Raw genomic sequence first — 67,828 nt, forward strand, 5'->3', positions numbered from 1 at the left:
GCGCACCTCACACAGCTACTTTTGTCCCGGATCAATGAAAAATTGTTGATTTTAAAAGATTGTTAGCCACTCGGAGCTGCTTAATATTTGAATAAGTAAATGGGTGCTTCCGTGTAGCAGCTGATCTGCTGGCTCTACTTTTGTCTTTCAGCTACTCGTGTTTTGCATCCATGTCAGTGGTTGCAGGGTTGCTAACCTTTGCTTTGAATTTTCCCCTTTTGTAAAGGAAAAAAAAACAAAAAAACACACATTGGCCAAAGTCTAGGACCTGTTAATAATATACGTACATTTAATAGTTTTATTTAGGCTCTCCTGCATAGCTTTGACCAGCGCCGTTTCAAGCTACCTTATATTCGATCCCTCCTAGCTGGCATTAACTTCCATGCAAACCTCTATCATCTGGGCCGATGCCCGAGTCTGTTCTCTAACCATGCCATTCTAAGGGCAAAGGCCCTGCCATCGTCTCCATAGCCCGTCTTGGCGGCCCGTTTTGTCCCTTCCTAGCCATGATTAAATTCGCTTACAAACGCCATAAGCTACGCCCCTCCATCGGCCCCTTGTTTCTCACTCCTGACGGCTCCCCCATGACTGCAGCGTGGTTCGTCAGATTACCTAGGAAATCCTTGGGTTTAGCCGGCCTTCCCCCTCTCCAATACTCCGGGCATTCGTTTCGGATTGGGGCAGCTACCTCCGCAGCCGTTCAGGGTGTTCCCGAGGCATCCCTCCAACAGCTTGGTCGCTGGTCTTCGGCAGCCTACTCCTCCTACATCCGTCCAGACCTTCAATCCGTGCTCGCTGCTCAGCGCTCGCTCAGTTTCTAGGTAAGCTCTCGCATCACTAACTGGTGGTGGAGTCCTTCAGCTCTAACTGTCGCTTCTCTCTCTCTCTGGCAGCACTATCTCTTTGGCAGCCCAAGCGGGCTCACTCTCCCTTTCTCTCACTTCCCCTGCAGCCCAGACAGGCTCACTTCCCCTGCAGCCCAGGCGGGCTCACTCTCCCTTTCTCTCTCTTTTTCTCTTTCTTTCTTAAAATGATATTTCAGAATGGAAGCCTGTCGTGAGGGTTTCTTTTTTTGGGGGGGCAACCTTTCTCACAGGCTCCTTCCTCACCTTCCAGCCAGTCCCTCGTCAGCTCGGCCCCGGCTCCCTTTTTGGGGGGAAGATATCCAGCATCTATCTCCCTATGCCAGACTTTCAAGCTCACAGCGGTTCAGCTTGCATGTCCTCTGCCGGGGCCCGAGCGCCAAAGAAATCTTGTCAATAAAACCTTGCAATTGTCTCCCTCTCTCTCTGTGTGAGTCTCTCCAAGTTGAAATGAAGGCTAGCCGCAAATTCAACATGGCAGACTCACCAGGTGTGGCCAATCGCTCATCTACCGTCCAGATCCAGATATAAGGCGCTCCTTCCTGGGTTCTACCTGTTCGCCAGCAGCTGCATCCCACCACCTCCCCATCTCCACCCGGTGTCTCAAGGTCCTCTGTCCCTCCTTCCTTCGTACGACTCCGCCACCAGGTTCGGGTCCCGGGGGGGAAGATATCCACTATCTATCTCCCTATGCCGGACTTTCAAGCTCAAAGCGGTTCAGCTTGCATGTCCTCTGCCGGGGCCCGAGCGCCAAAGAAATCTTGTCAATAAAACCTTGCAATTGTCTCCCTCTCTCTCCGTGAGTCTCTCCAGGTTGAAATGTATATAATAGACCTTTATTGAATATTCTTAATACAAAGTGCGGAACGCAACCATCATAAACTTTCCATTCAACAACAAATCAAACAGATTTCACAGATCTTTCTTGTGAAAAAGTGAAGCACATATAAAATGCAAAAAATGTAATGTAAATAAAAATGTAATGTAAATAAAAAATGTGCACATGAAGCTAATGAAAAAATGCAAAAATATAATCATAATAATACAATTTGGAGACCTGACCTCCCATTAGCGCTGTGAAAGGTGGACAAAGCAGACCACACCAAACGAGACCAGAACCAACTAGAACAGACCACCGCAAAGCAGAGTGTAATCACTGACCCAAGAAAATGATTGCTGTGACAATTGTCGGCACATAAAATGTAATGTAAAAAAATATTACACATGAATGTAAACAATGTATGTAAATTAAAAAAATCAAATAATGTAATGTAAATAAAAATATAATGTAAATAAATAAAAAGCTTGTTGCATATCTGCAACTGTGGGTGCTACAAGGTTAAAGAACCTGTACAAAGGTATAAAACACGTTTAACAGTTTAAAATTCAACTGAAAGTGAGTTTTTGATGTTTTTTTCTGTTTCTCGGCTGGCTGGATCAAAGCAGATAGGTGTCACCTTTGATTTACGTTGTCTCGATAATAAGGAAGCAAAAGTTGATCTGGTTGCTTTCCAATCGTCATCAGAAAGGGTTCTTTGTTCGTTCAGCTTAGTTAGCATTAAGGCGTTAATGCTTTATCCCATGAGTTAGTGGACAGGTCTGTTGGGAGAGGGTCTCCCCAAATCATCTCCAAAGGACAAAGGTTGTGATAAATAAGGTTATCTGTCTCCTTCCTGTGTGGGAATCCCCCAGCTGTGTCTTTGCCACACAGGAATGTTGCTGGGGCCTCCCAAACATTAGGTTTCATATTAAATCCACACTTGAGTTCACTGCACTTTTTTAAAATCTTTGCTTTTGCTGCTGCTCCCACTGTCTTTGTAGTGGGAAAAGGGAGCCACGTCTCAGTGAGTCTGAGTGAAACATAGCTATATGAATACATGACTTTGTTGAGATATGAGTTATGAAATGACAAAGTGTCATCTGAAAATGGTAATGATAATTAGGTGCAGAGTAGTTATACTATAGTAGTTCACTTTATACATGCTTCCATTAGGTAACATTATTAGACAGCATGGCATAAATTTCCATTGCTATGCTGATGATACTCAGCTGTACTTATCTATAAAACCAGATGAACCCAATAGGTTGGTCAGACTACAAGCATGTCTTAAAGACATAAAGACCTGGATGACTCAGAACTGTCTGCTTCTAAATTCAGACAAAACTGAAGTCGTTATCTTTGGACCTGAGCGCTTCAGGGAGAAATTGTCTAGCTATATAGTTACTCTAGATGGTATTTCCTTGGTTTCTAGTTCTACAGTGAGGAACCTTGGAGTTATTTTTGACCAGAATTTATCATTTGACTCGCATATAAAACAGGTTTCTAGGACTGCCTTCTTTCATCTTCGTAATATTGTTAAAATCAGGAACATCTTGTCTCAGAGTGATGCAGAAAAACTAATTCATGCATTTGTTACTTTAAGATTGGACTACTGTAATTCTTTATTATTGGGCTGTCCCACATATTCTCTGAAAAGCTTTCAGTTGATCCAAAATGCTGCAGCCAGAGTTTTGATGAGAACTAACAGGAGAGATCATATTTCTCCAGTTTTAGCTTCTCTTCATTGGCTCCCTGTTAAATTCAGAATAGAATTTAAGATTCTTCTCCTTACATATAAAGCTCTTAATGACCGAGCTCCATCATATCTTAAAGATCTCATTATAAGATATTTTCCTAACAGAGCACTTCGTTCCCAAACTGCAGGTTTACTTGAGGTTCCCAGAGTTTCTAAAAGTAGAATGGGAGGCAGAGCCTTCAGTTATCAGGCCCCTCTATTGTGGAATAAGCTGCCAGTAAATGTCCGGGAAGCAGACACCCTTTCCACTTTTAAGACCAGGCTTAAAACTTTCCTTTTTTATAAAGCTTATAGTTAGGTCTGTTGAATCTGATAGTGTATCTGCTAGTGTGTCTTGTCCTGCCTCCATCTCTGGCACCCTCTATACTTTCATTACCCCCTACCCGAACCAGGGTTTGAATCCCATTCCCGCTTCTCTTACCTCTTTTATTTCTCCCCCTACCCGAACCAGGGTTTGCATCCCCACCCCGCTGTGACTGGTGTGCAGTTGGTGAGAGGCTGAGGTAGCTTGTGGCTGTAAAAAGATGGTTGTTGTGGTGTGAGGAGCAGATCTATATAGGGAGTATAGGGAATTACTCACTGAGTCTGGTCCTTTATTTTATTATTTATTTTTTCGTTAGCACAAGTTTCTTGTGTTTACCTTGAATAGGGATGGCTCAGGTAATCCTGAAACATCCCATAGTTAAGCTGCTATAGGCCCAGCCTGCTGCGGGGCCTCATCTGTCACACCTTTCCTCACTTTACTCTCTTTATGTATATGTGATATTATTGTGGTCATTAACTCGTGTTTCCCTGTTCCAACAGATATCCTTTGAATGGTGTTACAGTGCAGCTGCGGCCCTCCCCCCTCCCCCCTTTCTGTCTTCTCAAACCCCAGCTGGTGGAGGCGGATGGCCACCCTTCCTGAGTCTGGTTCTGCCAGAGGTTTCTTCCTGTTAAAAGGGAGTCGTTTCTCTCCACAGTCGCCTCAGGCACGCTCAGGACGGGAGATTGGACCGAAAAAGAAAAAGTTTTCAGTGCAATCTGTTGGTTTTCTTAGCTAGGAAATTGTTTTTGAATTGGCTCTATATGAACGAATTGGATTATTTCATGAATTATGATTATTATTAATTAATTGAATTCCAATTGGCTTGAATTGGACTTACTATCTAAGTGCCTTGAGATGACATTTGTTGTATTTGGCAGTTTCACTCATTGAATCAAAGCATCACAGAGGGAAAAGCAGCTAAAAGTTAACCGTCAGCTTAAGACCCCAGAAAGCAAGCCTGAGGTAAGGTACAAACTTAACTGGCCAGCAGGCATGATTGTTGCTAACAGGAGAGCTAACACTGGCACTTTGATGAACCTGCCAGAGCCTTTGCTATCAGAGCCCACCTATATTCTACATATAGGAGTAGGTGGAGCTGATCAAATCAATTCAACTGTGCTATTTCATTTATAGTGCCAAATGTCATCTCAAGGCACTTAAACAATACAGTTCAATTCAAGCCTATTGGAATTCAATTCATTCAATTCATAATCCAATCAAATCCAATTAATTAATTTACAGAAATAATCCAATTCATTCATATAGAGCCAATTCAAAAACAGTTTCCTAGCTAAGGAAACCAACAGATTATAACAAAACTTGTCCTCAGTCCAATCTCCCGGCCTGAGCGTGCCTGAGGCAACTGTGGAGAGAAACGACTCCCTTTGAACAGGAAGAAACCTCTGGCAGAACCAGAACCAGGAAGGGTGGCCATCCGCCTCCACCAGCTGGGGTTAAAGAGGACAGAAAAGAGGGGACAACAAACACTGTAACACCATTCAAAGGATACCTGTTGGAACAGGGAAACACGAGTTAATGACCACAATAATATCACATATACATAAAGAGAGTAAAGTGAGGAAAGGTGTGTCAGATGAGGCCCCCCAGCAGTCTAGGCCTATAGCAGCTTAACTATGGGATGTTTCAGGATCACCTGAGCCATCCCTAACTAGTGCTGGGTGGTATGACCAAAAATACATATCAAGGTATTTTTTCACGTTTTTTTTCATGCATAATTAGGTGTTCACAGCATTTTCTACAGATTGAGAACAGAATAACTGTAGTAGATTAACTTAGGATGGTCTATTTTTTTTTGTCACTTAAATTTTTATTGACAAATCAACAGAGACAAATACAAACACAATCAACTTAAACAAAAAGCTGCCTTGGAATACATCAAATTATTACCATCTTGCGGATTAGTCTATTCATCAATTACTGTCCAATATCATCTTGAGCCTTGTATAGTGTCCATTTCTCCCATTTCTTGTCCAGTTGAGCTTCCTGAAGCCTCAATATGTGTGTCAGTTTTTCCATTACAAAGATTTCTTCCATAATTGATTAAAGTTTGAATCAGAATCATCAGGTTGCTCCACAGTTGCTTCACATGGAGCGATTTCACCCACAGCAGGATCATCCTCTTCACCATCTGACAAATCTTCAATCTCAGAGTCATTTGCGATTGCATTCAGCAATCGTTCAGCTCTCGAAAAGGACATTCCCCCTGTAATGATAAAAATGCACAATCTATTTCCTTGTAAAAGGAAATAAAAACTTGCTCCACTGGCAAATTATTCTACTTATTTTTAGTGAGAGTTCGCTTGAAACAAGTGGTGATTGTCTAAAAACAAGTTACTTTTTGGAGGATGAGTCTGATTTTAAATGTAATAAGACTTATTTTGACTAGAAATTAGACATTTTGACTAGAAATAAACACAAATGTTCTTGGAAAAATTTTACGTTTTTGCACTGAAGCTAGACCCGATGTCCTCAAAGAAGTATGTCAAGTTTACAGACGTTGTAGCTTGCTAATATTACTCAAATATTTCAAATAAGCATGCCATGTGAAGCTACAGACATTATTGTGCATAAATAAACTAGTTTCAATCATAAAATTCGATTAGGATTTTTACCTTGTCCATGTTTCTGTCGGGAGTTGCCGTAGAAGACTTTCGCTGTCATCCCCGCCATCCCGTGTTTTTCCAAATGAGTGTAATTTCATTATGGGACCACTAGGTGGTGCAGGCAGGGCCCCCAGATGAGGACAATTGGTCAAAATTCTTACAAATTAAGTATCATGGTGCAGAACAGCAAAAATGTAATGTCCTCATATGAGGATGCGGGGTCTCAGGATTCAACCTGATGCTGCTGACATAAGTGAAGATACTGACAGCGATGCGAGTGAGCCACAACATAAACAACAGCATCTTGAGAATGATGGTGAGACATAACCTAATTCCCATGTTTTTGCTCTGTAGCACTTTATTTCGTTCAAAATGTTGAGTATATTGCAAATAAAATGTATTGTATTTTTATTATCAGAACCTGACCAGGATGTGCAAGGACGCAGGGCAGGACCAAGAAATGGAAATAGAGAGTACTGGAAGTCTGCTCCATTCAACCCTGTCTTAGTCCCATTTCAAGGAGCTGATGAACAACAAGACGAGAGAGCAGATATGTCGCCTGTGCAGTACATGGAACAGTACGTTGACATAGAACTGATGAAAGTCCTTGCCGACTGTACAAATTCTATGTCATTAGCTAAAAGTGGGAGATCTCTCAACACATCGGTTGAAGAGATGTACCACTTTTTTGGAGCATCCATCTTGATGTCCTGCATCCCTTACCCACAAATCCGCATGTTCTGGTCCACTAACCTGAGAATCCCTGCCATTAGTGACACAATGAGACGCGACCGATTCTTCAAGCTGAGGAGCCATCTGAAGGTGGTAATTGATGACGACATTCCTGAAGACAGGAAAACAGACAAATTCTGGAAGGTGAGGCCTTTCATGAATCGCATACTCAAAGGCTGCCATGCTCAGGCCCGACCAGAATCCGTCTCAATAGATGAACAGATGATACCATTCACTGGAGCCTGTCCGTTCCGCCAGTATGTGCCGCTAAAGCCAAATCCAGTTGGCATGAAGAATTTTGTCCTGGCAACAGCAGATGGCGTCGTTCTCGACTTTGAAGTTTACCAAGGTTCAAAGGCACTGGCTGCACAGGTGCCGGACGCAGAAGGATTGGGTTTGGGAGCCCTGGTCCTCAAACGCCTGACAAAAACAGTACATCCTGGTACAAAGGTGTACTGCGATAGGTTCTTCACCACCACATCAGCTGCGGAATCCATGCTGGAGAAGCAGGTATATATTTTATATAGTTTCCCAAGTACTGCTCAGTTTGTTATTATTATTTTTTGCTTTTTCGGTTTCACAGCAGCAAATAATAACATTCATCAATCTGTGTCCATCTGTTGGTCAATTGTTGTGTCAGTCTGGCTCAGGGTGCAGGTTTACCCTGTTTTCTGTCAAGATGGCTGCCATAAAAAATTGTCCTTGCTACAACACTTTGAGATTATTTAATTGGTTTTGTTTTTAGGTGTACCTAACTGGTACAGTCATGAAGAACAGGATCTCAAAAGCAATGCAGAAGCTTCCAAGTGACAAGATCATGAAGCAGCAAGGCAGAGGTACCTCCGCATCAGTTGTCAGGGGAGATGGGAAACTGAATGTTGTGAAATGGTTTGACAACAAGCCGGTCCTGATGCTCTCTGCTGTCCACTCTAAGGAGCCAGAGGATACCTGCCAGCGGTGGTCCAAGAAGGACAAATGCTACTTAACCATCAGACGACCAAATATTGTACAGGAGTACAATGCAAAGATGGGTGGGGTAGACTTATCAGACAGAATGATGAGCTACTACAGGATGAGCGTGCGAACAAAGAAGTGGACGATTCGCATGCTTATGCACTTCATGGATCTTGCTCTGGCCAACAGCTGGCTGCTGTATCGCAGAGATCATCAAGAACATGGTACCCCAAGAAAGGCTATCATGACGTTCCTCTCGTTCCGCATGGACGTGGCTCAGGTGTTCCTCAACAAGTGTGATGTCACACATGCAGAGGAAGAGAGTGCATGCTGTCCACAACCTGGCCAAAGATCCCTGGTCACTCCAATCCCCCACATCTCAGCACGCACAACCTCTGCTGCTCATCTGCCGGAAGTTGCCGATCTCAAGAACCCGATGCGTTGCAGACAACAAGGCTGCACTGGGAAATCCCGTGTACGCTGTCTGACATGCAATGTGTTCCTTTGCCTGCAAAGTCGGCGCAACTGCTATGAAGCCTTTCACGGAGGCCAGTAGGACTACTAGAATACTTGAATGTTTGTTTGAGTTTGCTATGACACGTTCATAATGATGTTCATAAACTTTGCACTTTTCCATGCAAAGCCTTTCACAGAGGCCAGCAGGAATACTTGAATTAATGACTGAGTTCGCTATGACATGTTCATAATGACGTTCATAAACTTTGCACTTTTCCATGCAAAAGCTGCACACTTTTATCTGCACTTTTGTGTTTGTTGACAGTATAAAATAAACTTTTGTACTTTCTTAACCAATGGTGTCTTCATTGTGAAAGTCTGGACAGAAAGCAGCGTAAATGTACATACTGTGAAACACAGATGTAAATAATAACTTTGATTGAATGGTCTTATCGTCACACAGATAGACCCAATGCCCTCATATGAGGACATTGGTTTTTGAGATAACCACTTATTGTAGAAAGCTAAAATTTCATTTTTAGGCTAATTGGGTCCTTCTGATCCCAAATAGCAAGGAAAAATTGTATATGCAAAAACAGACCCATTGTCCTCATATGAGGGCATTGGTTTTGACATAGTTCAAGAGCACATAGAAAGCTAAAATTTAATTTCAACTAAAATTAGGTCCTACTAATCCCAAATAGTAAGGAGACATAAAAAATGCACATCAAACAAAAGCCCGGGTCTCAGGTGTTGGGGTCTGGGAGTGTGGTTCTTTTTTCCTTCCACCAGGTGGTAGTCAGGAGCACGGTGGCTGAGGCTGGCATCTGACAAGGCACACCTGCAGCTACTTACCATCAGCAAGGAGGAGCATTTAAGGAGATCGCTGTCAGTCCTTCGGCGCCTGATTGTTGCCATAAGTGGTACTTCAAGCTTGTGTATTATCTTTCCACGAACCTGTCGAGATTCCATGTAAAACTAACCAGTTGTGTTTTTTGGCTTCCAAGATTTTCCAGTTTTCCTGAAACCAAGCTCGGACCATTGTATCCTGTACACATACCTGAAGACTCTCCCAAGACCTGGACCTTATAACTACTGGCAGCCGTGCTCTCCTTACTGCTCCCGGTCGAACCCAGTCCGCTCTCCACCGTGCTCCGGAAACACCCACCTGGATTCAAACCCTCAACCTCCAGAAACCCCTCAGTGCTCATCTGCCCCCTCCCAGGTGGAACCGCATCTCAGAAACTGTAAGTTCCCTATCATCTGCATCCTGCTCAGAAAACCTTATCCAGACTCACCTGTCCATCTGTTTCAGTCCCAGTTATTCCTGCAACCACTGCGGGGCCCACCACTGACCGACTTCACTTTCTGGAAAGATCCACTCCATCTACGACATTCTCCTCACATTGAAAATAAAACACTTCAAACTATCTGGACTCTTGAGAGTTTTCTGCATTTGGGTCTGATAACCAGAGAAAACCATGACAGAACAATCAGGCCATTCTGACCCAGCAGAGGCTCTCAATAGAACCTTAACAGAACAGCACCGAAAGATTCAGTCACATGACAATATGCTTCATGCTCTACACGATCACTGCAGAACCGTTGATCAACGTCTGGAACGACTAACCAGTTTGATTCAAAACCTGCAGCCTAACCAGTCAACTTTACCAGCAGACGGCGCCTCTGCTCAACCAGTCATTCCACCAGCTGTTCAACAAATGGTTTCCCGTGATGTCACCTCTCCCAACCCGGAAAAGTTCTCTGGTGAGGTTAGTTGTGGTGGATTCCTTTTTCAATGCTCTCTGGTTTTTAATAGATCCCCGCAGTCATTTCCGACCGATGAGTCCAAGATCGCCCATGTTTTGGGTCTTCTTACTGGCGAAGCTTTAAAATGGGCCGAGGCTCGGTTCCAAAATCCGACCCGCTTCGGCTGCTCATTTCAAGAGTTTATAGATGAGTTTAAACTCACCTTTTCCGAGGAATCAGACGAGACCTCAGTTTCCAGAAAGTTATGGAACTTAAAACAAGGCTCCAAATCAGTGGCTGAATTCTCCGTAGCTTTTCGCACTCTCGCAGCAGCGTCCGGGTGGGACACCCGAGCCCTAAAGACAGCTTTCTTCCAGTCGCTCAACGACTCTTTGAAGGACGAATTGACTGTCCTTGAGGAACCCAAGACACTAAATGATTTGATTTCTCTAACCACAAAAATAGATAATCGCTTACGTGAACGAAGGAAGCAGAGGGGCGAGAAACAGAATCTTGGACCAGCTAAGTTATCTTCCTTCTCCAGGACCACTAGTCCATTAGTTTCATCCCTTGGATCAGAACCCATGCAATTAGGTAGAACCCAATTAACTCCAGAAGAACGACAAAGACGAAGGAACTCAAATCTGTGTCTTTACTGTGGCGAAGTTGGACATTACATTGCTTCATGCCCCATCCGCCCAAAAGAGAGGGCCCGTCAGTAGATATGGGGAACCTGACGGGCCAAAAATTCCCGACTTCATCTCCCCGCCTTACACTCCCGGCCGTCATCCAGTTAAACAAGGACTCACTACATCTCACCGCCCTGATTGACTCTGGTTGCGAGCAGAATCTCATAGACAAGACGTTGGTGGAACAAGCGAGGATAGAAACTTTCAGACTCCCTACACCACTGAAAGTCTCAGCCCTAGATGGGAAAGAGTTACCCAGAATCACTCACCAAACCAAACCAGTCCAGCTAATTATTTCAGGTAACCATCATGAAATGATCTCTTTCTTCGTCTTTCCCACTTCTGATCCCTCCATAATTCTAGGATTCAATTGGCTCCAAATGCATAATCCCCATCTTGTTTGGGCTGGGCTAAGTGTCAAATCATGGTCCACTAACTGTCTCTCTACCTGTTTGCAGTCAGCAGTTCCATCCAACCAGTCTCCGGCCGTCCAGGATGAGGTGGACCCCAGTAATCTGGCTTCCGTCCCAGGGGAATACCATGATCTAAGTCAAGTATTCAGTAAAAACAGAGCCTTATCTCTTCCACCTCACAGGCCATACGACTGTGCTGTTGATCTTCTTCCAGGAGCTCCCCTACCCTCTAGCAGACTGTATAACATCTCGCGCCCTGAACGTCAAGCTATGGAGAAATATATAAATGAATCACTAGCTGCTGGACTCATTCGACACTCATCCTCCCCATTGGGAGCTGGGTTTTTCTTTGTAAGTAAGAAAGATGGAACACTCCGACCATGCATAGACTATAGAGGACTAAATCTAATCACTGTTAAGAACAAATACCCATTACCACTGTTGTCCTCAGCTTTTGAACATGTCCAAGGCGCAACCATTTTCTCAAAACTTGACCTGCGAAATGCTTACCATCTCGTCCGTATCCGTCAAGGGGATGAATGGAAGACTGCCTTCAAGACTCCCCTTGGACACTTTGAGTACCAAGTTATGCCATTTGGCCTTTCTAATGCACCCGCCGTTTTTCAAGCCTTAGTCAATGACGTCCTCCGAGATTTCCTGAATGTTTTCGTTTTTGTATATCTAGATGATATACTTGTCTACTCGAAGACCATGTCCGAACATCGGAACCACGTTCGGCAAGTTTTACAACGCCTGCTCGAAAATCGACTATACGTCAAAGCCGAGAAGTGTGAGTTCCACAAGTCCTCCGTCTCCTTCCTGGGTTACATTCTCGAGAGCGGACAGGTTCGATCAGACCCTGAAAAGATCAGAGCAGTCGTGGATTGGCCCATCCCAGAGTCACGTAAACAATTGCAAAGGTTTCTGGGCTTTGCCAATTTCTATCGGCGATTCATCAAGAATTACAGTCAAACCGTCGCCCACCTAACAGCACTAACCTCTACCAAAATACCGTTCACTTGGACCCCAGAAGCAAACTTGGCCTTCTCCACATTAAAACAAAGATTCGCCCACGCACCCATCCTAATCCAACCCGACCCATTAAAACAGTTCGTTTTGGAGGTGGATGCTTCAGACACTGGAGTTGGGGCAGTCCTGTCCCAACGATCAGACCCTGACGGAAAATTGCACCCATGTGCTTTTTTCTCTACCAAATTGTCCTCTGCAGAGAAGAACTATGATGTGGGTGACCGCGAACTCCTAGCTATTAAATCAGCACTAGAGGAATGGCGTCATTGGCTGGAGGGTGCTGAACATCCCATTCTGGTCTGGACAGATCATAAAAACTTATCCTATCTTCAGTCAGCTAAACGTTTGAACTCACGTCAGTCCCGTTGGTCTTTGTTTTTCTCTCGTTTCAACTTTTCTATATCTTATCGCCCAGGATCAAAGAATACCAAACCCGATGCTCTGTCTCGTCAGTATTCTCCAGATGACTCCAACAAGGTTCCTGCTCCCATCCTTCCCCCTACTTGTACCATCGGTTATCTAACCTGGGAGATCGAAAACATGATACAGAAAGCACTCCAGTCTGAACCTGATCCCGGTAATGGCCCACCTAAGAGAACGTACGTACCTTCTGCTGCCCGCTCTAAATTGATACACTGGTCTCATAGTTCCAAGTTCTCAGCTCACCCAGGCTCCAGTCGAACTATAGCCCTCATCTCACGAAAATATTGGTGGCCATCTTTACACAAAGATGTCAAGGAGTACGTAGCGGCTTGCCCCGTGTGTGCTCGCAACAAGCCTTCTCACCGTCCCCCAGCAGGTTTATTACAACCACTGCCCATTCCCAAACGACCATGGTCTCACATCGCTGTCGATTTCGTCACCGGACTTCCGTTATCCCAGAACATGACCACTATTCTCACCATAATTGACCGTTTCTCTAAAGCCTGTCACCTGATCTCCCTCAGGAAACTGCCATCTGCCTTCCAGACTGCCCAGCTCCTCGTGAAACACGTATTCCGTCTTCATGGCATTCCTCAGGAAGTCCTATCTGATCGAGGCCCACAGTTCATATCCCAGGTATGGAAACAGTTTTGTTTTGCTCTTGGTGCTAAAGCTTCTCTCACTTCTGGTTACCATCCCCAGTCTAACGGACAATCCGAAAGAATGAATCAGGAGCTGGAGTCCACCCTTCGATGCCTTTCCCATAACAACCTGTCTGATTGGAACAAATACCTATCATGGGTAGAATATGCCCACAACTCGCATGTTTCCTCAGCTACCGGCCTATCACCGTTTGAAATATCTATTGGATACCAACCACCACTTTTCCCATCTGAAGAAAAGGACATTTCAGTAACCTCTGTGCATCATCACATCCGTCGCTGCAGAAATGTCTGGAGGAATACCATCACCACATTACAACGTACCACAGAACAGAATCGTCGCTTCGCTGACCGAAGACGAGTCCCAGCGCCTCACTATTCCCCGGGACAAAGGGTTTGGCTGTCCTCACGTGACATCCCTTTCAAGTCCGTTTCCAGGAAACTTGCCCCTCGCTATATTGGTCCTTATGAAATAGAATCAGTCATCAGTCCCGCTGCGGTTCGTCTCCGTTTGCCCCCTGCACTCCGTATCCATCCATCTTTTCATGTTTCCCAAATTAAACCCGTCCAGACCAGTTCCCTTTGCCCTCCAGCCGAACCCCCTCCTCCCGCCCGGGTCTTTGAGGGGCACCCAGTGTATTCGGTCCGACGGATTGTGAACTCCCGTCGGCGGGGTCGGGGCTGGCAGTACCTCGTCGATTGGGAGGGTTACGGTCCTGAGGACCGTTCCTGGGTGCCCCGTTCATTCATTTGTGATCCCTCCTTAATTACCGACTATGAGGCTTCTCTTCCATCCACTTCGTCTGGACCGCCAGGAGGCGGTCGTTGAGAGGGGGGTACTGTTGGGGTCTGGGAGTGTGGTTCTTTTTTCCTTCCACCAGGTGGTAGTCAGGAGCACGGTGGCTGAGGCTGGCATCTGACAAGGCACACCTGCAGCTACTTACCATCAGCAAGGAGGAGCATTTAAGGAGATCGCTGTCAGTCCTTCGGCGCCTGATTGTTGCCATAAGTGGTACTTCAAGCTTGTGTATTATCTTTCCACGAACCTGTCGAGATTCCATGTAAAACTAACCAGTTGTGTTTTTTGGCTTCCAAGATTTTCCAGTTTTCCTGAAACCAAGCTCGGACCATTGTATCCTGTACACATACCTGAAGACTCTCCCAAGACCTGGACCTTATAACTACTGGCAGCCGTGCTCTCCTTACTGCTCCCGGTCGAACCCAGTCCGCTCTCCACCGTGCTCCGGAAACACCCACCTGGATTCAAACCCTCAACCTCCAGAAACCCCTCAGTGCTCATCTGCCCCCTCCCAAGTGGAACCGCATCTCAGAAACTGTAAGTTCCCTATCATCTGCATCCTGCTCAGAAAACCTTATCCAGACTCACCTGTCCATCTGTTTCAGTCCCAGTTATTCCTGCAACCACTGCGGGGCCCACCACTGACCGACTTCACTTTCTGGAAAGATCCACTCCATCTACGACATTCTCCTCACATTGAAAATAAAACACTTCAAACTATCTGGACTCTTGAGAGTTTTCTGCATTTGGGTCTGATAACCAGAGAAAACCATGACATCAGGAGGTTAATATATGTAGTTGAATGCTTGTTGTTATTGTTCAATCCTTGATATAATTATGAAATTATTCTTATGTTGCTTTCCTGATATGCTTTCACTATAATTCGGATGACATCATTCACTTCCCTGGAGGAATCTGACTTGATCTCCTTCTTATAGTAGTCCCTCACTTGATAATATCTAAAGAGTTCACACGCATCCAAATTGTACCTTTCTCTGAGTCTTTCAAAACTCATCAGCTCCCCTTTGTTTTCTAACATACACCAAGCAGTTATTCCCTTTTCTGTCCATTGTGGGAATCTTGGGTCATATTTTGCTGGATTGAAATTGCTGTCATAAGCTATCCATTTTAATATTTTTGCATCATTCTGGATCTTGTACATTTTCAGTATTTTAAACCACAGATCTAATGTGTGCACTGTGATTGGATCCATATTCATTTTAAGTTCCTTATATAATTGGTTATCACCAACCATATTTTGAATTGGAGTTTGGTTTACTTCTATATCTTTCCATTTTGCTCTATATTCTGACTTACACCAGCAATAGACAGGTCTCAGTTGAGCGGCAAAGAAGTATTCCCTTAAATTCGGAAGTCCCATTCCTCCTTTCTCCTTAGGGAGCTGAAGAGTTTTGTATCTGACCCTGGGCTCCCCCCCCCCCCAGACAAATCTAGAGATCATTCTATCCCATCCTATGAATTGGCCTTGGGGGATATCTATTGGCAGGGATTGAAACGCATATAAAAATCTGGGTAATATATTTAGTTTAACTATATCAATTCTTGAATTAAAGTCCAATGGTAGGGTAGACCATCTTATTATATCTTTCTGTATTTCTTGTTTTAAAGTTGTATAATTTGCACTGTATAGCTCTGAAAGGTTTTTAATGATCATGACACCTAAATATTTAATTGCCTTTAAGTTCCAATTAAATTTGTATGTTTCCTGGATCTCTCTTAATGGGCAGTAGTTGAGCGCTAAAATCTGTGTTTTAGATACATTGATTTTATATCCTGAGAAATGCCCATATAGTGCTAGTAGCTTCATCAGATCAGGGAGTGTTGTGTTCGGTTGTTCGAGGAAAGCAATTATGTCATCAGCAAAAAGCCCGATTTTATGTTCTACATCTTTAATTATGACACCTTTAATTTCATTACTTTGTCGAACTGCTTGGGCCAGAGGTTCTATAAATATCGCAAAGAGAGTTGGTGACAGACAACATCCTTGTCTGGTTGATCTTTCTAATAGTATTTTGTCTGTCAAATTTCCGTTAATTTTTATTCTAGCCGAAGGCTGTTGGTATAGTGATTTAATCAGTTGTACAGATTTATTGTTGAAACCAAATCGTTCAAGCACTAAATAGAGAAATTTCCAATTTACACAATCGAATGCCTTTTCTGCATCGATACTAACCAGCACAGTACTTTGTTTTCTTTTTTGTGCTTGGTTTATTATTTGTAAAGTTCTTCGAATATTGTCCTGTGTTTGACGGCCTGATATAAACCCTGTCTGGTCCTCATCTATTAATTCAGCTACAAATGTATTTATTATTTTAGAGATAATGGATGTATATATTTTATAATCTATATTTAGTATTGAAATCGGTCTATAACTTTCACATCTGTCTTTATCTTTGCCTGGTTTCAAAATAACTGAAATAATTGCTTCTGTCCATGTTAAGGGTATTTTATTTTCTTTAAGAGTCCAGTTAAAGGAGGCCTTGAGTGCTGGTATCAATTCTGCTTTAAAAACCTTGTACCATTCTGCAGGATAACCGTCACTCCCTGGAGATTTGTTATTTTTCAATGAGTTTATTGCTTGAATGATCTCTTCTCTTGTAATGTCTGCTGTTAATCTTTCATTTTGTCTTGAGCCAATCGATGGTAAATCTAATTGTTCTAAAAAAGGTCTCACCTCCTCCTCATTTGCTGCAGGTGGCTGTGTATACAATTTTTTATAGAACCTCTTAAATATGTTCTCTATGCCCTCTGGTTCATGTATTAACTCATTTGTGCCAGGATCTCTGATTTTTTGTATGGTATTCAGTGCTTGTTGTTTTCTGATACGTTTGGCAAAAAGTTTGTTCGCTCTGGGGCCAATCTCATAATAGTTTTGCTTCAAATATGTGTTCTTCTTACCATATTCATCTAATAGTAATTCAGTTATCTTCATTTTGGTGTCCTTGATTTGTTTCTTTATTTTTGGGTCATTTGTCTTCTGGTATTTTTGCTCTAGTTCTCTCAGTTTTAGAGAGTGATTTGAATAAGTCTCTTTTCTTAATTTTTTAAGTAATGTGGTCCTAGATATTATCTTTCCCCGAACAACCGCTTTCAAAGCGTCCCATATGATGTGGGGGTTCATTTCTCCCGTGTTATTTTCCTCCATGTATTGGCTAATATCTTCCTTCAAATCTTTCACCTGTCCTTTATTGTTTAATGTTCCTACATTTAATCTCCAAATTGTTTGTCTTCTCCTGGCATTAAGATTTATTTTTAGAAATAGCCCATTATGATCTGATATATCTGCACCTCCAATCCTACACTCAGTCACTCTATATCTATCTTCCTTATTTATGAAATAATAGTTTATTCTTGAGTGTACATTGTGTGTTGCCGAATAATGCGTAAAATCCTTTTCAAAAGGATTGAGGTTCCTCCATATGTCTATCATTCCCATTTCCTCTAATGACACCTTAACAAATTTTGATATCTGTTTTGTATTCCCTTTTAAACTTGTTGTGTCTAAACTATGGTTCAAGATTATATTAAAATCCCCCCACAGATTAAAGTACCTTCCTTTTCCGTTGCAACAAGATTAAACAAAGATGTTTTTCTTTTTTCAGTTTAGTTATAACTATTCCTCTCTTTTTAGGTGTGTTTAGACCATTTACATTTATGGACAGTATTTTCAGATCGTTATATACCATATTGCTTCACTTTTATGCATATATGTATTTTCCCAAGCAGCTAAAAAAAATATGAACATGAACAAAATTAAGAACATTAGAACTTCCACAGGGGGGTTCTTCTTCTCCCCAAGTCCCTGTTGGAGGGTGGATGGGAAATCCTCTCCTTGAGGGCCCATCTCTAAACCTAAACAGTCTAGATAAGTCCAACATTGTCTCTTTCCAGTTGGTAGCCTAATACTGTTCATAAATCTATATTATTGAAGCCTTTTCATATTATTTAGTCTCAATCAAAGGACTATGCCTTGTTTTTACTGTGTTATTAACCCAGAACAATATCATCTGAAGCCCCGTTGCTTTTTTCCCCACAAACATGATGTTACTTATCAGGTCTCCTCTGGTATTCTTGCAACCTCTCCCTCGCTCGTTGTGCCGCCGTCTCCTGGCTTGATCTACCGGATCTCGCTCGCTGCCATCCCGGGTCACTTCGAGTCTTCCCCGCCGCTCGTCCCGCGTCCTCATCTGGCGTGTCGGCGTCCACGGTTAATCCCCTTGCTCTCATGTCCCGCGCCGCTTCCCCCGCGTTGTCATAGCTCTTCACACCGTTGCTCCAGTGAATTCTCATTTTCGTGAATGGAGTCTGGAAACGGATCCCATTTTCTTTCAATACTTTTTTGATGCTCAGGTATGTTTTGCGCTTTTTTACGATTTCCGTGGGGTAGTCGTGGTCAAATTGGATTTTCTTGTTGCCCACCTGTATCCCCTTCTTCTGCCAGACTTTCTGTAGGACCATCTCCTTCATTTCAAACTTAAGGAAATTTACTACCACTGTTCTCGGAGCGCCGCCCGCGTCAGGTTTTGGGACGAGACCTCTGTGGGCGCGTTGTATCTGCAGATTGGCTCCGTCAGGCAGCTGCAGCTCTTTTTTAAGAAGTTGGTCCAAGTAATCTGTCATGGAGCTTCCTTCAGTGTCTTCAGGCAATCCGAAAATCCGGACATTATTTCGGCGAGACCTCGCTTCAAGGTCTGTTAGTTTGTCCTGCATTTCGTCCGTCTGTTTTGTTAGCTTGAGTAACAGACTGCCTGCGTCTCTGTTGTACTCCTCCAGCTCATCGATTCGAGCCTGGCCTCGGTCAGGTCCGTCTCCTGCTCCTGTAGCTCTCTGCGACTTTCTGTAAGCTTCAGCTCAATGTCTTGTCTCAAGGAAGCGATTTCTTGTTTCATTTCACCTTTGAGCTCCTCTTTGATTGTTGTCAGCTCGTTGTGGAGTTCTTGCTTGAAGTCCCGTATATCACCGCGGATAGCAGCGAGTCCAGCTTTCAGTGTGTCGGCGTGGTCCATTTTCTCTGTCGCGCCACTTTCAGGTTCACTTTCGTCGGTGACTTCTCCTGAGATTTGTTCTGGCGTTTTCTGTGGGGTTTCGTTTTTCCTACGGCCTCGTCTGCCACTCATCTCAAAGTTTAAAGCAGTTATATGTCGAGTTTACTTGCGTTGAGTGGTTTAATTCTACCGACTTGGGCGAGCTAAAAAACTATGCTGCTAACCCGTCCGCCATCTTACCGGAAGTCAGGATGGTCTATTTTACCGTCATAGAAAAACGCCCCACAAAATGATGCTGTTTACAAAGAAGTGCTACTCATGATTCTAATGAAGTGAGGAATCGGAATGCAAACACAATTGCAGTCAAAATACAGAACTTTTACTGTGCCAATTTCAAACATCTTTTATGAAAATCAATACAAAAAAGTAGTGCAACTTGCAATGATTATATTTTTGCATCAATATGAGGTCGAAGGCAGTCCCTCTAGAAAACTCGTCTTGAAGTGACATTTGGCTCGACTTTTCTTTTGCTTTCCCCGTGTTACCTGCTGATGTGGCGGGTGCTGACCTTAACTTCATGCATTCTTGATATTCTAAGACATGCTTACGGCTAAGGTGATGGAGCAAATTGCTCGTGTTGCCACCTCCAGCGACAACTGTAGCCCGACAACACTTGCATAAAATGGTTGTTTGGTCGACGGCGGATTTTTTTAAACCAAAAAACTTCCAAACTACAGACACGGCTCCTTTTTTTGGCACAAGTTCTTCTGTGTCAGCATGTTCTACTAGTTCTGCAGCTTCGATTTCGGAACTTTCCATGTCTATCCTATCCACCTTCACCTTCGCGCAACGCAAGTGCTTATTACCACCTCGCACCCATAGACAGTAAACATGCGTGTTTAGAAGCACAACACTGAAAAGGGTCCCGTCTCAAACAATGTCGCGCAACGCAGCGTTCCCCCCGTTGTGTAATAAAATACACCGGTATGGCGGTATATTAAAAATTCATATCATAACGAAATTATAAACCGGTATTCGGTGTGAACCGGTATACCGCCCAGCACTATCCCTAACTATAAGCTTTATCAGAAAGGAAAGTTTTAAGCCTGGTCTTAAAAGTGGAAAGGGTGTCTGCTTCCCAGACATTTACTGGCAGCTTATTCCACAAGAGAGGGGCCTGATAACTGAAGGCTCTGCCTCCCATTCTACTTTTAGAAACTCTGGGAACCTCAAGTAAACCTGCAGTTTGGGAACGAAGTGCTCTGTTAGGAACATATCTTATAATGAGATCTTTAAGATATGATGGAGCTCGGTCATTAAGAGCTTTATATGTAAGGAGAAGAATCTTAAATTCTATTCTGAATTTAACAGGGAGCCAATGAAGAGAAGCTAAAACTGGAGAAATATGATCTCTCCTGTTAGTTCTCATCAAAACTCTGGCTGCAGCATTTTGGATCAGCTGAAGCCTTTTCAGAGAATATGTGGGACAGCCCAATAATAAAGAATTACAGCAGTCCAATCCTGAAGTAACAAATGCATGGAGCAGTTTTTCTGCATCACTCTGAGACAAGATGTTCCTGATTTTAACAATATTACCAAGGAGTCAAATAATAAATTCTGGTCAAAAATAACTCCAAGGTTCCTCACTGTAGAACTAGAAGCCAAGGAAATACCATCTAGAGTAATTATATAGCTAGACAAGACACACCAGCTCAAATCCACTCTTTCAAACCGGTTTACAGACATTCCTGGTCCGCAGTCAGTCTCTCATGTCGGGTATCTACTCAACTTATATGATGCCTAATCTTTACAATTTTTTCTTTATTTGTTCCTTTTTATTTCACACTTTTGAGGAGATATTGTCATGGGCAATATACAGTATGTAATTGTGAACATTTTAGTTTATTCCTGGAATGAGGGAAGCTGATGTGAGCCTCATAGGTTACCTTTGTAACATCTACTGTGACCAATTAATGATCCATATCGAAGTAGATATGATAATAGTAATAACACATACACGGCCTTATTAGAACTAAATGCAGAGCCTCCCAGTTTCTCCTGTGTTCTTAATTTGAAGAAAGCCCAGAAGCTTTACATGGTAAGATGATGGATGGATGGCAGCACGATGGACGGACACACCTTTCCTCACTTTACTCTCTTTTTCCCCCGTTTAATTTCTCAAATGATATTATGTACATGTGACATTATTGTGGTCATTAACTGGTGTTTCCCTGTTCCAACAGATATCCTTTGAATGGTGTTACGGTGTTTGTTGTCCCCTCTTTCTGTCTTCTCAAACCCCAGCTGGTCGAGGCGGATGGCCACCCTTCCTGGTTCTGGTTCTGCCAGAGGTTTCTTCCTGTTAAAAGGGAGTCGTTTCTCTCCACAGTCGCCTCAAGCACGCTCAGGACGGGAGATTGGACTGAAGACAAGTTTCAGTGCAATCTGTTGGTTTCCTTAGCTCGGAAATTGTTTTTGAATTGGTTCTGTATGAATGAATTGGATTATTTAGAAATGAATTATGATTACAATTAATTGAACTCCAATTGTACTATATTATCTAAGTGCCTTGAGATGACTTTTGTTGTAATTTGGCGCTATATAAATAAAACTGAATTGAATTGAATGGATGGATGGGCAAGTCCACCAACAATATCAATTTCTTTTGGGGCTTGATAAACTATCACTCAGTTGAATTCAGGGTCTATGGTATGGGTCACTTGCAGATGTGTAAGGGAAAGTGAAAGAAAAAAAAAACTTGAAGCCAGACAAATGACGACAGTGTACTTTATTAAATTAATTTTGGTAGTTTGTCTCATTAGATTCAAATAAAAATTTACAAAAACCTCATATAGTTCTCATCACTTCTTATAGTTCATATATATATATACATACAACACACACATATATATATATATATATATATATTGTACGTATATATGCAATGTATATACAAAGTGTTATTTTATTATTTTTCAGTCTTAATATTTTTACACTAAAATGTACTTATTCCCCATTGAATGCATTTTAGTACTTCAGACTTTCATCACACAATGCAACTTACTGAAAGGACCAGTTTTTCATCTTGAACATTTGCATTTTTTATTCACCACATACACCACATGTATCTTTTTTAGCTTTAGTATAATGTCATAGTTACAGCCATCATGTGGCATCAAACCTCTAGAGACACTCTTCACAGTCAGAACTCAAAGAGCAGAATGTTCTTTTTAAACATTTACACTTTGCATACATTTATTTACAAAAAAAGCATTTCCGCCGATCAGATCACTGTGTGGCAGTCCATGTGCAACCAACGCTCGACTCACACATCTGTGGTATCATTGGAATCCTCTCATTATTCATCTGCTGGTTACTGTGCTGGCTCTGACACTTTTTTTTTTGCCCAATCTGAAATAGTTGATGAACTGTCTTGACCACCCTAACTAAGTACAATTATTTTGTTGAGATGGCAGCAACAAATCATCTTCAAAGTTGTGTTAAACTCACATGTCCATATGTTTAAAGCCCTGATGCATTCGTCAGGGCTTTAAACCATTAATGCTGGTAAACAGACACAGCTTGGGGCTAAGACACTCACAAGAAGCCGCTTCACATATTACAGTGGTATAGAGAACATAAAAAGACAATACATTACTGCAGTGTAGTGGCTCTCCAGCAGGTTGGTGGGATTTAGACAGTTTTGTCAGTTCAAACTATTTCTCTTAGCTCAATGACAAAGTAGGTAGTTCAAAGACTTTCACAATGGTACATCCCACAGTTTTCTGATCCGTCAAAACCCTTTAGCCCAAGTGAAAGATTGTGTTGATGACATAAAAGAATCAATGCTAACTTTTGTTGGGACACTCTTGTTTCTTTAGTGTCACTTTACATGCTTCTACAACTTTTCCATGTGAGAAGAAGCAGGGATACAAGCTCACTGGCCTTCCATCTCCAAACGGTGATGAGCAAAGATGGGACCTACCAAGTGGCTTAGTGGGGGCTTATTCTGAAAAAGGCTTTTCCTCTGTTTCCTCCTCTGTCTTATATGAGTTGCCATGATTTAACAGGATTCTGCGTAGGATTTTTACACAGGTTACATAGAGTTTCACATTTGTTTTCGAGCTGATCACAGAACTTTTGGACTGGTACTGAGGGCAGAGGCCTGCTCAATCTTCTTGCTGGGAAATGGAGCAATCCTAGTGCAAGCACAGTAACAACTTTTAACACACACTACAGAATAATATAAAAACAAGTTCACACATACAAACACCTGACCAACCAGGGATAACCAGAGAACCACATTTAGTTTTTCAGTACAGCCTCAAGCGAAGTCCTGGGTGTGGGGCTGAAATAAATGACAAAAATACATTTGTTCTAAAGGCAAAGAAAGAAGTTTATAAAAGTTATGACCAGAATAAAGAAGGTCAGTTCATGTATCATGTTCCATTTCTGACACATGCTGCTGTGAGAAAGACACCCACCCACCAGAAGAGCACCAGTTGGACCTCACACCCGAACCCTCCTTATGACTGCACCTCAACTGTAAATGAAAGAAACCATTCCATTCAAACTGCTGCAGTGGCTTTTTTTTCTTTAAAAGAAACTAAATGAAGCTGAGTTAATAGGATAGGCTTGGTTGTAACATACTGTAAGATTAGGCAACCAAATATTTCCCTGAAGCTTCCACCATTACTGTCTGAAATCAAAGTGAATGAATCATCTAGGCTCATGAAAACATGAGCTCATGTGAAAATAACCTTTCCAACATTGAAAAGTATACATGTTGCAAATTCCAATCAAGAATCTCTGCAGTTTCAGCTTGTGATATTCAGCATTCAGTTTGACATCCACTTCCAGTTTGGCTTTAGAGGACTGAATATTTTTAGTTGATTGAATTTTTGATTTTGGAAAACTTGTTTTTGTCAGTTTCAGCAATCCTTCCAGAAACATTGTGCTGGGTCCAAAGTGTTGCCGTGTGACACGCCAAGGCTTATCGCCAGTGAGGGTGGAGGGATTTCTCTACAGCAGACAAACGGAGGTAGCTTTATGTGCGATACATATCAGTTCTCATCATATGTCATATGGGTTATTTCATGAGATGGCGATGAGTAAGCAAACGCTAAAACGGGTTTTAACAATGAAAGTAAACTGCATTTCATTGTTTTCAGAAACTGGCTGCATTTACACAGAGAAGAGAAGAAATCGGCTCTCAGACTGATTCATTCTCTCACTGAGGTGCAAGCGAGCTGAAGTATCCACTGAGGTATTTCCTAAAACAAAGTCAATGCTCTTACCTATTTGATGAACTCTCTTCCAGATTTAAAATCTTCTTTATTTTATAGATTCGGTGTTGGCAGATACGTTTCTGACAGGGGAAGAGCTAAAGGGTTATGGAACAGAGTAATAATTAGGAGAGATTCTTCACCTTTTCCTGCTTGTCGTGCCTCGTGCATGAGTGTGGATCTGGACCCCTGCAGTGCTGTGTAAAGGCAGCCATTTTCCAACTTTTAACAGTTATGTGCCATCCTCAAAGTGCCCAACTATGAAACCAAACCACCAACAGTTCAGCATGCAACTTGTGAGGCAATTGTAACCTGGAGTAAGGACGCACAATTGTCTACAGATTGTCTGATGTTCATTAAAGTGACGTCACTTCAGAACATTTATCCACTGGAGTCTTTTTCAGAGAAACATTCGAACATCAGTCAGTGGGGTTTCCATTGAGCACCAGAGTCTCTGGTAAAAGGTAAAGAAATGAGCCCAAACAAAAAGAGTTCTGAATCAGCTGGTGGACTACAAACAGCTCAGGATGGTAACACACCATGTGATGAGAACACGTTTCCATGCGTACTTACCGTCGGACCGTGGGAATAAAGCTGACTTCCATATAAAAGATAAGTGAATGAAATCTCGGGCATTAAGACTGTACACTGTTCTGAGACTTCTGGATCCACACTTCCACAGTCTAAACTAAAAGATTCTAAACATTGAATATTACTATGAGAGCAATGGCTCCCATATTTGCTGTGCTTCTTCTCTCTTGATGAATGCTCAGAACTGGAATTACTCAAATATTGTCCTCACGGCTTGTTTTGTTTGACAAGCAAACCTCTGCATGTTATATTGTGCTTTGTGAGTATTGTGTTCTGTTTGTATGTAGGTGGTCTGTGCTTTAAGGGACTACATATGGGAGTCAGCGTGTTGCTATAAATTGGTACATCAAATGGAAATCTCAATGTTCAAACTGCATGCTGTCTCTTTTAGTTTAACATTTTTTAAGGTGAAGACCAATTTGTGAGACCATCAGCTGTGATTCTTTTAATAGGTTCAGTAACATGTTGTTTTGAGGCTGTTATTCATCCTCTAAGGTACTGTATGATTTGTCAGGAGTGATCTTATTCTGATGTGGAGGTAAGGATAAGCACACTGTAGTTTAGAAGTGTCAGCTTGGCCTCACACTCATGTTGCTGAATTGAAATACGACAAAGTTTATCAGGTAGATATTTAAAAAAGATAGACTAAGGCTTATGGGGTGAAGCATAAAAGCAGCCAATGTGAATCTGTTCAAAATAAAGCAATCAGGAAGGAAACACAACGGAGTGTCTTCACATTTTAGCTCCAAATGTACATTATGTGTGTGTATACTTTACATTTATGCAAACATTTTTGGTTCAGACAGTAGATTGTTCGATTTATTTTACACATATTTTGCCTTCCCTGGTTATGTTTCTATGTGTTAAGAATGAGTGTTGTGTTTGCATTACTCTGTTACTCATAAACTCATAAATCTGTTGGTTTCCTTAGCTAGGAAATTGTTTTTGAATTGGCTCTATATGAATGAATTGGATTATTTTATGAATAATTATGATTACAATTAATTGAATTCCAATCGGCTTGAATTGGACTTTATTATCTAAGTGCCTTGAGATGACATTTGTTGTATTTGGCGCTATATAAATAAAAAAAAATGAATTGAATTACTTTACATCATTGAAGTCCCTTTAGCAATGAACACAAATTAAAGCAAAAACTTATTTCCTAGTTTGTATGTTCAAGAAAACGATGGGCGAAAAAAAGTGAAGAAAAAAGGAATTCCAAAATACATCACAGTTTGTGTAATAGATCAGTAAGAACAGCACTGCTATAGGCTTAAAAGAATCAGTCAGAAAAAAAGAACACTTTGGAATAAAAACTAACGAGAAAACTTTAGAATCTGGTAAAGTTTCGCTTTAAAGCGGATTCACTTCCTGTCCAGTACAAATCCCCAAAACCTATGTTAGGACAGCTGATCCTGAAAGCACACAGTTCTGATTCTCTGTGTTCGGGATATACTGGGCAGCACATCAACCTTTTGAATTCTATGATTTTTCTACATGTCTTTAACCAAATCAGTAATCAGTTCTAACAACCTGCACCAGAATTTAGAGTTCTGGAATATCTTCTGTAGCAGTGAGTTCACCTGTTCCACTCAAGATCTCATCTTTTCATCTGTATAATACTGTGCTCCTTCTAAATTCTATGAGTACAAAGCCACTCTCCCCCCTGTGTTGAAGTCTCGGTTCAGTAGAGGACACATTCCACCAGCATATTGGCATGGGATCTGTGATATTTCATCCAAAATCCCTCATATTGTTTCCAATTGAGAGGGCAACCTCTTAAAACTGAATATCAGTCATAGGTTTGCATCAAGCTTACAAACATCTAGCCATTGCCAAAAAAAGAGAGCATTGCCATAAGATAGAATTATTTTTTATGAGTGAGCTAATATGGCATGGATTTAACTGGGAGTACATCTGCGGTGTGATTAAGTCGATGTCTCCAGGTTCCCAGAAGTTAAGTCAAGCTGTTAGGGATGGGAAGGTAGGATTGGTTGCATCTTTCTATCCTGTCTACGATCTTAAGCTGTCTCTCTGATGCAGAACACTGAGGATGTTAGTTTGCTTTGCATACAGTATAAGATGTTAAAAGGTCCCTCTGTTTTACAGGGGCAGTCTGTTCTATTTGTCCAAACCAAATCAGGTGATCCCTCTCTAACGTTGGCAGACCCCCGACACACACCATTCCATCCGAAACCGAACATTTTTCGATGAAAGTATTTTGAGAATGTTAGGACGTGCCATAAAATAAATCGATTGTTTTGATGAGAGACGCTGATCGTCCTGCCATGACAGCACAAAGGCAAACCCGCAGTTTCTTAAACTTGGAACTGTTTTGCTGGGTTAGTGGCTGAGGAGCTAAGGTAAGGAGCTACTTTTTTATGGTGAATGTAAAACAAAGAATTGATAAGACACTTTTCTAATTTAAACCAGACTGCATTTGTTTGCTGCATTAACCATATACAATGTAGTTGTCTTTACCACATATATGGAGTATATTTGTCTGTGGATGCAGGAGTTTGTATCGGCATAACTGGTATTTAATGATTCTGGAGAAAAGCATTTAGTTTTGTCAGATGTGCATAAACGGTGCAGAGCATTTGACCCCTACAAAGGCCTTTTCAAAAGAATCTGTCCACCAGAGGTTTTTTTTCAATTTTACCCAAGTTGATGTTGGCAGGGGAGTGATAACATTATTCATTTTGTGTTTGAGAAGAGTAAATCATAAGTGGGAAAGTGGTGGGCAAACGTCAATCCTTACTGTGAGAGAGAAGCTATATTCAGAATGATAAACTTTACGAGGTCGACCTCTAATAAAGTTCTCTACCCTCTGGCTCCGCCTGCAGTTTGCCATCTGAGCGAACCCACTTTTAGCATGTTACCCATGTTTATTTCTTCTATTATGTCAAAGTTGTTTCAAGTGTCTTTAAGTTAGAATCATATGATCACTATCGGGTCCACCTTTTAATGAAATATTCTGGGGATTCATACAAGGAGAAAAACTACTGCCATGAGAACCATTTTATCTTAATGTGTCAAAGCAGGTAATGACTCGGAGAATTCAAGACGAGCAAATGTGATGATGTTTTCCTTTCCACACTCTTTTCTGCTTGCCTATTTATTGTTTTTCACTATTTTGTTGATATTACAGATATGTCCAACATCAACACAAAAAGAGTATTTCCAGTAAGACTTTTCTGCTGGTGCGGGAACTAGGAACTGCCTGGTGCCTGAGCCCCTGCTCTGTTTGATGGCCACATCGGGCCCATGTGTTTGAAACACAAGAAAACATCTTGGACATGTAAATGGAGAAGTGTGGACATCGTTCTGGCCAGATCCTATTCTCCACAATTCTGTGGACAAATTCTTACCAAGGTAAAAAATAAAAGCATTAAAAAGAGAGAGATCATCAGTTACAGTACTGCTTCTTCGACCTGGCTTGTGTTAACAATATATTTTGGGTTAGATCCCATTCAGCTGCATCAGTTCTCCTTCCAGGACCATGACGAGGTATGACAGTTGTGGATCAACCTTTAGGACAACCTTCAGTCAACAATATCAGCACCATATAAACTCATGTTGTGAAGCTTTTTTCTTAAATATGGCATCGCGTTCAGAATGGTAAAAGTTGTTGCTGGGTCACTTAGATCCCAAAAAAAATCATGAATTTTTCCAAGTGGGTGACTGGCATCATTGTCTAGCATCAACAATTACTGACAACAAAGAACCAACTCAGGCCTTTTAACCACGTGTCCTACTGAACTGCTTCACATCTTCTGAGGACGCACACACACAATAGGCTGTGAAAACAAACAAAGCACAGATTTACACTGACTTCGGTCCCCTCTACATCATCTGTAAAATAAAAAAGTGCTGTACATCCTGATGCTTGGTTTGGCTTGGCTGAGATGGCTGCTTGGCTGGGCTTTTTCCATCCTCTCCATCCTGATCCCCATCTCCAGGGACATCTTCTCTATCCACTGCTCTCCATCGCCGCCCGTCCACTTTCCTCATTTCATTTGCTCCATGTTCTCCTCCACAGGAAGGCAACCATCAGTATTACTGTATAGCCAGGCTCACAAGGCTTCACTGCAAACAGTTGAGCTGTGGCAGGGGATTTTTCTTCTTGGCATTCTTTGTGTTTGACCTATCTAATTGAGGGAAAAGACCGTAGGCTGATGTCTGTTCAACCTCCACCCACTCAGCCTCGCTCCCCTCTTTTCCATCCAGCCAGGTTTGGTTTAATCCAAACAGAACAACGGAGCATAGATGCAACTTTGACCGCTGTATTCCTGTAGTTCACTTTCTTCTCCTTTTCTTATTTTAGTGCAGATCAGGGCTATCCAAATAGAATCAAAGGCTTTGACCAGAGAAGACCCCTCTGGACTACCCAGCCATCACTCAAGTGCTCCTCAGAGGCTGTAAAAGATGTTTCCCAGAAAGCTTTTTTGGCACTAAGAAAAGGGGAGTGATGAATGTTGTCCTGTAAATACTAATGAAAGTACGCACCTGACTGTGCCTACTATGTTGTCATTGTTTCGCATCTGCATCACATTGGAGCAATCAGTGTTTAGCTCAGTTAACATTTATCTTTGTGCATTTCCATATTACTTCAAACTCATCTGGATGTTGTGACATGTTCTTATTTCATACAGAACCTTTCAAAGTCTGAACCAAAGGCTTGCATCGGCCTTTTGATCCGACAGAGTGTTCAAACACTCACACTGGAGAGAACTTCCCTGATGAGTGAAAGTAAAAATAAGAATAAACAAGTCAAATGCACCCGATGACACCAACTGAACTCAAATGGCTCCTCTAACCCTACAAACAGTCCTGAAAGCTGCTGGGCGCAAACTGATGCCAGAGAATAGAACAATTAGAAGGGAAATGAGAGGAAAATGTAGGTTTAGGTTAGCATCATTTCTAATCGTCACAATCCATGTTGCTGTTTGTGTCAGAGCAGGATGTTCTTCTGACGCCGAACCCCTGTTCTGATATCAAAGTGGAACTATAGTGTGGTCTCATATTCCAATCGCTCCTGCACCAAGGCATCATCTTTGTACTGCAGACGAGGAGGAGTCACAGAGCCGTCGATGGCCAAGATTGCTTTGCGTATACTGCGGTCAAGAACATGGCGCTCCCAAGCCGGGTATCGGTTCCTACACAGGTCAATTTTGATAACAGTCTCTTCTAGGCGTGGAGCACGCGACGATGGTGTGGAGGGCACTGTGGGTCGGACCTGAAACACCGGCATGCAGCCATCCCGCTCAGAATATTTCCCCATGTCCCGCTCCAGAGTCGCGGTGTTTCCTCGGTTGGAACGCAGGGAGTTGGTGGCGCCCTCAGAAGGTAGTGCGGAGAACTGAGCGGTCGGGTCCAGATCAAGTCCCTGGCCACTTGGCGAGCGTCCAAAACGAGGCCCATTGGGATGGAAAAAAGCATAGTACATGAGCATGAAAACCACACCAGTCAGAAAACTGCTGAAAATAACACACAGTGCCGGAACTGCGAAAGCGTCAGTGGTGTGAGGTGTTCGGTAGAGATACCACAGCGCACTGAGAGCAGAATTCTCCAGCAAAATGACCAGGTAGTAGATGAAGAGGCGACACCTGCACAAACAGAGACAAGAAATGATCAGATGATCAAGTTTTCTACATGAGTACATTCAGTAAATATGGGTTTTAAAGGCTTTTTGTTGCTTCTGAAATTCAAATGAATTGCTCAACTACCATTTAGTTTGAGACACTCAAAAACTGACAGATAAAACGATACATTTCACTGTGAATTCAGGGAGCAGAAATGTGGGCTGCAACTGGAGCCACATTTTTTCTTTGTTTGTTTGTCTTTGTTTGCATTTTGAAAAAATAAGTGTGTCTATTAATGGTTTCTTTTTGCTGGAATAGATGTATTATTGTGCCTGGTCACTCACAGCTCCGGGTTATCCTCATTTACTGCTCCCCAAAAACCTCCACCTCAGCCTCCCCCTCAGCCTCCCCCTCAGCCTCCACCTCAGCCTCCCCCTCAGCCTCCCCCTCAGCCTCCACCTTAGCCTCCCCCTCAGCCTCCATCACTTTCATTTCTTTTTCTGAACTCCATCCACATTGCTGCTCTGTGACTTTGACATCACACTTGACCTTTTGTCAAGTTCCACATAAAATACAAAATCCTACTCCTCACTTACAGGCCCCCCCATGGCCTGGCCCCTCCATGGCCTGGCCCCCCCATGGCCTGTCTGACCTCCTCCATCTCCACACCACATCCGGCCTGTTCTTCATTCCTCGCCCCCGACTCCGCACCTTTGGGGATCGGCCTTCTGTTGTGCCGCACCCACCCTCTGGAACTCTCTCCCCCTTGATATACGCAATGCCCCGTTTGTGAGGCGACCTTGGGTCCTTTGAAAGGCGCTATATTGATTAAAGTTATGACTAATATTATTAATATTATTATTATTATTATTATTATAGATAACTACAAGACCAGCCACTTTTCCCTCAATGTTTAAGCAGGCGTGTCTGTTAATCTCCATTATTATAACAATTGTAAGTAAGTGGTTCCAAACTCTTCGACAAGGTACACTATTATGGCCTGACCAGGTGTGATGTGGGATGCTGTGACAGCCACATATAAAAATACAAGTACATGATTGATTTCACAAGTGTCTGCCACACACAGTTTCACTGATAGGTTTTAATGGAATTCAGCACTGTTGTTGAATAGAGGGAACTTCAGACCATGGCACATCAAAGAGCACTGACAAAGAGGAAGGAGTCCATGAGGGAAAAGGTGATGGAGTAAGACACAGCTAAACATCAGTGCAAATGACCCCCCACCTGAAGAAAACACTCTGTGGACAGCACATGAAAGCCACCTGTCGTACGGCTTGCTTTGGACAGGTCCAGCCAACAGCCCTCAGCATCACAGTGTCATCGGTATAAAATCATCAGACCTGGGACTGTACTTAGATTACACCTTGTTCCGCCCCACTGATGACTGCAGACAGTTTGACAGGCTCGACACATGCAAGTGTAAAATGGCACAGAGCTGTAGCCTGTAAAATTGTAAAGATTAAGATGCGCTCCAGTGTGAGTGAATGAGTCGAATGACGCTTGTAGTGTAAAAGCACCGAGTGATCCACTTACCTAGAAAAGCTATATACAAGTACAGTCCATTTACCAGATGGCACTGAAACAGCTGGGCCAAATACATCTAATCTGACATCAGAACAGAGATTTATGCACTCATTTTTTCTTGAGTGGACATAATAAAGGACTATCTATGGATTTAAGAGCCATTTAATCCGGATTCCTGTACATTAAACCTCAACTTTAGAGAAAGGTGTGTGCAAAGATCTGTATGGACTGCAAGCACCCAACTGCCTCATGGCAGACTGCTGAACTGCTTCTTATCCAGTCTGTGTGAGTTAGTCGTCTTTATTGGGATTTACACAGGAGGCGATGCCTGTCTTCTGAACAGGACACCTATTTCTGTCTGTCTGCCTGCCTGCTGCTGCTGCTGCTGCTGCTGCTGCTGCTGCTGCTGCTGCTGCTGCTGCTGCTGCTTCACACAGATCTGAACATGGCTGTGGCGTGCCCCCTTGGTATGCCTTGAGCACAAAGTTTGAACACCAATGTAAGTCATGTGTAAGAGTGAAAATATGTGATACGGTTTTTGTCTTTCAGGTGTTTGTGGAACATCTGAATGTACCTGCCCCTTTGACCTGATGCAATATAACACTGTCCATGACAATATAATAATGCTCTCAAACCCCACATTTCTCAAATATAGTCTAATCCGTCAGTTTGTGGATGGAAGTTTTCTTTGGGTAGAGTAATATGGCTTCAGTTTGGGATTATTGGTCTAAGAACATTTATTTTTGTTTGTATTTTTTGCTTTGGATAAATTACTTAAAACTTCAAAGGCTTTTTCCATGAAACCTGAAAAATGATACGGAATTCATTTGCATGATGTGAAAATGCAAAGTATTGGATTTTTCCCAATCCTGAAGTTCACTGTACCAAATGTAATTCCCAAATTCCCTCCTTGTACATTTCAGATGCCATACAGATAAGTTTTCAAATCGGAAATATTCAGCCATCCATTTCCTATACCCACTTAATCCCATCCAAGGTCGCGGGGGGCTGGAGGCTATCCCAGCTGTCATTGGGCGAAAAGCAGGGTGACCCTGGACAGGTCTCCAGTCCATCACAGACACACCACACACACGCTCACACTCACTCCTACTCCCACCAGTTAACCTAACGCGCATGTTTCTGGGAGGTGGGAGGAAGCCGGAGAACCCGGAGAGAACCCACGCATACACGGGGAGAACATGCAGAGGGCCTCAGCCAGGATTCCAACCAGGATCCACCATGCTGCCCAAAGTGTGAGAGGGATTTTAAAGTGACAAATGTTCTGTGCGGAGGTTAATCTTACACTAAGGAAAGTTGAGTGTTTTCACCTTGTCCGTCCTTCCTTGACGTTAAACCAGGAAAATATGTAGATTATGCCCACCACCATGTCAAACACAATCTCCTCCCATTTGCTGATGCAGAAGTCTGTCTCACAGTGGACAATCCAGAAGGTCATGATGCACCAGTGCAAGACAATGAAGATGCCAAAGTAGAGTTGGAACACAGAGGCGAACAGGGCAAAGGTGATGACTCTGGCTGCTATAGTGAAGAAGTGCCAGCAGAACTGAATGATGACTGCCAGGTAGCTGATGGGCTTCTTGTCATCCCGGGACTCTCGCAAGGCCTTCTGGTAGGAAGCCAAAGCCCAGGCCAGAGATACGAGAGAGGCTGCTGCTGTCATACCTGCAACAGACACAGACACAGTGGCTTTAGGATCAGAGCCACATCAGCAGCAGCATGACTGACACCATGTTCACATAAACCTTCACTCATCGAATGAGATCAGAAGCACTTTCTGAAGTGAACTTTTCTGAAAAATCCTGAGAATTTTACATCGAAGCTCCACACGAAACACTACAGATAAATACTGCTCAGCCCAGTTTTAGTTTCTCTATTTATCCACAAATATTGGCAAGTTTTACTTTTACATGGGTTTATTTTTATTGCATTGTCATCTGGTCTCTAAATGAATTCTATTTACTTTATATATTCATTTTCACCTATTGGTTTTACTGAGTAGTTTGTCTGTTTATTTCTTCCTAATGTAGGAATGTTAATGAATGTAAAGTATGTTTTTTTCTATCCATTTCATGCTATTTCCTTTATGTTTGTGGTCAGTAAGTATTTTCTTGCCTAAACTCGTCTCGGCATGCAACTGGACAGAGGACGCTTGACTCCACTCGTCTTTTCTTCTCTTCATTTATCAATAGATGAACATTAGGGTGGATGTGGCATGATCATTTCTAGTCATTTATTTCTTAATCTTGGATACCTCAAGATTAGCTTTACACACTTCATAAGTCCAAATCGTATAGAATGAGTTCAGAAGGAGGGAGAGCTTTTTCTTTGGGGAAGCACCCTGCTGAGAATGACAGGATCTGGCCAAAGTGTTTCCTGATTGGTCTAATTCCTGGAGCTTTGCTGAGGGGCAGAGAAGGGATGATGTTGATGAGTGAGTGCTTCTACAACAGATGCCGGCTAGAACACTTTGAGAAACACACTATGTTTTCAAGCATGACAACACATAGCATCCAGATGTTTGCATTGGAGCCAGAATCAGATTCCCAAGATCAAAGCGAGCATTGTGATGAGCCACTACAGCGAAGAGTACCACCCAACTGCTGTTTGGGAAACATGCCCAGAACTTATGTAATGTTTGTGTGACTAACTGTGATTCTGAGCAGCTGTGGAAGCAACAAATGGATATGTTAAGTTGTCTTCGGTATAAAGTACCTTTTCACTCAGTGGAACCATGGTAATTGTATTAGAATCCATTGGTAGGATCTAGTACTAACTCACGCTTTTAGTTTTGCTCCTTGAACAGCCTCGAATTTTAGCTCTGAACAAGGCCTTGTTGATAAAACTGTAATTCGTGAATGTAGCAAACAAATCCAAATATTTTTGTGTCTGTGCTGCAAACCAGGAAAAACAAACTATATCAGAATCAGAATCAGAATGCCTATATTGTCATTATACGAGGTACAACGAAATTTAAAGCCACCAAAAACAGTGCAAAGAGTGCGAATATAAAAAATATAAAAAATATATAAGTAATGTAAAAAAGGTAAGGATGGAAGATGTACAGTTTTTTACGGTAATAAAATAAATAAAATCAAATATGGTGTTAGTGGTAATAGATAAAATAAGGTGTTAGTAGGTCTTGTATCCACTGATACAAGACTGTTAGCTAGTTGGGTTAGCTTGCCTTCACAACTAAAAAACTAGTTTCTTGAGAACAACTGTGAAGCAAATAAAAATTTTGAAAGTACAGTGCTCTGGAAAGCACAAGTGGATCACTTGTTGTTTGAGGCATGGTAACTTCTACTTTTAAAATGCTCACAGTTGAAATTCTGCCACCCACTGTAGCATGTAAATGAAAAGATTGTAGAAAAAGTCTCAGTTTAAGGTGATATACTGCAGATAAGCCAGAAAACATGGAAAAGATTGAGAGATTTTTCTGCGCTGGTGTTGAAGCCGTGCTGCTTGAGTGAATTTTCCTCGTACGTCAGATATCATCTGCTATGATGAGTTAACATGTCAACTGAAAAGTTGTTTACAACCAGGAACAGCTAACTGGGCTTTCCAAATGTCAACTAATGCTTGAAAAATGACACAAAATCCCTGTTGAGTTGAGTAGAAAAGGTCGTGGTTCAGAAGCCACCCTTCCTGGTTTTGGTTCTGCCAGAGGTTTCTTCCTGTTCAAAGGGAGTCGTTTCTCCACAGTCGCCTCAGGCACGCTCAGGACCGGAGATTGGACTGAAGACAAGTTTCAGTGCAATCTGTTGGTTTCCTTAGCTAGGAAACTGTTTTTGAATTGTCTCTATATGAATGAATAGGATTCATTTTGAAATGAATTATGATTACAATGAATTGAATTCCAATTGGCTTGAATTGGACCATATTATTTAAGTGCCTTGATATGACATTTGTTGTAATTGGCGCTATATAAATAAACTGAATTGAATTGAATTGAAAATTGAAAATATCAAGGTTATTCAATAACAGACTCCCAAGAATTTGAGATATGGAATCAATAGTTAAATGCTTTGATGATTAAGTGAGAAAAATGATCAAGCCCAAGTTATGACTTGTAGGGATCTGTGAGCACAGAGTTGTCACAGCAGTGTTTGTGCATTTGTGTTACCTTGAACAGCTTGGAGCTTATGTGTTTGTATGATGATGCACAGCTGCAGCACCAGTTGTGGAGCGCTCTCCAGAAAGGTGGCCAGTAGATGCAACATGCTCACATCTGCAAACTCATACACCATCCTCCAGTAGAAACGCCAACGCTCTGTTTCAGCACTCTGACGACTTCGTAATCCCAGGTAGATGGTACGAAAATACCTGGTAGAAACATGGGAAAAATATTATACTAGCGATCTCACATTCAACTGAGTAAGGTTACACATCACAGCACAGTATATCAAAGAGAACTGTGCACACTCTCCTTATACTCCTTTTTAAAATGTTGGAATCACCCAGGATGACTGAGGGTAACATCCAAATATTCACTGGCACAGATGATTACTGTTTCCAATCATTTTCAAGGTACATCATTTCAAACAACACAAGTGTCACTGTAGTGTAATCTGAAATCGCAATAAGCCATTCTGCTGGTTCCAGTGAATGAGTGATACTCTTTGTGTCATGACCTAGAATTACTTTCAAAGATCAGCTGGCCATAAGCCACTCTTTACACACATCCAATGACAACATAGATTGAAAGACTGCATTTAAAGGCAGAAAGAAAAAAAATATTCCATGGTCTGTTTGAGAATAACTAAACTATCTGGGGAGGAAAAAAGAAAGGTCAGAGATCCTGGCAACAGCCTGGTTATAGGGAAACAGGAATACTGAAAATCCCAAGTGATCATTGTGGCTCAAGGAAGTCAGAGACACAGGAGAGCCGGGCAATCAGCTTTACTCTAGGAGAGCAGAAAACAAAGTAGAGCACTATGCAGACAGCCCAGCTCAAAGACAACAGAAACACAGGAAACCTCTGACTGGCATCCAGGCAGCAGTATGACTGGAGCACAGGGGATCATGTTGCCCTGATTGCTGCCCTGTACTATGAAGAGACAGAGTTAAGACCAGAAACAGACCAGACGGAGGTCAAGAAAAGGCAAATTCATCAAACAAACCTTGGGTCTAACACCAGTGACAGTTCAAGTGGCAAACCTTACAGACAAAAGGAGCAGGCCAAAGATGAGAACCCAGCCCAGTCCAGAGGGCAAAACTCCAAAAACTAAACTAGACTATCAGGGATCAAGCAAAGACCACAAAAACCTGGAAGAGTCAGAGATCATATTTGATAAAGAAAGAAGTGGTGATGTCCATCGTGTCTCTTTAGGTGAGAAACCAGCTCAAAAAGATTAAGGCGAAGTGATGGCTGAAAAACATATGTGGAATACATCCTGCTTGGTTCCCGTGCTTAAGACTCTGCACCCCAGGAACCTTAGCTGCTACCGGCCTGTGGCACTAACACCACACCAAATGAAGGCTCTGGAGCAGCTGATCCTTGCCCAGCTGCGCCCCCTGGTGAGCTCGTCCATGGAGCCGCTGCAGCTTGCGTACCAGCCTGCCATTAGAGTGTGTGATACGATAATTTGTCTCCCTTCAATGAGCTCAATTGTCACCTGTTTTTTTCTCTCCAGTGCTCCATCAGTGTTTCAACACCATCAGGCCAGCACTACTGTGGGACTAACTAACACGCCTAAAACAACACACACACACACGCTGTTTATCTCATCCAAAGAACGTGGACGTGGACGGTGGTTGGCCTGCTCATGTCACAAATAACTGGCCAATTATTCTTGGTCGCATGTAAGTACAACCTGTGAGATAAAGGTGAAGAAGACAGATATGAAATATTTCCAGATATATCGGGGCTCAGTCTGACGGATTTCCTGCGGGAGCTCCGTCACTCCGAGTCCAGATTTCTCCAGCTTGTTCTTGGGCTTCCAATGAAAGAATCGGGCTAACAATTTGGTGCCGTGACCTGGATTGGCTGACTCTGAGATCGTAACTGATGGAGGACCGCTGGAGTTGATTGGAGGAGACCCTTTTTCAGACAATTCAAGGCGCCTAAAACACAAGGTGAGCAGAAAACCTCTGGTATAAGCGTATGTGAAATTTCTGCACATTGGACATGCTTAATTAAATGTTTGATTAATGATGTCCTCAGATCACTAAATCAAAGGACAAAATTACTGTCTGTTGGTCCAACTGAAAGGTCATATGTAAAGTATAAACACAAAGTCACATTGAGGGAAAGTGATTTGGAAAAATAAAAGATGTCAAATTCATGAGATAAATGAATAACCCCTGAGGGTTGTCTTCTAAATTGTATTGAAAATAAAAACTTTTGTGCTTTTGCCGCTTCAGGCAATGAATGTAAAATAAACAGCTGCAAGGAGCTCAAGTGTTCTCTGAATAAGGACACAGGCCCAAGTTTGTTATTTCTCATGAAAATGTGGGGTGGTTTGCTACTTGGTTGATATTTTACTGTGTCCGTGAAAGTGTATCGAACAGTTGAGACTGATCGAGAATTCCTGACACTGACACAGATCTCAAGTGGTTCTTTAAAAAGGGGGGCATTGGAATAGAAAAAAAGGGGAAGTTTAGTTATGGTGTTACAGAGATTGGTGAATTAAAACGAGTGAACAGACTGGGAGAACCCCCAGCAATCAAGCGCAAAGTAAAAGGCTCCGTGTAGAAGCTTCTTGGTGGGTCCCCACTCGGGCATGGCGCCATTCACCCATTCTGACTAACACGTGTAAAAATACCTAAATATGTCACAAACAAGTGTTGATGAGTGGAAAACATGTAAACCCGGCTCATTGGGGTCGGTATTATTTGACACCTTTGCTAGATGGCAGAAAAAAGCTGAAATATTTCTGGCAAATTGTCAGTGTTTTTTAGGAGAAGTTAAATTCTCTATTCAGACACAGGCCCCTGCCCAACTACCACATCAAATGCCAGTCAAGATGTTATCTTCTCCAGAGACACATCCTACCAAGCTATAAGATAAGACACCTCCGCCCAGCATAACTGCAACCAAGGAGAAGCCGACAGGCTGCCACCTCCTTAAGCTGAGGCCCGCATGCTATTAGATGCTCTCCAAAAACAGATACCCCAAACTAAACCTACTACTTCAAAGGTATTAACCAACACTCAGAATACACCTCCTATGATGTGTAAATTAGTGTTTATTTAAAATGGTATACTGGAAACAGCTTCATTTCCAGGAGATAATGACTCACAAACAGGCAGAAGAGTGAAACGGCACTAATCCATTCATCACTAGTACTCTAGTGGAACCACCCATCTCCGAAGACTCAACTGACATATTTGAATCACGGTCACTAGAAACCCAATCAGAGGCAACACCATCTGAACCTGTCTACATGACTAGATCAGGGGCTGCAAATGTTGGTCCCTCTGTACATGGCCTAACTTCTGTATTTGAGCAAAACAGACCAAGTGAGTGGACAAATCGTACTGAACAGTCACGATACCATAATCTGCCACATGTCCCTGCTCAGAAACCTGATAGTGGTAATATTCACTCGTGCACAGACACCCGTGGCAGTCATCATCAGATGCCATTGGTAATGGCAACTACAGGTGATGGTCGCACTACTACCACGTATAATCCATTCTCCTTGCAGGACATTGTAATGATTACATCCCAGTTACCAGACATAAATATAGGGGGCGCACCATGGATTAAGGCATTTCTAGAAGCATGTGCTGGAATAGTCCCAGCCCTAGGTGATTTCAGATGAGTATTCGCCTCATGCACGTCATTGGGCATGTTGAAAGAAATTGAGCAACGCTGACAAACTGATACGGCCCTAGACAGTACGCCCCTACATCAGCTTGTGTACTTGTTATGGCCACTAATACGAGAAAAGTTCCCTGTACACATGAGGTCAGCTGAACTGTGTCGACTACCACCTAATGGAGATGAGAGAGGGGCAGCCTATTTACTCCGGGTAAGAGAGCTATGGCAGGATAGAACTGGTGAAGATCCAGCTGTAAGTGACACCATTGAGATGCTATTTAGAGGAGCAGTGGAAGCATCACTGTCTCCCTCTGTGCAATCTACACAAAACAAGTGGTTGGATTAAAAAACATGACCCATTCAGTCTGGGCAGCTCATGTCACTCAATACATTGATAATGAAATTGAAGAACGGGAACAAGAGAAAAAGGAATTAATTTCCCTGCAAGCACAAGTGGCAAAATCACAATTGAAAGAAATAAGAGAAAAAGTAAATCATAATCTCTTTTCAGGTTTTTGACCGTAGTGGTGTTTCTCCATGGGGTTTTCTGTTTGATCAAGGTGCTCTTGATTCTTATCGGTGCAACAGCTTCCATTACATTCCAAATTTTTAAGTTGAAATGATCCAGCAGTCCTTCAACCGACTCTGCGCTCATTGTTGGTAACATAGCTATGGCCTCCCTAAACTGAGTACTTGTTTTCTCATTAATGTACCTCTTCTTAACTGAGAAGCTGGTTGTTTGAACATTCTGAGTGATCAATAAATCAAATAAAATGCAAAAATGGTCAGACAAGGCCAGATCAATAACCACAACAGAAGAAATATCAACACCTTTAGAAATGAGCAGGTCCAGAATGTGACCTCGAAGGTGGGTAGGTTCTGTTACATGCTGCCACAAACCAAACATGTCCAGCACAGAAGAAAATTCTTTGGCATTACCATCCGTCATATTATCTATGTGAATGTTAAAATCCCCGGTCAAGATGAAATGGTTAAAATCAGTCGAAATAACAGACAATAATTCAGAAAATTCATCAATAAAACTTGCACAGTATCCTGGAGATCTGTAAATGATTAAGAACAGGATTTTAGGAACACCCTTTAAAATAAAACTAAAGCCCGATTCGCACGGGATAAGTATTACCTATGGATCACTGGTAATTCGCAACTACCCCCGCACCTCTGTATTTTTTTGTGGTGCATTCGGACGGGACAAGCAAAAGTCTGTAATTTACTGAAATCACAGACATCATGAGCGGATATTCCGTAATTGTCGTAACTTCCTGTTTTGCCCCGTTGTACCTGGTTGCATTCACAAACACACACGTGTGCGTTCACATGGGACTTAAATTACCACAGGACGTCTGTGTTTCGCCGAAACACAGTAGGTAATTCGCGGTGGAATTATTACCCCACAAATCACGGACATGGCACATTCGCACAGGACTAAGAACTCAGACATTCTCCGCAATTATTCCGAATTACGGGGGGTCCATAGGTAATACAAGTCCCGTGCGAATCGGGCTAAAGATATTGTTGTACGTGGTACCGTTAACAGATTAGATAGATTCACCCAGCATGCTGACTGTTTTCGATTCCTTCTTTTACTAACTAAAGCCCGATTCGCACGGGACTTGTATTACCTATGGACCCCCCCGTAATTCGGAATAATTGCGGAGAATGTCTGAGTTCTTAGTCCTGTGCGAATGTGCCATGTCCGTGATTTGTGGGGTAATAATTCCACCGTGAATTACCTACTGTGTTTCGGCGAAACACAGACGTCCTGTGGTAATTTAAGTCCCGTCTGAACGCACACCTGTGTGTTTGTGAATGCAACCAGGTACAACGGGGCAAAACAGGAAGTTACGACAATTACGGAATATCCGCTCATGATGTCTGTGATTTCAGTACATTACAGACTTTTGCTTGTCCCGTCCGAATGCGCCACAAAAAAATACAGAGGTGCGGGGGTAGTTGCGAATTACCAGTGATCCATTGGTAATATTTATCCCGTGCCAATCGGGCTTAATACAAGAATCCTATTGGGTCCCAGCTTGTTCTCAGAACAGCTGTCAGTAGTAGGACTACTATAGCAGGGACCCTGTACACATCATGGCATGGTATCTTTGTTCTGAACTGTGCTATCTTTGTTCTGAACTCTGGGTGTTGTGCTGCTCCTTGAACATCCTGCACATCCCCTTGTGTCCTGCTCTGCCAGGACAGATGATGTAAGAGGAGGAGGGGGGGTGCCCTGCGTTTCTCGGTTGATGGTGGTCGCGGGAGTCCTGGCTGGGATAGAGACATCCTTTTGAGACCTTGGGTGATGTGGAGTAAAGGGTCTGGTGAGGGGGGAGGGCTGGGGGTTGTTTGCCTCGCTGCTGTGTCCTTCAGTCTAATCTGTACAGTCATGTTTGGGTTTGCCTTCCCAACAGCTGTCACATCCATGGACTCTTGTTTTTAGTTTCATGTTTTAGGTCACGTTTTTGGTTCTTAGTCCATGTTTAGTTTTTAGTTTTGCCATGTTTTAGTTTCCCTTCACTTACCAGTTCATTAGTTTCACTCACTTCACCTGTGTTTTTTGCCTCAGCTGCACTCACTCTCCAATCACTCTCACTCCCTATTTAGTTTCCAGTCTCCCCTCTCAGTGGGTGGGATCTTTGCCTTTGTTTGCTTACCTTGCCTTGGTTTCGTGCCCTTCCTGTCTACTCACCCATGCTACCAATTTTTGTCCAAGATAAGTATTTATATATTATGCCATGCCAAGTGTTTTTGTTTGTTTTTTCCTCAATTACGTTTTTTGATTCCGGCTCTTTGTGTTGTTACTTTGTTTTTTGGTGAATAAATCCAGTTTTCTTTTCTTAAGTCCGCAACCGTGTCCTTCCCTTAACCCCACCCTGACAACACCATGACGTAAGTGTGCACCAAGTAATCTCCATCCAGCTCGATTCGGACGCATGCCATCAGGTCTGAAACGCTCCTTACAGTTCCAAAAGATATTAAAGTTATCAATGAACTTAATCCCATGGGCGATGCATTCATTTGACAACCATGTGTTCAGGCCAAGAAGTCTGCTGAAAAGTTCACCAACACTGTTCCAGTAGGAGATGTCAGTCGGACCGTCCGGTTTGGGAGCTTCACCAGATATTCCAGTGTCATTTGGACACATCCAGGGAAGTGTGTCAGCCAGGTCTGCAGTGTGAGATTCCACATCAGCTGTGATCCCGTGTAGAAAGATCTGAGTTAGTCCTTTGTCACATGAAGGCTCCACAGCCTGCACAGGAGCTATAATAGAGTCAATAAATTCCTCGTCGTTACGAATGTCTTGCAGCGTTTCAATCCTCTTCTCGAGCTGTGTTATCCTCACAGAGAGTAGCTCACACTGTGTGCAGCTCACTGATACTGCAGGGTTAGGAGACAATGGGCCTCATGCAAGAACATTTTCTTATTTTTATTCTAAATTTCTCTCACTTTTCGTACGATGGTCTGGTATGAACACGCCACGTCAGATTCAACAAACGCTCTTAACTCGGAAAAAGTGTGTAACCGACCTGCGTAAATGATGAATGCCACCTGTGTGCATTTAAGTGCACGTACACGAGGAAAGAACATTTGCATACTCCACGCCCAAAATGATACCATATAAGGCTGTGCTTCCTCTCTCCTGTGGCAGGAAGTGTTGAGTCATGAAAATGGCATCAAGGCGCAAAAGGAACAGCTTTAGAGGCTCTGAGACTGAAGTTCTGCTTTCAGTGATCCAAAAAGGAAAATCTGTCATTTTTAGCAGTGTCAGCAGTGGAATTACAGGACCTGCTAAAGCCATGAAATGGGAAGTTATTACGAGTGCTGTTAATTCCGTGTCACCTGTAGTTCATAATGTCACCAAAATAAAGAAGAAATGGTTTGATATGAAAATGGCTTAAAAAAAAAAAAAAAAACGTCTCGCCATGGCCAGGCGCTCGATGACTGCAGCTAAAGCCGTGCAATCAGCTGTTGCCTCATCATGATGGCTCTTTGATGGGGTGGTCCATGAGGGGGGTCTTCTGGCACCACACCTTCTGGTCTGCCTGGGCTGGTTCAGGTGGAGACCCTCGTTCATGGCAATATTGTGCAAATCTGGCATGCCTTCCCTGGGCTATAGAGCAGTTTGCCCCCCGCTGTATGGAGACACACCCACCTGGCCTTCAGCTCAGTGCGCTCCACGACAGAGGCACGGGTGCTTTGATGCGTATATGTGTGTAGTCTATTGCTCCGATTATGTTTGGCAGTCCAGCCAAGGCATGAAAGTCCCTCTTAATTTGTACTTGTTGGACAGCGGTGTATGGGAATCTGATGTACCATGGGTGATAAACTGATGAGAGCTTTGATGACCAAGGGGGGGCGCACGACTCACAGAGGACTGGGACACCTCCGATCTGTCTCCAATTTCCCTCTGAAAGGTTCCAGTGGCCAAAAGTCCAAGGGTGGTGAGGACCTGGACGTGTGGTGGAATTGGGTTTGATCGGCGTGTTTCTCTCTGGAGTTGTGGCTCTAGCAAGCTGCATATTTGCAGCAGCACAGTCCTTGGCAATCTAAATCACGATGTCAGCCATTTGTCTGTCTACACGGTCTCGGAGCACACATGCGCTAAGGCATCCAAAAGTAGCAAGTTAGACGCTGGTTAAATATACAATCCATTAGTCAAGCAAACTTGATTGGAATAACAGCGGACTATTTTAGGAAACTCCTACGACAGGTCTGGATCACTCGTGAATTCTGTTCGTACCTGAAAGAAAACGTAAAATACAAAAAGATTGGTGAATGCGCAAATTCTCTTAAATCACTCGTACGCACGACTTAAGAACAAATCTGTGCGTACGAACGGTTGTTGCATGAGGCCCATTGTTCTGTCCGATTCTCTTTGTAAACAGGAGGGCTAATACCGTTTACAATTATACACTTTAAATAATTATACACTTAAATAAAATTATATCCAAGACTTGTGGACAGAATTAGAATGATTTAAAAGCGAATAAAGCATTAAGCAGCAGGAGGAAACAGAGACACATCTGCACTCTTCAGAAGCAGGAAACAGCAATCCTGCTTCAGGACTAGAACAAATGTAAAGAAATGGCTGTAAAGTCATAGTTATAGGAAGACAAACTGCTGCAGGGTGACTGAATACTGTGTGTTGAGTGAGTAATGGCTGATCATTAATAAACAAGCAGTGCAATTGGATATTCAACTCAATACAGGTTTCTGGTAAAGAATGCAAAGTGTAAATTAAACTTACTGAAATGTGAGTGACAAGAGAATTTCAAAATGGTACAAAATAGAAACTACAACAGTCTGAATACTTTTTAGAAAAAATAGTCTAAATATTGTTTCAGCATGCAGTTTCATCACAAAAGAAAACTGGAACATTCTCTCATGAGTATACACAATTCCAAGCAACCCAACTCTACCTGAGGCAAGAGTTCTTTTAATGAAGTGAGTTCATTATCACTTTCACTCTGTCTGTAGCCTAAATTTCTATCTCTATGTATCATTCTCTGTTGCTGCTTCTCTTTCTCTCGCTGTGAAATATCATCAACATGCGGCACCCATTTGGCAGCAGGCTAATGGGCTGTGAAATTAAATTCCATTGTTGGAAAAGAATTTGAAAATGAAATCTGGACATGAAGGCTGTTGCCTGTTCCAGGACAGATAGCCCTGACAAAGCTAACACAAAGTATGTGGTGACAGCCTTTCTGAGTCTACAGATAAGTTCAGATAAGTTAACCTTCCACTCAGAGGTTGTAGTCAAACAACAAACAGTTCCTGAATGTGTCCCAGTTCTTACTGGTTGACTTGTATCCACTGAAAAGTAAGGTCATTAAACCCTTAACCATCAAAACTGACACTTTATGCCATTTGCAGCACATTATCTCTGTTTTATCCAGCAACACAGAAATCTGGTTATTCTGGTTATTAAATGGATATTTCATTAAGCATTTTGTTGTAATTCCATCACAAAACCTAATGGTATTTATAAATCAAATCAAAATCAAATCAAATTTATTTGTATAGCACATTTCATGTACAAACAGTTCAAAGTGCTTTACATAAAATAAAAGCATTGCAGCAGGGAGTGCAAGAAGCATTAAAAATACATAAAATAATATAAAGAGAAACAATTAAAATCATTTAAATGAATTTAAAATCAGGCAACAGTCTAGATAAGTTAAAAGATATTTCATGCATAGACACATGAGAAAAGAAATGTTTTTAACCTGGATTTAAAAATGTCTACATCTGGTGAAAGTTTAATCTCCACTGGCAGTTTGTTCCACTTGTTTGCAGCATAACAGCTAAATGCTGCTTCTCCATGTTTAGTCTGGACTCTGGACTGGACCAGCTGACCTGAGTCCTTGGATCTAAGAGCTCTGCTGGCTTTATATTCTCTGAACATATCACAGATGTATTTTGGGCCTAAACCGTTCTGGGATTTGTAAACCATCAGCAGGCTTTTAAAATCTATTCTGTGACTGACTGGAAGCCAGTGTAAAGATTTTAAAGCTGCTGTGATGTGTTCAGATCTCTTAGTCCGGGTTAAAACTCCAGCAGCAGCGTTCTGGATGAGCTGCAGATGTTTAATGCTCTTTTTGGGAAGTCCAGTTAAAAGAGCGTTACAGTAATGGAGTCTACTGGAGATGAATGCATGGATGAGTTTCTCCTGGTCTTTTTGGGAGAGGAAACCTTTAATTCTGTTGATATTTCTGAGGTGGTAAAAAGCTGCCTTGGTGACAGCTTTGATGTGGCTGCTGAAAGTCAGATCTGAGTCTATCAACACTCCGAGGTTACGAACTTGGTCAGTGATTATAAGGTCCCGAGTCTCAAGATATGTACCAACGCTGACCCTCTTCTCTTTGCTCCCAAACAGAATGATCTCAGTTTTGTCTTCATTTAATTGTAGAAAATTCTCTCTCATCCAGGTGTTTACTTCCTCCAGACACTGACACAGAACGTCAGCTGGGCTGCAGTCGTCCGGTGACAGAGACACATAAAGTTGTGTATCGTCTGCATAACTGTGATAATTGATGTTAAAGTTCTGCAATATCTGACCCAAAGGGAGCATATACAAGTTAAACAGAAGAGGTCCAAGAATTGACCCCTGGGGGACTCCACAAGTCATGGCCACTCGCTCAGATTCATAGCTGCCAATAGTAACAAAATAACTCCGGCCTTCTAAGTAGGACCTGAACCAGTTAAGGACCGCTCCAGAAAGTCCAACCCAGTTTTCCAGCCTGTGCAACAGGATTCTGTGATCTACAGTATCAAACGCAGCGCTGAGGTCCAACAGAACCAGGACTGAGACATTACCAGAATCAGTATTCAACCTAATGTCGTTTAACACTTTGACCAGAGCTGTTTCAGTGCTGTGATGACGTCTGAAGCCTGATTGAAACTTATCAAGACTTCCACTTTCATTCAGAAAGTCGTTGAGCTGGTTAAATACAACTTTCTCAATAATCTTGGATATAAAAGAGAGATTAGAGACAGGTCTGTAGTTGTTCATCATAGAGGCGTCTAGAGTTCTCTTCTTTAGGAGTGGCTTAATGGCAGCTGTCTTTAGTGACTTGGGAAAAATGCCTGATGCCAGTGAGCTGTTAACTATTCGTAGGAGATCACTTTCTACTGAGGTAAAAACAGTTTTTAAAAAGTCGGACGGTATTATGTCCAGAGAACAAGTTGTTGATTTCAGCTGCCGAACTGTTTCCTCTAGGATTTTTAAATTAACAATATTAAATTGTGACATAACGTCAGAGTTATTTCTAGGTTTTAGACACAGATTAGTTTTCTTGTTTGTCTGTGTTGCGTGAATGTTTTGTCTAATTGTTTTGATTTTTTGGCTAAAAAAGTGGGCAAATTCGTTGCATTTCTCAGTGGAGAGGAGGTCTGGGTTTGACTGTTTAGGAGGATTTGTGAGTTTTTCAACCATAGCAAACAGAGTTCGAGAATTGTTGACATTCTTATTAATCATTTCAGATAAATGCAGCTGTCTGGCCTTGCACAGCTCATTGTTATAACTACGCAGGCTTTCTTTGTATAGCTCATAGTGAATCTGAAGCTTTGTTTTCCTCCATTTACGTTCAGCTTTCCTGCATTCTCTTTTCAGATTTTTGACCGTAGTGGTGTTTCTCCATGGGGTTTTCTGTTTGATCAAGGTGCTCTTGATTCTTATCGGTGCAACAGCTTCCATTACATTAAAAATTTTCAAGTTAAAATGATCCAGCATTCCTTCAACAGACTCTGCGCTCATTGTTGGTAACATAGCTATGGCCTCCCTAAACTGAGCACTTGTTTTCTCATTGATATACCTCTTCTTAACTGAGAAGCTGGTTGTTTGAACATTCTGAGTAATATGTAAATCAAATAAAATACAAAAATGGTCAGACAAGGCCAAATCAGTAACAACAACAGAAGAAATATCAACACCTTTAGAAATGAGCAGGTCCAGAATGTGACCTCGAAGGTGGGTTGGTTCTGTTACATGCTGCCACAAACCAAACATGTCCAGCACAGAAGAAAATTCTTTGGCAGTACCATCCGTCATATTATCCATGTGAATGTTAAAATCCCCGGTCAAGATAAAATGGTTAAAATCAGTCGAAATAACAGACAATAATTCAGAAAAATCATCAATAAAACTTGCACAGTATCCTGGAGATCTGTAAATGATTAAGAACAGGATTTTAGGAACACCCTTTAAAATAAAACTCAGATATTCAAAAGAAGTGAAATCACCAAATGATATCTCTTTACACTGGAATGTATCTTTAAATAAGGCAGCCTCCCCCCCACCTTTCCTCCCATTTCGGCATTTATCCATAAAACTAAAGTTTGGGGGGGCTGCTTCATTAAGAACAGTAGCACTTGGGCTCTCTGTTAACCATGTTTCTGTCAGAAAAAGAAAATCTAAATTGTGTGAAATTATGAAGTCATTAACTAACAGTGACTTATTGGACAGAGATCTAATATTAAGTAAGGCTAGCTTTGTGGAGTTTACACCGGTCTCTGTTGTATTCTGAGTTGTACGTGGTACCGATAACAGATTAGATAAATTCCCCCAGCAGGTTGACTGTTTTCGATTCCTTCTTTTACTAACTAATACAGGAATCCTATTGGGCCCCAGCTTGTTCTCAGAACAGCTGTCAGAAGTCGGACTTCTATAGCAGGGACCCTGAACACATCATGGCATGGTATCTTTGGTTTGAACAGTGCTATCTTTGTTTTGAACTCTGGATGTTGTGCTGCTCCTTGAACATCCTGCACATCCCCTTGTGTCCTGCTCTGCCAGGACAGATGATGTAAGAGGAGGAGGAGGGGGTGCCCTGTGTTTCTCGGTTGATGGTGGTCGCTGGAGTCCTGGCTGGGATAGAGACATCCTTTTGAGACCTTGGGTGATGTGGAGTAAAGGGTCTATAGCACTGGATCATTTGCAGTGTTGGTCAAGTTACTTTAAAAAAGTAATTAGTTACAGTTACTAGTTACTGCTCCCAAAAAGTAATTGAGTTAGTAACTCAGTTACTACATTGTAAAAGTAATTAGTTACTCAGCAAAGTAACTGTGGCGTTATTTTTATGTTCTATAACGCTGTTACGTTCTATAACATCTTTAACATCAAATATGTTTATATTAACTGATTGAAGAATAAAAACACTATATACAGTCATTTAGAACATTAGGTTTTTATTTGAACTCAATAGATTGCAGCCTGCCATATGATGCATAGAAATAAAAACATAAATATTGAATATAAAATGGTGATGGTGGTCACTCGTTTCTGACCCAAAAAATGGAGTGTTGTTTGTTTTCGAGTGGCTCCGCCTCCTTCGCTGGGGCTTACGCTAGCTGCATTTGGGCTTGGGGTTGGGTTAGCTAGCTGCATTTGGGCTTGGGGTTGGGTTAGCTAGCTGCATTTGGGCTTGGGGTTGGGTTAGCTAGCTGCATTTGGGCCTGGGGTTGGGTTAGCTAGCTGCATTTGGGCTTGGGGTTGGGTTAGCTAGCTGCATTTGGGCTTGGGGTTGGGTTAGCTAGCTGCATTTGGGCTTGGGGTTGGGTTAGCTAGCTGCATTTGGGCCTGGGGTTGGGTTAGCTAGCTGCATTTGGGCTTGGGGTTGGGTTAGCTAGCTGCATTTGGGCCTGGGGTTGGGTTAGCTAGCTGCATTTGGGCTTGGGGTTGGGTTAGCTAGCTGTATTTGGGCTTGGGGTTGGGTTAGCTAGCTGCATTTGGGCCTGGGGTTGGGTTAGCTAGCTGCATTTGGGCCTGGGGTTGGGTTAGCTAGCTGTATTTGGGCTTGGGGTTGGGTTAGCTAGCTGCATTTGGGCCTGGGGTTGGGTTAGCTAGCTGTATTTGGGCTTGGGGTTGGGTTAGCTGCTGCAGAAGGAACAAGTGCTTCATATTCGCATGGGTTGATGTGAGGTGCCTCATTAGATTTGAGTTACTTGAGGCAGACGTGGATAAAGTTTTTTTCCCTGGGCATAGCGTGCATGTTACATACACATTCTTGCCTTTTATCTCCACGAGTGAGAAGTAGTGCCGGTACTTCCAGTTAGAGAACGCTACCTTTGAACTTCCCTGGCTCGTCGCCATTCTCACTGTCTTCTGTGTGTGTTTAGTCGTCAGCGCGTGCAGTGAGACAGCGTGACCACCCAGCCAATCATCATCGCATTTGCAACGGTGTCATCATCCCCACCCCTGCTCTCTCCAGGCAGCGTGCAGCTGATGTGTAGCCGAAAGCCTACAACCAAATTGTAGAAATGCGCCACTTTATACTCTCAGTAACGATAACGGCGTTGTAACGATGGGAAAAGTAATTAATTAGATTACTCTGTTACTGGAAAAATAACGCCGTTATACTTAAATGCCGTTACTCCCAACACTGACATTAGGCATGAAACCTCTGTTGCAACAGGTAGGTTTGAAGGTCCCTGCCAGCGATCTGCTGATGGCTTTTCTTTGGCATACTGTAGGCTTCTATAAGTGTTGTGCTTCTCTAGGCAAGACAAGGAAAATCTATTCATACGTCATAATTCAGCTGCTTCTAGTTTCTCAGTTTTACCCCAACGTGTTACTTCCCTCCTTCATTCTACTACTCTGAATCCAAAAATCAATCTCAGGGTGATATGTTGAAGATTATCTTAGGCCCAATGATTTAAAAAGAAAAAAAAGATGCTGGTTTGTGGTGCTGGCATCAGTTCTGCTGGTCATTCTGAGATCATCATGCTGGCAGGAAAGTTGTTTTCATGTGAGAACAGCTAACTGAGATTTCCAAAGTCCAAAAGTCTGGAATAAGACCCCCATAATCCAGACAAGTTGAAGAGGGGATGTTATAGGTGTTGGACAGAAGCACAATTCAGAGCAAGAAGAGGGAAGTTTAAACAATTTCTTCCCTTGATCGTCACTGGGAATGTGGGTTTACTGGCAAATAAAATGGAAGAGCTTGGACAACTGACAAGGACAACTGTTCCCCCAAACTTCTCCATAGTTTTCCCAAATTCCTCCCACACCTCAGATTGAGTTTGGCCGAAAGTGACGAGCTACAAGCCATCTTTGCTTAAAAAAAAAAAAGCCTTCGGAGGATGCTTTCGTAAAGACAGAAAGTATTCGTGTCTGCTGAAGAAAAGCAAATTAGGACATAATAGATTTAAGTGTTTGTTAGCATTTTATAAAAGCTACCACCTTTGCTGAAAATCCATTTTGTACATGTTAATCATAATACCCAGGACTCTGATAATGTGAAAAACTAGATAAGGTGTTTACATAATACAATATTCCAGGTACACCAGGATTCAAAACCAAGATAAGATCTTTACATGTTCAATACATGAGCAAAAAAGACAACCAAGACCCTCATGCAAATGTTAACAAGCCCACTACTACGTATCTGGACAGTAACCTTAAATGTTTTTTTTATATATATATATTTAAGGAAACATTCAGATTCAGTATGTTATATTGATTTGTTGTAGCTTAATTATCATGGCTTTGCAAACTTAATCTGATAGAAATCTTTGTCACTTAACACTTTGTAGACATGTTTCTGAATTGTTTTTATTTATCTTTCATTTTTTTTTGTAGTAACAGGAGCTTATTACTAAAAGGTTGATGAGGAAAGACCTAATATGAATCTGCTTTCACAAGATCATCTCATTTTGTTTTCATGTGATATAGTAGCTACTACTCCTCTGCTGTATGGTGTCTCCATGAAGTTTAGGAGCACATTACTCTGAAGATGGCTGCGAGAGAGGGAGGGTTTTGTTGAATAGTCTTTTTTTTTTCCATCAGAGGATAAATGTCAGCCTGGCCATTAAAGATTGCATGACATAAAGAGTGCAGTTTGTGATGAAACAAGGCTACCAAATCCCTCGCTATGCATATAATGGCGTGACCACTCAGATAAAAGAGGAATGAGGGTGATGCAAAGACAAGATACATTTCCCTTACATCTTTCCAAAGAACTCCTGCTCTGACAATAATATTGCACCAAACTTTCAATTATGCAGGTGTTACAATTTGTGGAGAATGATGTATGAGGACCTAAATGCAGACTAAGAAGAAGACTGGAGGTTGAAGGAACTTAAACTGATTCGTTACTAACTCCACAAAAGAGTTAGAAATACAGAAATACATAAAAACTAAACTGGAGAAAACAAAAGCCAAAATGCTGACAAAACTAGAAAAGCTAAAAGTGACCAGAACTAGAATGAAACATGAAATGGAAGAACTTTTTGTTCAGGTTCAGTCTAAAAAGATGGAATCAAACCAAGAGCTTTAAGTTCTTTAAGCCTGACAAAGCTGAGGACACGAGACGGGGTGATATGTGAAGAAAAAGAATTTAAAAAAGAGGAAATAATAAAAGAGAAAAAGTGCATTCAATGTTTTTAGTATTCCACAGAATGCAATGATCAAGGTTTACACAAATTGTGTGCAAAAACTTTGCCAATGCTGGACAGTAATGAGTGACTTTTTTTTACACAGTACTGTGCAAAGAAGAAAGAAATATTTTACAAATTAAAAAGATTAAAAAAAAGATTAAAAAAAAGTAATTTGTAATACATATGTAATCATCCTATGCTTTGAAGCCCCGATTTATTTTCTGGTATTGCCATATACCTTCAGTGGTCACATCGTTCTCAGCATATAATACATACACCTGTTGTAAAAGACCCCGGGGTCTGCAGCACCACTGAGAATTCAGCACAATGAAGACAAAAGAGGTCTCCAAACAGGTCAGCAACAAAGTAAAGATTCCAACTGGGTTATTAGAAATAACCAAAACTCTAAATATCGCTCTGAGCACAATTAAAAATAAAAATAAATTATAATTCTACCATGACAACCTCAACAAAGGCCAGACCACCAAAATTTCTGAATCAGACAACAAGAGCATTTCTGAGTGGTAACTGGATGAAGAAGCTGCAAAGCTCCACTGAAAAGATTGGAATTTCTGTTTATAGGACCACTCCACTGTCATGGGAAAGTGGCCAAGGAATGCTACTACTACTACTAATAAGAATAATAATTATAATAATAAATGTATATAAAACTATTTCAGTCCTCAAGATAATTGAAACTGGGAAGGAGGCTCACCCTTCATGATGACAATGACCTTCAGCATACAACTCAAACAGCAAGGATTTAAGATTTAAGAAGAATCAAAGCCAAGACCCCCGTCAGGATTTAGGGTCTGCAGGATGCTGCACCTTTCCCTTTTTTATCTTTAGTGAATCACAATATGTAACTACAGTAATGTGGCTCTTGTCAGAGTGACCCTGTAAATCTTGAAAAAACGTTAATTGAAATACTTGTTTTTGGAAGTTGTTGCAAACGGAAAACGAGCCCCGGCATCAGCAGCAGTGACTGACACCTGGTGCCATTTTTAAAGAAAAGATGTACATGCATAAGAAAATAATCTGAAACACACTTTAACGTTAAAATGTTCCCCTCAACTGTTTTCTCTGCTCAGAATCATCATTTTATTGCCTATATACCGATTATTAAGGAGCAGCAGCCAACTTTTATTCTGAACTGAAACACATTTTGTGTCTCATCTCTACCTCCACTCAGTGCCGTTGCTTTCATTACAATACTCGACTGTAAAAGTTGTTGATTCAATATCGAGTCATATTGGGTCTGATCTCTGGTAAAGGTTAAAAATCCTTTGGGAGTTGATTGTTGAATAGTTTGAATATTGAAAACATGGAGCTGAATCAGTATTGTAATATAGTTAAATCTGATCAACATTCTCTAAATATTCTGTGCACTAACTTTTAGAATCTACTGGAAGTTAAAACAGCATCAATCCAAAATCAACCCTAACAAACATCCTGTTTCTGATCAACATAGATTCAAACGGCATTTTAGTGTTGTTTGAATCTGATTTTGTTGTTTGGTATGTGTAATGTGCAGAGATGGGGACTCAAGTCATGCGACTCGAGTCGCACAAACAAAGACTTGAGACTTGACTTGGACTCGAACACAAAGACTTGAGACTTGACTTGGACTCGAACACAAAGACCTGAGACTTGACTTGGACTCGAACACAAAGACTTGAGACTTGACTTGGACTCGAACACAAAGACTTGAGACTTGACTTGGACTCGAACACAAAGACTTGAGACTTGACTTGGACTCGAACACAAAGACTTGAGACTTGACTTGGACTCGAACACAAAGACCTGAGACTTGACTTGGACTCGAACACAAAGACTTGAGACTTGACTTGGACTCGAACACAAAGACTTGAGACTTGACTTGGACTCGAACACAAAGACTTGAGACTTGACTTGGACTCGAACACAAAGACTCGAGACTTGACTTGGACTCGAACACAAAGACCTGAGACTTGACTTGGACTCGAACACAAAGACTTGAGACTTGACTTGGACTCGAACACAAAGACTCGAGACTTGACTTGGACTCGAACACAAAGACTTGAGACTTGACTTGGACTCGAACACAAAGACCTGAGACTTGACTTGGACTCGAACACAAAGACTTGAGACTTGACTTGGACTCGAACACAAAGACCTGAGACTTGACTTGGACTCGAACACAAAGACTTGAGACTTGACTTGGACTCGAACACAAAGACTCGAGACTTGACTTGGACTCGAACACAAAGACCTGAGACTTGACTTGGACTCGAACACAAAGACTCGAGACTTGACTTGGACTCGAACACAAAGACCTGAGACTTGACTTGGACTCGAACACAAAGACTCGAGACTTGACTTGGACTCGAACACAAAGACTCGAGACTTGACTTGGACTCGAACACAAAGACTTGAGACTTGACTTGGACTCGAACACAAAGACTTGAGACTTGACTTGGACTCGAACACAAAGACTCGAGACTTGACTTGGACTCGAACACAAAGACTCGAGACTTGACTTGGACTCGAACACAAAGACTTGAGACTTGACTTGGACTCGAACACAAAGACTCGAGACTTGACTTGGACTCGAACACAAAGACTCGAGACTTGACTTGGACTCGAACACAAAGACTCGAGACTTGACTTGGACTCGAACACAAAGACCTGAGACTTGACTTGGACTCGAACACAAAGACTTGAGACTTGACTTGGACTCGAACACAAAGACTCGAGACTTGACTTGGACTCGAACACAAAGACTCGAGACTTGACTTGGACTCGAACACAAAGACTCGAGACTTGACTTGGACTCGAACACAAAGACTCGAGACTTGACTTGGACTCGAACACAAAGACCTGAGACTTGACTTGGACTCGAACAAAGACTTGAGACTTGACTTGGACTCGAACACAAAGACTCGAGACTTGACTTGGACTCGAACACAAAGACCTGAGACTTGACTTGGACTCGAACACAAAGACCTGAGACTTGACTTGGACTTGAACACAAAGACTCAAGACTTGACTTGGACTCGAACACAAAGACCTGACACTTGACTTGGACTCGAACACAAAGACTCGAGACTTGACTTGGACTCGAACACAAAGACCTGAGACTTGACTTGGACTCGAACACAAAGACTTGAGACTTGACTTGGACTCGAACACAAAGACTTGAGACTTGACTTGGACTCGAACACAAAGACCTGAGACTTGACTTGGACTCGAACACAAAGACTTGAGACTTGACTTGGACTCGAACACAAAGTCTCGAGACTTGACTTGGACTTGAACACAAAGACCTGAGACTTGACTTGGACTCGAACACAAAGACTTGAGACTTGACTTGGACTCGAACACAAAGACCTGAGACTTGACTTGGACTCGAACACAAAGACTTGAGACTTGACTTGGACTCGAACACAAAGACTCGAGACTTGACTTGGACTCCAACACAAAGACCTGAGACTTGACTTGGACTCCAACACAAAGACTCGAGACTTGACTTGGACTCGAACACAAAGACCTGAGACTTGACTTGGACTCGAACACAAAGACTAGAGACTTGACTTGGACTCGAACACAGACCTGAGACTTGACTTGGACTCGAACACAAAGACTCGAGACTTGACTTGGACTCGAACACAAAGACTTGAGACTTGACTTGGACTCGAACACAAAGACCTGAGACTTGACTTGGACTCGAACACAAAGACTTGAGACTTGACTTGGACTCGAACACAAAGACTCGAGACTTGACTTGGACTCGAACACAAAGACCTGAGTCTTGACTTGGACTTGAACACAAAGACTTGAGACTTGACTTGGACTCGAACACAAAGACTTGAGACTTGACTTGGACTCGAACACAAAGACTTGAGACTTGACTTGGACTCAAACACAAAGACTCGAGACTTGACTTGGACTCGAACACAAAGACCTGAGACTTGACTTGGACTCAAACACAAAGACTTGAGACTTGACTTGGACTCGAACACAAAGACTCGAGACTTGACTTGGACTCGAACACAAAGACCTGAGACTTGACTTGGACTCGAACACAAAGACTTGAGACTTGACTTGGACTCGAACACAAAGAGCTGAGACTTGACTTGGACTCGAACACAAAGACTCGAGACCTGACTTGGACTCGAACACAAAGACCTGAGACTTGACTTGGACTCGAACACAAAGACTCGAGACTTGACTTGGACTCCAACACAAAGACCTGAGACTTGACTTGGACTCCAACACAAAGACCTGAGACTTGACTTGGACTCGAACACAAAGACTTGAGACTTGACTTGGACTCGAACACAAAGACTTGAGACTTGACTTGGACTCGAACACAAAGACTTGAGACTTGACTTGGACTCAAACACAAAGACTCGAGACTTGACTTGGACTCGAACACAAAGACCTGAGACTTGACTTGGACTCAAACACAAAGACTTGAGACTTGACTTGGACTCGAACACAAAGACTCGAGACTTGACTTGGACTCGAACACAAAGACCTGAGACTTGACTTGGACTCGAACACAAAGACTTGAGACTTGACTTGGACTCGAACACAAAGAGCTGAGACTTGACTTGGACTCGAACACAAAGACTCGAGACCTGACTTGGACTCGAACACAAAGACCTGAGACTTGACTTGGACTCGAACACAAAGACTCGAGACTTGACTTGGACTCCAACACAAAGACCTGAGACTTGACTTGGACTCCAACACAAAGACCTGAGACTTGACTTGGACTCGAACACAAAGACTTGAGACTTGACTTGGACTCGAACACAAAGACTTGAGACTTGACTTGGACTCGAACACAAAGACTTGAGACTTGACTTGGACTCGAACACAAAGACTTGAGACTTGACTTGGACTTGTTAAAAATGACTTGTGAACATGTCTGGTCATGTGTTATGGAGCAACACTGTTTGCAAATGGATGAGGGAGTGTTTGAAGCAATTCATGACCAAAGATGGAAGTAGAAATCCTGTTGGCACAGGACTTATGATTTACAAAGACTAGGATGAAAGAGGAGCCTGCGGTCGCATTGTTTAAGGCCTAAATCTGAGCAAAAATAAGGCCTAAGTGCTTGTCAACCTTTGTGCATGTTGGCCGTGAAACTACATAGAATTTCATGCATCTGGCAGTTCCTCTATGCATCTGTCCAGGCTGACATATCCGGTTTATATGGAAAGCAAGTCTTATTTATGTCAGTCTGGATTCATAAAGCATGTACACTGCTGGATTTGTGTGTGGACCCTGTAAAAGGGAAGAAAAATGGCAACTGTGGGAGCTGGCATCACCCTGAGACCACCATGGTGTAGGAGCTGCCCTGTGCTGATTCCTTCATTAATCCCACACACAGAAATGCATTCGCACATTTATCCACACACAACTCCCTTTCCATCCTACCTCCATATCTGACCCAGCTGGAGGATGTGGATGACGGACTGGCCGAACCAGACAAAGAAGGTGTAGTAAGGCGATGGTTTCCGGCTCCGGCCGCCCAGCACGGCGCTGGTGGTGCTGGTGGTTGTGGTGTTCTTGCTGGCGGTTGACGCCTGTCTTTGTGGCGTGGTCGGTGGGTGTTGAGCGGTAACATCCCCGTGTGAGGCCGAGCCGCTCAGCAGTTTCTTCCCATCCATGTGAGAACAATCGACGCCGGATTCGGCTCCGTCCTCCACAGTGAAGTCGTGGACAAACCATCTGAAGCTGAAAAGCTGGACCGAAAACGAACCCAGCACCACGAAGAAGAGCGTCAAGCCGAACCACCAGTAGTCGCGGCGGAGGTAGTAATCGACCGACAGCCACACGTCGGTGCCCACATCGGCCAGATACACGGCCACTGCGGCAACGATCCACAAGCAGTCCCACACCGTGTACCTCTGCTGCTCCCTGCCCAGGCGAAGGCACGCCGAGCCGGAGCCCCCCCCGCCGCAGCACCGCGACTCTCCGTTGACGAAGTCCCCGTCCCCTGTGCAGGCAGAGTCGGGCGCTCCGCCCGGGTGGAGCCCCTGCACCGAGCCGGAGTGTTCGGAATTCTGCAGGGGGGTGAAGGCCACGTCGCTCTTCTTTATCTTAAGGACCCCATCCGATTTAGCTGCCATTATGAGAATACAGAAAAATGATGACACTATTCCCCTTCGATCATTGGGTCCACTTGTCTTTTACCCTTGCCGCTGCTCGCCGACACCCTCCTGCGCGGCTCTGCTGCTCCTCCTTTCTGGACAGGACTAGCTCCTCCACTCTGCCGTCTGGGCATTATACACGATGAAAACACAAATTAGCCCTGAACGTAGACCCGTGCTCGCTCCGGCATATTGGTCCATATCACCTTTTAATTGGAACTAATCTTGGTGGTAAATTCAGCCTTCGGGGGGGTATTTCCGAGTTGTTTTCTTCATTCTGTCTGACTTGCCCTCACAGAGTCCAGATTCTGAGGCTGATGTTTGGAATGAAAAAAAAAAGAAACGGTAGGTAAGGAGGAAGGTTGCAACCATCTGCTTCTTCTATGGCTCACACTACAAACCATGACATCATCCCCCCCCCCCCCCCCCCCCCCCCCTCTATCTTTTAACGGTTTGCAGGCCGTTTGACAGTACCAATAGACTCTCGTTAACATTACCTATCGAGGGCAAACAACATTTCCCATTTCTCAACATTTCTCCCTGCCTACCATCCAGTAAGTAGCTCGTCATGTGGATCGGGACATTTCAGATCGCAAGGAGCCCGGTTCTACAGGGATACTGGTGTTCAGCACCACAGACAGCTCCTGCTGTTCAGCACCACAGACAGCTCCTGCTCATACCCAAGACGGTTTCTTTTAATCACGTCACATCATTTTTGAGCATATGCATATATATACATGTATATACATATACATATATACAGACGTGTGTTATGTCACTGTAATGCAGTGACAATTCTCCTAAAAAGGTCATTGATGAGGGTTTCATTTAGATATATTTACATTTATATATGTTTGTTCTTTCTTTTTTTTTAACCAAGAATAAATTAGGTATCTAAAAAAAAATATATTTTAACCTGCATTGTGTGTTCAAATATAATTCCATTTGTATCTAATTGCTAATTTGCTAATATCTAAAAGAGATTGCCATGAAGACAGGAGTAGAGGAGATGTTGTGAAGTCCCCGTCACAAAGTACACAGTTCTTATGAGCGAAATTTAATCTATGTCTAAGTAGTTCTCCATCACAGAGTCCAGATTCTGAGGCTGATGTTTGGAATGAAAAAAAAAAGGAAACGGAACGGTAGTTGCATATATATATATATACCTATAAATGCTATCTAATTTGTTCCAAATGTTTAAGATTATACTTAATTCAATTCAGTTGATTTATATAGCGCTAAATCACATCAAATGTTATCTCAAGGCACTTCAACTATACAGTCCAATTTATTGTAATCATAATCCAATCCAATCAAATGATTCAATTAAAAATGAGTCTAACTCATACATATAGAGCCAATTCAAGAACAATTTCCTAGCTAAGGAAACAACAGATTGCACTGAAACTTGTCTTCAGTCCAATCTCCCGTCCTGAGCGTGCCTGAGGAGACTGTGGAGAGAAACGACTCCCTTTGAACAGGAAGAAACCTCTGGCAGAACCAGAACCAGGAAGGGTGCTCTACTGGGAAAATATCCAACTATTAAGAATCTTAAATTCTATTCTGAATTTAAAAGGGAGCCAATGAAGAGAAGCTAAAACTGGAGAAATATGATCTCTGCTGTTAGTTCTCATCAGAACTCTGGCTGCAGCATTTTGGATCAGCTGAAGCCTTTTCAGAGAATATGTGGGACAGCCCAATAATAAAGAATTACAGTAGTCCAATCCTGAAGTAACAAATGCATGGAGCAGTTTTTCTGCATCACTATGAGACAAGATGTTCCTGATTTTAACAATATTACGAAGGTGAAAGAAGGCAGTGCTTTAAGACATCAATAATAAAGATAAAAGCTTAGAATTTGTGTGAGGATTCATTTGATCTACAGTTCACTATTTTCTAATAGAATTCCAATTCTTACAACACTTAAGTTGAAGGCGAAAACTTGAAAAATGATCAGTAACAATGCTATCAAATATTTAGCCTAGATAAATTATATATGAATGAGCCCACAATTCTCTTTAATTCTACATTCAAAGTGAAAACTCTTAAATCCATCCATCCATTTTCTATACCCGCTGAATCCATCGGTCGGGTCGCGGGGGGGCTGGAGCCTATCCCAGCGGTCATCAGGCGAGAGGCTGGGTCAGGTCGCCGGAAAACTCAAATAATTTAGAAAATATTATATACATTACATTATCTGTTACTGCAAAAGAAAAAGTGCTTGGTTGGGATCATGAGAGATTAGAGGTTTAAAAAAGGAGAATTGGGGGAAAAAGTTTTAACCTTTACAGTTTAACCTTGAAAACTGTAAATTATTATCTATCAATTACTGCAACCTTCTGGCAGTATTTGGTATTCCCATCAAGCCTCCAGTAAAATACTCTATGTAGGCATACATATTACTCAGGAATCTGCTTAAAGTTTTGACACTGACGCTTTGCGATAAGACGTATTTGCATCACTTCCTGTTACCTTGTTTGTGTTTTGTGGAATTTCTTGCTAGTCTTGGACAATAAAAAGTCACTCAGTTTCTTCTTATAAGTGACAGATTTTTGAATCGTTAACTCTATTGTGTAATTGTTCCCGTTAGTAGAACCCGAGCAGTCAGGACCCCAGGGTGGCTGGGTGACTGTCAGGAAGAGGCATAGCTCTAAAGTCAAGCCCGTTGTTCACCATCGACCTGTCCACGCTTCAAACAGATTTTCCCCACTCAGCGACACACCCGCTGAGGACAAAACCCTGGTAATTGGCAGCTCTATAGTCAGAAACGTGGCATTAGAGACACCAGCGGCCATAGTCAAATGTATTCCAGGGGCCAGAGCAGGCGACGTAGAATCCTATTTAAAACTGCTGGCTAAGGATAAACGTAAATACGGTAAAATAGTTATTCATGTCAGAGTTCAGAGTTCTTTGGAAATATAACAATATGATTTTGAGGCTTTATCATTTTGAAATTATTAACATTGTCATTATTAATAATATTATTGTAAGTATTTTTATCATTTTTACTTTAAGAAAAAGTATTTAAATATTATACATATCATCATCAGTATCTTATTAAAGAGACTTGAACATGTTATTGGGATTAAAGGAACTGCATTAGGCTGGTTTAAGTCATATTTATCTGATAGATTTCAGTTTGTTCTTGTAAATGAAGAATCTTCCTCACACACCAGAGTAAGTCATGGAGTTCCCCAGGGTTCTGTGCTTGGACCGATTCTTTTCACTTTATACATGCTTCCATTAGGTAACATTATTAGACAGCATGGCATAAATTTCCATTGCTATGCTGATGATACTCAGCTGTACTTATCTATAAAACCAGATGAACCCAATAGGTTGGTCAGACTACAAGCATGTCTTAAAGACATAAAGACCTGGATGACTCAGAACTGTCTGCTTCTAAATTCAGACAAAACTGAAGTCGTTATCTTTGGACCTGAGCGCTTCAGGGAGAGATTGTCTACATATTCTCTGAAAAGCCTTCAGCTGATCCAAAATGCTGCAGCCAGAGTTCTGATGAGAACTAACAGCAGAGATCATATTTCTCCAGTTTTAGCTTCTCTTCATTGGCTCCCTGTTAAATTCAGAATAGAATTTAAGATTCTTCTCCTCACATATAAAGCTCTTAATGACCGAGCTCCATCATATCTTAAAGATCTCATTGTAAGATATTTTCCTAACAGAGCACTTCGTTCCCAAACTGCAGGTTTACTTGAGGTTCCCAGAGTTTCTAAAAGTAGAATGGGAGGCAGAGCCTTCAGTCATCAGGCCCCTCTCTTGTGGAATAAGCTGCCAGTAAATGTCCGGGAAGCAGACACCCTTTCCACTTTTAAGACCAGGCTTAAAACTTTCCTTTTTGATAAAGCTTATAGTTAGGGATGGCTCAGGTGATCCTGAAACATCCCATAGTTAAGCTGCTATAGGCCCAGACTGCTGGGGGAGCTCATCTGTCACACCTTTCCTCACTTTACTCTCTTTATGTATATGTGATATTATTGTGGTCATTAACTCGTGTTTCCCTGTTCCAACAGATATCCTTTCTGTCTTCTCAAACCCCAGCTGGTGGAGGCGGATGGCCACCCTTCCTGGTTCTGGTTCTGCCAGAGGTTTCTTCCTGTTAAAAGGGAGTCGTTTCGCTCCACAGTCGCCTCAGGCACGCTCAGGACGGGAGATTGGACTGAAGACAAGTTTCGGTGCAATCTGTTGGTTTCCTTAGCTAGGAAATTGTTTTTGAATTGGCTCTATATGAACGAATTGGATTATATTATGAATAATTATGATTACAATTAATTGAATTCCAATTGGCTTGAATTGGACTTTATTATCTAAGTGCCTTGAGATGACATTTGTTGTATTTGGTGCTATATAAATAAAAATGAATTGAATTGAATTGAATCACTCCAACCCCTCTCGAGGAGGTATGTCCTGGACACTCGGGTGAAGAGAGGGGCGGAGCTGTCAACTGATCACCACCTGGTGGTGAGCTGGCTCCGCCGGTGGGGGAGGAAGCCGGTCAGACCTGGCAGGCCCAAACGTATTGTGAGGGTCTGTTGGGAACGGCTGGCGGAATCCCCTGTAAGGAGGAGTTTCAACTCCCACCTCCGGCAGAGCTTCAACCATGTCCCGGGGGAGGTGGGGAACATTGAGCCCGAATGGGCCATGTTCCGTGCCTCCATTGTTGAGGCGGCCGACCGGAGCTGTGGCCGTAAGGTGGTCGGTGCCTGTCGTGGCGGCAATCCCCGAACCCGCTGGTGGACCCCAGTGGTGAGGGAAGCCGTCAAGCTGAAGAAGGAGTCCTATCGGGCCTTTTTGGCCAGTGGGACTCTGGAAGCAGCTGATGGGTACCGACAGGCCAAGCGGAACGCGGCCTCGGTGGTTGCTGAGGCAAAAACTCGGGCTTGGGAGGAGTTCGGGGAGGCCATGGAGAATGATTTCTGGACGGCCTCGAAGAGATTCTGGTCCACCATCCGGCGGCTCAGGGGGGGGAAGCGGTGCATCGTCAACACCATGTATGGTGAGGGCGGGGCTCTGCTGACCTCAACTAGGGACGTCGTGAGTCGGTGGGGGGAATACTTCGAGGGCCTCCTCAATCCTACCGACACACCTTCCGATGAGGAAGCAGAGTTGGGGAGCTCGGACGTGGGGCCTCCCATTTCTGGGGCTGAGGTTGCCGAGGTGGTTAAAAAACTCCTCGGTGGCAAGGCCCCGGGGGTGGATGAGGTCCGTCCTGAGTTCCTCAAGGCTCTGGATGTTGTAGGGCTGTCTTGGTTGACACACCTCTGCAGCATCGCGTGGACATCGGGGGCAGTGCCTCTGGACTGGCAGATCGGGGTGGTGGTCCCCCTCTTTAAAAAGGGGGACCGGAGGGTGTGTTCCAACTATAGGGGGATCACACTCCTCAGCCTCCCTGGTAAGGTCTATTTGGGTGTACTGGAGAGGAGGATCCGCCGGATAGTCGAACCTCGGATTCAGGAGGTGCAGTGTGGTTTTCGTCCTGGCCGTGGAACAGTGGACCTGCTCTATACCCTCCGCAGGATCCTGGAGGGTGCATGGGAGTTCGCCCAACCGGTCTACATGTGTTTTGTGGACTTGGAGAAGGCGTTCGACCGTGTCCCTTGGGGACTCTTGTCGGGGGGTGCTCCGGGAGTATGGAGTGCCGGACTCCTTGATATGGGCTGTTCGGTCTCTGTATGACCGGTGTCAGAGTTTGGTCCGCATTGCCGGCAGTAAGTCGGACATGTTTCCTGTGAGGGTTGGACTCCGTCAGGGCTGCCCTTTGTCAACGATTCTGTTCATAATTTTTATGGACAGAATTTCTAGGCGCAGCCAGGGCATTGAGGGGGTCCGTTTTGGCGACCTCAGAATCGGGTCTCTTCTTTTTGCGGACGATGCGGTTCTGTTGGCGTCGTCAGGCCGTGACCTTCAGCTCTCACTGGAGCGGTTCGCAGCCGAGTGTGAAGCGGCTGGGATGACCATCAGCACCTCCAAATTTGAGACCATGGTCCTCAGCCGGAAAAGGGTGGAATGCTCTCTCCGGGTCGGGAATGAGATCATTCCCCAAGTGGAGGAGTTCAAGTATCTCGGGGTCTTGTTCACGAGTGAGGGACGAATGGAGCAGGAGATTGACAGACGGATCGGTGCGGCGTCTGCAGTGATGCGGGCTCTGCACCGGCCCGTCGTGGTGAAGAAGGAGCTGAGCCAGAAGGCGAAGCTCTCGATTTACCGGTCAATCTATGTTCCTACCCTCACCTATGGTCACGAGCTGTGGGTAGTGACCGAGAGAACGAGATCGCGAATACAAGCGGCCGAAATGAGTTTCCTCCGCAGGGTGTCTGGGCTCTCCCTTAGAGATAGGGTGAGAAGCTCGGTCATCCGGGAGGGGCTCGGAGTAGAACCGCTGCTCCTCCGCATCGAGAGGAGTCAGATGAGGTGGCTCGGGCATCTGGTTAGGATGCCTCCTGAACGCCTCCCTGGTGAGGTGTTCCGGGCCCGTCCCACTGGGAGGAGGCCCCGGGGGAGACCCAGGACACGTTGGAGAGACTATGTTTCTCGGCTGGCCTGGGAACGCCTCGGAGTCCCCCAAGAAGAGCTGGAGGAAGTGGCCGGGGACAGGGACGTCTGGGTCTCTCTGCTCAAGCTGCTGCCCCCGCGACCCGATCCCCGGAGAAGCGGCAGATAATGGATGGATGGATGGATGGATGAATCACTCTTATTAGTTGGTAACATCTGTAGAGCCCTGGAGTCTTGAGCAGGACTATTTTTTGGGGCCAGCATGTGGTCAGGGTAGACAGATCAAAAATGAGGAAAAAGAAAATCCCCTGCTCAGTGACTGCAAGTCCTTGATAAACAGGCTCCCTCCCTCGGGGTCTGGGAGCTGTTCTGGGGTCTTTATGCAGTGGGTGAGCTCTCTCCTGTTTGGGCTTTAGGGCAACCCACTTCCACACAAAATCCAGTCACTACAGTAGGACTGAAGAAATCAGCCAATTAGAAGATTGGAGGTTTGATCCCTCGCCTTGCCAATTACATGGGCTAACAGTACCATGCTGGCCCCCATGGGGCCCACCTTACTGAGCCTGGGTCTGATTGGTATTATTATGGTCGCAGGGCAAATCATTCTTATTGTTATCAATATTGGTGATGAATGTTGATGACAATCATTATTCTATAAAGAAATGATTAAATATAGTGATGTATTGGTAGCAGTAGTGGTTATTATTACCATTACTATAATTATTATTGACAATATCATTACATCGTATTCTTCTACAATTATTATTCCTCTATGAGAAAGATGGTATTTTACTCCTTGAATGAGCAAGAACTGCAAGTTGGGGGGGGTTCAACTTTATTGAGCCCATATCTGAGAAATTGACTTCTTACAGCAGCAGTGAGAAGGTGAGCAAAGAATACTCCCCAAATGTCTCAAGCATGAAGTGCCTCATCTGTTTCCCTGGGATGCAGGAAAATATCAAAATATGTAGAGGATTCATATTTGAAACTAAAGCTGTTAGGTAAAGATAGTAGGGACAAAATGTTTCCATGTGAATGAAAGCAGTGGATACTGTGGCTCTAAAAACATAGAAGATTTCAAACATCCCATTTAATTTGAGTCATTTAATATCTTGGCCATTTCTGAATTTGATATATATCTATCTTTATAAATTATTAGTGCGTTCTCATGTGTGTAGTGTTTTGACTGTGACAATGTTGCTGATGATCTCAGTGAGGATTTACTAATTTTTGAACAAGGTTAGAAATTATAACAATATTAATGATAATAGGTTTCTTTATAGTTTGATCTCCTGTCAATACAGTGAAAAAGATTTCAAGTATGCAGTTTGTTGTGTAATAGTTTTATACTGAGAAATCTGAATTACATGTTCTTAGCTAAAAACAACACATCCAATACTTCTGATTTGGTGAGTATCCTGCAGAGGTCTGTATATGTGTTTTGCATAACTGTAATATGTATAGTTGTGAGGTACCGTTGCATTAAAAATAGTCCTCTACATGTTGAACATTATAGAATGAGTGAGTGAGTCATTCAAACAGCATGACAGTCACTTAGTCTCAGTCCTGGGGTCCGTTTCACAAAGCAGGTTCAACAAACTCTGAGTCTATTCCTGATCTCTGAGTTGATCTACTCTGAGATAGAAAACCCTGAGTTTTCGGTTCCAGAAACGCTGATTTGAGTGAGGTTAATCAACTCTGAGTAGGTTCACCTTGAGTTTAGCGCGTGCACCACAACTTTAAAAAGCCAGCATCAATGGAGCCCCGATTCGACGAGTCACCTTGGCAACGGGGAAGAGGAGGGGCTACGTTTTTCACCAACCTCGAATTGGAAATCTTAATGCGCTCATACGGCGAGTTTCAATACGTTTTTAGAAATAAGTGCAACACGGCTGCAGCAGCAAAAGTGTAAGTTTAAATGTAGTCCTTTGCAATCACAATAATATTACAGGGAAACTGCTTGAATGGTAGCCCATTCATTTATTTCATTTAGGTGCAATCCCACAGGGGAGAAGCGCACTTGGCAGCAGTTTAAGATGAAATATAAAAACATTGTTCAAACAGGTGAGACTTCGGCATGGAGGTACCTCATGTTGATCATGTTTTACACTGTAAAATAAATATTAAGTGGCTATTTGACTGTGCAGTTATTTTATTCCCAACATAATGCTGTTTTCACACACATAAACTATGTCTTC

General features: G+C 42.7%; 1 protein-coding gene across 1 annotated transcript; it reads right to left on the reverse strand.

Annotated features, from left to right (window-relative positions):
* Positions 1-22,076: 22,076 nt before the first annotated feature.
* On the reverse strand, positions 22,077-59,497 carry xkr4 (XK related 4). The gene is made up of 4 exons (XM_075484204.1): positions 58,402-59,497; positions 36,436-36,635; positions 33,620-33,974; positions 22,077-30,770 (listed from the first exon to the last, which is right to left on the reverse strand). Exons 1-4 carry the CDS (start codon positions 59,094-59,096, stop codon positions 30,170-30,172), a joined length of 1,851 nt encoding a protein of 616 aa, XP_075340319.1. The 5' UTR covers positions 59,097-59,497; the 3' UTR covers positions 22,077-30,169.
* Positions 59,498-67,828: the final 8,331 nt, after the last annotated feature.

Source organism: Odontesthes bonariensis, chromosome 14 (genome assembly GCF_027942865.1).
Source record: "Odontesthes bonariensis isolate fOdoBon6 chromosome 14, fOdoBon6.hap1, whole genome shotgun sequence".
NCBI lineage: Eukaryota > Metazoa > Chordata > Actinopteri > Atheriniformes > Atherinopsidae > Odontesthes > Odontesthes bonariensis.

Bases quoted from the DNA above. Each gene is read 5' to 3' on its own strand.
- xkr4 (XM_075484204.1), bottom strand. From the start codon at position 59,096: ATGGCAGCTAAATCGGATGGGGTCCTTAAGATAAAGAAGAGCGACGTG. The intron at 33,975-36,435 runs GTAACACAAATG...TGTCTGTTGCAG, and splicing joins TAAGCTCCAAGCTGTTCAAG to GTATGACAGCAGCAGCCTCT. The intron at 30,771-33,619 runs GTGAAAACACTC...CTGTTTGTGCAG, and splicing joins GTCAAGGAAGGACGGACAAG to GTGTCGCCTCTTCATCTACT.